Genomic DNA, 71309 nt, shown 5'->3' with positions numbered 1-71309 from the left:
GTTTTAAAATTTTATTTCTAGTAAAAGACACTTTGTAGCACTTGGAGACATTTAAATAAAGTTTGTTAAGATCGCAGTATTTAACGACCCTATCTAGGTCTTTTTGAAGATTGTTAATATCTTTAAAGGCTATGCTACTCGTTCTAGGTTCACGGGAGCACCTCGTCGGCGCAACCGATCACATTCATTTTGTCGCGCTCGCTGGCGTTGTGTTTGATGGGCACGAACTTGCCGCATCTTGAGTATATTTCGCTTGTCGTTCATTTTCAGTCGCTCTCGGACGTAATTCGGACATGCCAATATGCCTATTATCGTCATCTGCTATCTGCCGCTCGCTGGTCATCAGTGTAGCTCGCTGCGCATTTGACTGGCTCCGACGACCAATGTCAGCTCGTCCTCTTCGCTAATGAATGCTGTAAAACGACATGGAATTATTTTTAGAGTCCCTTAAATCTGTCTAACTTAACTTGAGAACATTACAATATTGAAATCCTCGAACTAAGTCCTCGAGCCTCGCTAAAACACATTTTAATGAATTTGTAGTTATGACTATGCTTGCAATGTCAATTTACCTTAATAAAATGGCTGATCTAAATTAATTTTAGCAAAATGTAATTAAATTCGCTTTAACCAAATCTGTTATCTAAATTTACCTTCTTTTTTTTTTTACAAAAAAGCTTTTTAAATCTAATAGATTTTACACAACCCCACGGAATTTTATTTTATGTTATACATTGCGCATGCTGTCAAACGAAAGGTCCGCCACGAACAACATCTATTGAAAGTAATCTGAAGTGGCAATTCCCGCACAAAACTACTTTTTTTTCTCGATATTTCTGCTCTTTGGGGTTTCCCTAATTTTCTTTACTTCTAAACCACCCCGAACAAAACAAAAAAAAATCCAATCTGTTCAGCCGTATTCGAGTTTTTGCAAGACTTACGAATGGAGATTTATTTATATATAAAAGAAGAATAATATAGAAATGCATAGCAAAAATTATAATTACACATTTTTTGTACATTTTTATATTATTTAATGTCTCTTTTTTATTATTATTATTTTTTATATTTTTTATTTAAATCTTAAAGTAGGGCCCACATATCATACATATTGTTATGTGTGTTCTAATAATAACATTGCAAATATATTTAATTTATAAATTGTTTATCACATATGTCTTGACCATTATTTTAAATTTTGATATGTTTTTTTCTTCATAAATATTTTTTTCCATTTCGTAATACTTTTTAATTGCTTTAAATAAAATTGAATTTTGTGACTTTGCCTTTTTCCTAAATGGAAGTCTAATTTTGTTCCTTTCTCTAGTATTGCGATCGTGTTCACGCTGGTTCCGATCAATTTTTTTCCAAAATTCTGTTTTTTTTATTAGAGTTTATAATTTTATGAACAAATATCATTGTATTGTAAAATATTCTTTGTTTATATGTTAATAATTTCATTTCATTTACCATCGACTTTACCCTCGTATATCTGTTTTTTTTCAAAATGATTCTAAAGGCTTTATTTTGTAATACAGTTAGTTTATCTATGTTTTCTTTGTTTGATAAAAATAAAATGCTACTACAGTAGTTAACGTGTGGTTCAATAATTGCTTTGTAAATAGTTTTGCAGGAGTCCTTATCAATAAATCTTCTGATCCTTCCCAAAATTGATATTTTTTTTGCAATCTTATTTATTACCATCTTAGCGTTTCGGTGAAATGTAAGTTTTGAATCCAACATTACACCTAAATATTTAATTTCAGTGACTTCATTAAGTTTTTCATTTTCTATTACAATTGATGGTGTAATTTCTATTCTTTTGTTTCCTATATTCATATATTTAGTTTTGTTAACATTTAATTTTAATTTATTAATTTTTAGCCACATACATATTATTAAACCAACATACACGAGTAACTTGTTTAGATTTAATGTATTTTTTAAAGTTTTTCCTTTACAAAGAAAAACGTTAATATATATTTTTTAATTTTAAGAACTAAAAGCATACGTATTTCTACACAAAATTTATATGCAAAAAATTAAAAAAGATGATTGTTAACATAAAGTAATAATCAATATAAAGCCTTGTTACATATTAGCCATTTACATTTTCTTTTAAGATCTGCTTAGGAATCTTATTGAATGTTTCAGGAATGTATAACGAAGTGTTCTTTGGCCATACTTGTTTACAAACCTCGGTACTGACTACTGACTACTGACAAGCCTTCACGTATTGTGTGTATGTAAATACCTTCTCTGGTAGTTACTATCAAATCGATATCTAGTAACAAATTTGAGCCATAGAATAGCATTTACGGACGAGCGCCCTTGCTTTTTAAAAAGTTAGTTTAACCTCTTCCTTATCAAATCTAGCTGACCTGTTAATTAATTTGAGAGCCGAGTTTTGTAAAGATTGAATTTTTTAATGTTGGTTTTACAAGAAAGGCCCCAACTGGTAATACCGTACCTAATAATTGATAAATAAGTCTTAATGTTTTTATTGGTACAAAATATTTTATTCCAAACATGCTGCCTATAACTGTCCTCAATCTTTTACATAATTTGAGAGAAAAAAAATGATAGATTTTCTTAATTTATTTAAGATTGTTAACTTTACATGGAACTGCCTAAATCTATTGACTTCAAGGTACCCTCGAGTACCTCCGTTTAGTTGCAACAATTCGCGAACAGCATACTCGTATAATATTTAGCTTTAATTTGATTAAGTTGTAATTTATTTAATTAGTGTACTAATTATAAGAAATTGTATTTACCACCGTTAAAACTTTTTTTTTCTTGTAAAATTTGATCTGCGCAGATTGTTGAAATATTTTTTTATATCTTAATATGTTCTTTTTACAAAACTGCTGTGTATTTATGTAACATAATACTTTTCGATTTGATTTTTATGTTTTTCACCTTATATTGAAGTTAACATATTACAACAGATATGAAGAACATTTAAGAGAAGGTAATATAGAAGTCTAGGGCTTATGACCTGTCAATGGCTGGTTTAAGTGGCCACTTTACACACTGTGTAACATTCACCATTCTGCCCATATTTGAACATCTATTATCCTTCAATTCTTTCATCTGTTGATGTTTGTGAAGTTAAAGAGCTGAAACCTTTATTTATTCGGGTGAGATTCATCTAATTGAATTATTTCACGTGCATACTAGGCAACGCCTGAAAATGTTTTTTTTTTCAATTTCTATACTTCATGGACCAGGTGGATTTATAAACAATATTTTGAGTTTGTCCAAATTTTTGTAGACAAGGACTGGATTCAACTCCCCTTGGAGCTGTTTATATTAACAGCTCTTTAACTTCACAAACATCAATAGATAAAATATTCAAATATGGGCAGAATGGTGAATGTTACACAGTGTGTAAAGTGGCCACATAAACCAGCCAATGACAGGTCATAAGCCCTGTAGATGCCTAGAATTCTATATTACCTTCTCTTAAATGTTCTTCATTTCTGTTGGAATATGTTAATGTTGACAGCTTCACAGGGAGTTGAATCCAGTCCTTGTCTACTAAAATTTGGACAAACTCAAAATATTGTTATAATACTTAGCTTAAATAATGTGCTCATTATTTTCTGTAGTGTTTGTCTTACCCCTATGCAATTTATGTTGGTTTTTTTTATTATTATAAATTACTGATACCTGTGTTATTTTTGTTAAATAAATTAATAAAAAATGTTGCAAAATAAAATAGTTTGTTTTAAATCTGCTAGCGAGGGACTCGTCGCTGACTTGTAGAATTACAAATAATTCTGTCTTACGGTTTGGAGTAAACGCATATATGTACATTAGGGTGGACTGATAATATTTTTTTTCGATTTTCGAAATGAAAGGGGTCTAAAAAGTTGCCTTTTGGATTATTCGGAATGCAAAAAATATTTAAAAAAATATTCCATACTACTTTTGGCCCTGAACCAGAGCTTGAAGTTTTCGAAAAAGTCGATTTTTTGCGCTAAATCGACTGTCATTTTGTATTTAAGTAAGAAAATCAGCCTTATTAAATTTTATAATGTGCATTGAGTTGCTCTTTATTTTGTAATAAATGGGTAGCATCGTTTTAATGAGCCATTGTTTTTGTTTGTTTGCACCAGGTGCTCAACGGAATCAGTTCTGCAGAGTGTAAATCTTTTGCATTTCGGTAGTTTAAAAACGTGTTCGAATTTGTAATGTGATAAAGTTATATCTTTACCAACAAAAAAATAATTTTAGCAGTATAGATAATTAACAAAATGTTCTGACAGTGATAAACTTCAAACCTCGGTTGATTTTTACGTTCAATGTGATCCATAATGCAACTTTTTAGACCCCTTTCACTTTGATGTTTAAAAAAGTAATAAACGTCATACATCATCGGCCCCCTCTAATGGACATACGCGGAACAACTTGAAAATTTCATCAAACTACCATCGGAATTACATCGGAGTCAATTACTCATTTCAAATGGATTCTTTTTAATGAGCACCGCAAATTAAATAAAATGATTAAAATGATAAGTCATTTGAACGAAAATTTACGCTCTACAAGATCTTGTATTGGCTTTAATGTTACATATCGTCGTGATCTCAGAACAACTACCGATGTGCCAAAAATGCGACATTAATTTTCTTTTTTTTTATATCGAAAAGATTTTATGAAGGCTTTATATTATAGGTGTGGACTCGCCCCTTGCGTGTTGCTTCATTGACTACGAGAAAGCATTTGAAAGTCCGCATCGATTTGGAAAATTCTCGATGCGTACGGTATTCCTCCCAAGATTATCGCTGTTATAAAAGCGCTCCACATAGATAGCAATTGTCGTGTGAGAATCGGTAGCTCTTTGACTGATGGGTTCGGGGTCTTCACTGGAGTGTGGCAAGGCTGCGTCCTTGCACCGTTCTTATTCATACCGATGGACTTTATCTTATGCAAATCAATACCACCCGATCGAGGTGTAGAAGTGAACTCCCCCCTAAAGTTGTGCGACTTGGAATATGCAGATGATGCAGTCATTTTTGAAAAATCTGATCTGAAAAGGTGATTTTCAGGGAAATGGTTGATACACTGCAGGAAAACTCAACTCGTCTGGGTCTTAATATTAATTCAAAAAAGACAGAGGATTGAGAAAGTTGACAGCTTTAAATACTTGGAAGTACACATAACTGAGGATGAGCATGCACAGCACGGAGAGCTCGCAACCCGCCTAGGAATAGCTCGAGCGACCTTCAACATTATGCGTGTTGTCTGGAACTCTAGTCTATACTCGGTCAAAATGAAATGCCGATTATTCAACTGTTGTGTAATACCAGTTCTCCTATATGGGTGCGAATCTTGGCACCTTACCAAAGCTCAAAACACCAAACTACCGAGTTTTGAAAGTAAGTGCTTGAAAAAAATATTAGGTATAAGGTGGTTCGATTTTATAACTAACATTGAAGTCCGAGAACGGACGCAGCAGCCTCCTATAACGAGCGTCTTGAGGATGCGGCGATGGACCTGGCTCGGACACGTGCTGCGCATGCTTCGGGAGAGCCTAATACCTAGTTGCCTCTTCTTTAAACCTGCGGGATCACGTCAATGGCGATCTTTAGACTTTATTCGGCGGAATTAAGGGGCGCTGGATTAGCACGGGAAGAAGCGAGAGTGCTGGCTGGCGATAGGGTCTCCTGGAGGCAACTGGTGATGTCCGCATGCTCCACTAAGAAGTGGATGTGGAAAAAAAAAGTTTATAATTCTTTTTTCCACACCTGTTTATATTATAAACCTAACCAAAGTATCAAGATACACTGCCGTACTTATCGAATTGTGACATAAAGTGTTTTTAAACCGCTCTCATGCAAATTTGAAGAAAATCATATGTGCCGTTGTTCTACGATCATGACTATCATAGAATTAAGAATAGTCCAGAAACCGCATACGCACATCAAACAGAAGGCGACTCAACCACTCGTAAATGGGTAGGTTAACGTTTTGACCCATTAGTTTCTTTGTAGACGTCGGCGTCGCTCAGTACGCGACTCCTGATTTGAATTCAACTATGCCGTGTTGTGTCCTTACAAAGTGTAAAAATACTGCTAGGATCTTAAAGAAACAGGGTGGCATCACATTTCATGCGTAATTAACAAACAAATGTGTAAGTAGCAAATGAATTACTTAAAAATTGAATTATTTTTCCATCTGTCAGATTGTCGAAGAAACAAAATGGAAATTTCGTTAGTGTTGCCAGGGTAGATTTTTTTTTGCCCTACTTTGCTCATTTAATAAAAGAACTAATGAAAATTAGACCTCGGATTAAACAACGCCGTGGGGGACATTTGAACGATATTATCTTTAAAACATCAAATATTATTGAACATGATATAAAAATATCAGTTTTGTGTCAAATAAAATTTGTTTTATATTTTAAGTTCAAAGTTCATAAATTCAATTAATCTTATTAAATGACTCTTTATTTATCTTATCTGTTGTGTCAATCAATGTTTCCGCGTGCACAATAAAATTTTAGAGAAATTAACAGATTGCTTTTTTTACCGTACATTTGTGTTATGATTATTTTTTTTCCCATCAGCAGCATTACCCGGCGACTTCACGAATTCGCGCGGCGAAAGTGAGGCATAGTGGAGGAATTATTGGACACAGTCTGATGTATTCAAATATGATTCCTCGCTCCTTCTGGACTATACTTAATTCTATGATGACTATATATTATTTTATTTAATTACAAGCATTTTGACACGTTTTGCTCGCGTTCAACCGGGGGAATAAAGCTGCCTTATTAACTCATTTTCAAATGTCACTCATTGTTACTTTACTTCATTATTTTTTGATTTCGGGATGAAAAGCAAGTATCCTATTTTACTTGCCATCTCTCCGACTATCCCCGTGCGAAAAGCGAGTCGATCGGTCGCTCCGTCGAGACGTGAAGAACAAGCGCACTTTTGCATTTATAATATTAGCATAGATGAATGCTATCGAATGCTAAATAGCAATTGGAGGTGATGCGTGTCGGATGTTCACCACAGACTATGGCGGGGTCGGGGCCATGTCCTTTGATTGCGTATTTCTATCGCCGACTGTTACACGCTAGGAAATACGAAGGTTGATTAATTAGAATCTCGGGCATTGTGAAATTTCACCCCTTTGACCCTCACAATTTATTTTTTGCTGTTAGGAGCTATCTCCCGCGGCTAGTGTCGTGGACCCAGGGATCACGGGTCAGAACTTCATTTCGCTTCTAGACTTCAACGGGCAAGCACGTGTGCTGCTTGTCGACGCTCTGTTTTTCTTAGTTAAAAAAACAAACCTTAGTGTTATCAAAAAAAATGATAAAATTTTATTTTAGTACTCGGTGTTGTGCATCTGTTTATGTTTTTGTAACGTCAAAAAATTGTGTTTTCGAGTTTTTGTGTGCAAAAACGTGTTTTTCAGTGTATTATTTTGTACTATTTCTTGTTTTGTTCTGTTTGCCGGCAGCGGAGACTACCGACGAGTGGTACGGAGACTCCCGAACCACTCATCAGGCGACATAAGTTAACGACCTCAGCCTATTTTCTGAACGCTGTTTGTGAAACCAAAACGACGTAAGTGCCAGACTGCTGTCAGGGCCAGACGTTTTTTTTGGTAAGAAAACTTTAAATCGCAATTGAACTTTGAGTGGGAGCTTTTATTTTTGTATAAGTCCAAATATTTTTGAACTCTACTTTCCCGGAAAACCTCGCAAATATCCCGGAAAATCTTGGATTTTCCAACTTCGTATTTATTTGGGGTTTTTCCGAGTTGCGGGTTTCGCACTTGTCCGTGCGGCTGTCCTCGTGTAATTGCAGTCGGCGAGAAATCGCGGTTTCGGAGTCTTCCACCGGCTGTAATCGCTCCAGGGGACTCGGCTTGGTTTCCCCTTAAGAGATATCTGACGTTGGAGAGATTTCGCCGGACGAGGCGACTGTGTCTAGACGTAGGTCGGTTGTCTTGCACTCACCGCGTGTCCTGGAGCGGCGCGCTGAAGAGGATCTATCCACGTCGGTGGTAGAGGAGGAAGCTTCGGGTGCCATCCCTAAGGGACGAAAACTTAAGAGGATGAAAAGGAAAGATAGTCTCGGACGAGGTCAACAACAACGAACAACCCAGAAGATTCCTCCTACATGACAAGGGCGAAAGAAGCCCTCGACACTATTGAAGCGGCGTGCCATAGCGAGAAGTCACGCGTAAATGCTGAGATGAGGACTAGAATATCCGGAGCAGCTGCCGCACTCCTGCAGATGGTTACTGAACTTCAGTTGAAGAATGTCTCCACTGCGGGAGAAAACATAGGGTTAAAGCTTGCCCTTACTGCTCAGTCAGGGCTGAAAGATGACATATCAGTGCTGGCTGAGAGAGTGGCGAGGATGAGTTCTAATCAGCCTTTGCGGGGAGCGCTCCGGGGTCCTCATATGCCAGTATTGTTGGTTCTGCCTCTGGGGTGCCCCCTCTCACGAGTGGGAGGATGGTTTCAAGCACTAGGGCTGTGGGGCCAGCTAGACCCACAATTATAGTCTACCCTAAGGTTCCGGAGGGGGCCCACTTCAGAGGGTACTAAAAGTATGTTTTTGGAGGCTGCGAATCCGGAGGAGGACGGTTTCCGTGCCGTTAGAGTTCGGAAGGTTAGGGGCGGTGGCGTGCTTGTGGAGACTTCAACCGCTCAGGGCCTGGCTAACTTAAAAAAGAGCCCCGAAAAACTGTCCTCGAAAGGACTGCACGTGGTCGAGCCGAAAGGAAGACTCCCGAGGATAGTAATCTATGACATCCCTAAGGACATGACGGAGCCAGATTTGCTGAAGGAAATCTATACCAGCAACCTGGTGGGTGCGGGTGTAGCTAGGGAGGACTTCGAGCGCACTACGCCGAGGGTCTCCATGTTTGGTGGATGCCCCAGATTTCGCTTCTGCGTGCTGATTACCGGAGGGCGTACAGGAAATGTGGTGACGTCAGAAAGGGATGCCTTCCTAGTGATAGGGCGGCTGAATTCATGACTGCACTCCGCATAGCCAGGTCGCAGGTCCCTTAAGGGAATCGCAGATGCGAAAAGGAGGAAGTGGGTCACTGAAGTGGGTAACGCAGATCCATGGACTCTCAGCAGTGTGGTGGGGAAGACGGTTAAAGGCACGGACCGCTATCTCTCCAGAATTATTACTGGAGAGGGTGCATAGTGCCGAGTGCCTGGACACTGAATCGACCCTTCTCAGGCTCCTTGAGAAACTCGTTCGTCTTGAACCCGATGGCGGAGAGTCGGATTCGCAAACTGTCTCGTCTGCCTCCTCATCCTGAGACCGAGGGGACGAGGTCTGCTGTTGCTCCCGTTACGGAGCTGGAAAATAAAAATAAAAAAATATTTTCACGTGTTGCCTAGTATGTAGGTGAAATAATTCAATTAGATGAATCTCACCCGCATAAATAAAGGTCTCAGCTCTCTAACTTCACAAACATCAACAGATGAAAGAATTGAAGTAATATAGATGTATAAATATGGGCACAGTGTGTAAAGTGGCCACTTAAACCAGCCATTGACAGGTCTTAAGCCCTGTAGATGCCTAAACTTCTATATTACCTTCTCTTAAATGTTCTTCATCTCTGTTGTAATATGTTAATACAAACATCTCTCCAGGGAGTTGAATCCAGTCCTTGAATTGTATAAAACATTGTATTTCTTGAAAGTAATTTACGTTAAACTAGTGCGTAATATTATACATTGCATTCTTGTCTCCAAAGATCAACCTAGCAAACTAAGTTGTACGCATAATGAGTTGTATTTATGCAGACAAATATGTATAAATAATGAACATTTAATTTATTCTCCAAAATGAGTTATTTAATTATCGATTGGTGTCCGTCATTAAGCCAGTTCAATACCTACTCGTAAGATTTTTTCCTTGAGCAAATTTGAATAAAGAATTGCGACGTTTGTTGACGCAATGTGATTTCTGCCCGGTGCTTTGAATGCCAATGTGGAGAAATTCAATTAAACGCGGGTAAACGGCGGGAGTAACCACGACTCTCGTAACTGTGCCACGATGCCACCTATGTGTCTGGTTGAGGACTACTTCAATCACCTACCAGGTATAAGTGCGAACGTGCCGGTGGCAAGCCCGGATAAAACAGGAGCCAAGACAGCCACCGGAGTTAAGGAAGGGGACTACGAGAGGACGTCTTGCTGTCACGTTGTGGAGGTTAAAGAGTTCAAAACCCCATCTCCTTTGAAAATTGCCCTCGATTTACCCTACCCTATGGGTTAAGTGTCTCCTAATGACTTCCGGTGGCCGGATTGTTTAGATAAAATATGGAGAAAGGGTATAAACCCGGGTCGCCAGCCCGTTGCTCCTTAAGTAGCGAAGCACAAGCTCTAATCAAGCTTACTCTCCCGACGAGGCAAGAAGACACGAGAAAATGTGATTCACTTCGAAGACTTCTACGCTTCAAATGGTGAAAATCAAAATTAAAAGCGGAGCTAAAACAAAATCTGTCAGGAAATGCGACTGGCGGTTTGCCATTCGTTATATTTCAATCGCAGCAATAATTTGCCCCTTGCGAGCCACCGGAGTTCAGAAAGAGGACTACGAGAGGACGTCCTGCTGTGACGTTGTGGGGGGTAAAGAGTTCAAACCCCCCTTCTCCTTTGAAAATCGCCCTCCACTTACCCTACCCTATAGGTTAAGTGTCTCCTGATGTCTTCTGGTGGCCAGATTATTTCAATTAAATATGGAGAACGGGTATAAACCCGGGTGGCCAGCCCGTTGCCCCTTAAGTAGCGAGGCACAAGCTCTAATCAAGCTTACTCTCCCGACGAGGCAAGAAGCCGCGAAAAAATGTGATGCACTTTGGAGACCTCTATGCTTCGAATGGTTAAAATCAAGAATTAATGCGGATCTAAAACAAAAACTGTCAGGGAATGCGACTGGGGGTTTGCATTTGTTATTTTTCAATCGCAGCAACAATTTGCCCCTTAAATAGCGAGGCACAAGCTCTAATCAAGCTTACTCTCCCGACGAGGCAAGAAGCCGCGAAAAAATGTGATGCACTTTGGAGACCTCTATGCTTCGAATGGTTAAAATCAAGAATTAATGCGGATCTAAAACAAAAACTGACAGGGAATGCGACTGGGGGTTTGCATTTGTTATTTTTCAATCGCAGCAACAATTTGCCCCTTAAATAGCGAGGCACAAGCTCTAATCAAGCTTACTCTCCCGACGAGGCAAGAAGCCGCGAAAAAATGTGATGCACTTTGGAGACCTCTATGCTTCGAATGGTTAAAATCAAGAATTAATGCGGATCTAAAACAAAAACTGACAGGGAATGCGACTGGGGGTTTGCATTTGTTATTTTTCAATCGCAGCAACAATTTGCCCCTTAAATAGCGAGGCACAAGCTCTAATCAAGCTTACTCTCCCGACGAGGCAAGAAGCCGCGAAAAAATGTGATGCACTTTGGAGACCTCTATGCTTCGAATGGTTAAAATCAAGAATTAATGCGGATCTAAAACAAAAACTGTCAGGGAATGCGACTGGGGGTTTGCATTTGTTATTTTTCAATCGCAGCAACAATTTGCCCCTTAAATAGCGAGGCACAAGCTCTAATCAAGCTTACTCTCCCGACGAGGCAAGAAGCCGCGAAAAAATGTGATGCACTTTGGAGACCTCTATGCTTCGAATGGTTAAAATCAAGAATTAATGCGGATCTAAAACAAAAACTGTCAGGGAATGCGACTGGGGGTTTGCATTTGTTATTTTTCAATCGCAGCAACAATTTGCCCCTTAAATAGCGAGGCACAAGCTCTAATCAAGCTTACTCTCCCGACGAGGCAAGAAGCCGCGAAAAAATGTGATGCACTTTGGAGACCTCTATGCTTCGAATGGTTAAAATCAAGAATTAATGCGGATCTAAAACAAAAACTGACAGGGAATGCGACTGGGGGTTTGCATTTGTTATTTTTCAATCGCAGCAACAATTTGCCCCTTAAATAGCGAGGCACAAGCTCTAATCAAGCTTACTCTCCCGACGAGGCAAGAAGCCGCGAAAAAATGTGATGCACTTTGGAGACCTCTATGCTTCGAATGGTTAAAATCAAGAATTAATGCGGATCTAAAACAAAAACTGTCAGGGAATGCGACTGGGGGTTTGCATTTGTTATTTTTCAATCGCAGCAACAATTTGCCCCTTAAATAGCGAGGCACAAGCTCTAATCAAGCTTACTCTCCCGACGAGGCAAGAAGCCGCGAAAAAATGTGATGCACTTTGGAGACCTCTATGCTTCGAATGGTTAAAATCAAGAATTAATGCGGATCTAAAACAAAAACTGACAGGGAATGCGACTGGGGGTTTGCATTTGTTATTTTTCAATCGCAGCAACAATTTGCCCCTTAAATAGCGAGGCACAAGCTCTAATCAAGCTTACTCTCCCGACGAGGCAAGAAGCCGCGAAAAAATGTGATGCACTTTGGAGACCTCTATGCTTCGAATGGTTAAAATCAAGAATTAATGCGGATCTAAAACAAAAACTGTCAGGGAATGCGACTGGGGGTTTGCATTTGTTATTTTTCAATCGCAGCAACAATTTGCCCCTTAAATAGCGAGGCACAAGCTCTAATCAAGCTTACTCTCCCGACGAGGCAAGAAGCCGCGAAAAAATGTGATGCACTTTGGAGACCTCTATGCTTCGAATGGTTAAAATCAAGAATTAATGCGGATCTAAAACAAAAACTGACAGGGAATGCGACTGGGGGTTTGCATTTGTTATTTTTCAATCGCAGCAACAATTTGCCCCTTAAATAGCGAGGCACAAGCTCTAATCAAGCTTACTCTCCCGACGAGGCAAGAAGCCGCGAAAAAATGTGATGCACTTTGGAGACCTCTATGCTTCGAATGGTTAAAATCAAGAATTAATGCGGATCTAAAACAAAAACTGTCAGGGAATGCGACTGGGGGTTTGCATTTGTTATTTTTCAATCGCAGCAACAATTTGCCCCTTAAATAGCGAGGCACAAGCTCTAATCAAGCTTACTCTCCCGACGAGGCAAGAAGCCGCGAAAAAATGTGATGCACTTTGGAGACCTCTATGCTTCGAATGGTTAAAATCAAGAATTAATGCGGATCTAAAACAAAAACTGTCAGGGAATGCGACTGGGGGTTTGCATTTGTTATTTTTCAATCGCAGCAACAATTTGCCCCTTAAATAGCGAGGCACAAGCTCTAATCAAGCTTACTCTCCCGACGAGGCAAGAAGCCGCGAAAAAATGTGATGCACTTTGGAGACCTCTATGCTTCGAATGGTTAAAATCAAGAATTAATGCGGATCTAAAACAAAAACTGACAGGGAATGCGACTGGGGGTTTGCATTTGTTATTTTTCAATCGCAGCAACAATTTGCCCCTTAAATAGCGAGGCACAAGCTCTAATCAAGCTTACTCTCCCGACGAGGCAAGAAGCCGCGAAAAAATGTGATGCACTTTGGAGACCTCTATGCTTCGAATGGTTAAAATCAAGAATTAATGCGGATCTAAAACAAAAACTGTCAGGGAATGCGACTGGGGGTTTGCATTTGTTATTTTTCAATCGCAGCAACAATTTGCCCCTTAAATAGCGAGGCACAAGCTCTAATCAAGCTTACTCTCCCGACGAGGCAAGAAGCCGCGAAAAAATGTGATGCACTTTGGAGACCTCTATGCTTCGAATGGTTAAAATCAAGAATTAATGCGGATCTAAAACAAAAACTGTCAGGGAATGCGACTGGGGGTTTGCATTTGTTATTTTTCAATCGCAGCAACAATTTGCCCCTTAAATAGCGAGGCACAAGCTCTAATCAAGCTTACTCTCCCGAAGAGGCAAGAAGCCGCGAAAAAATGTGATGCACTCTGGAGACCTCTATGCTTCGAATGGTTAAAATCAAGAATTAATGCGGATCTAAAACAAAAACTGACAGGGAATGCGACTGGGGGTTTGCATTTGTTATTTTTCAATCGCAGCAACAATTTGCCCCTTAAATAGCGAGGCACAAGCTCTAATCAAGCTTACTCTCCCGACGAGGCAAGAAGCCGCGAAAAAATGTGATGCACTTTGGAGACCTCTATGCTTCGAATGGTTAAAATCAAGAATTAATGCGGATCTAAAACAAAAACTGTCAGGGAATGCGACTGGGGGTTTGCATTTGTTATTTTTCAATCGCAGCAACAATTTGCCCCTTAAATAGCGAGGCACAAGCTCTAATCAAGCTTACTCTCCCGACGAGGCAAGAAGCCGCGAAAAAATGTGATGCACTTTGGAGACCTCTATGCTTCGAATGGTTAAAATCAAGAATTAATGCGGATCTAAAACAAAAACTGACAGGGAATGCGACTGGGGGTTTGCATTTGTTATTTTTCAATCGCAGCAACAATTTGCCCCTTAAATAGCGAGGCACAAGCTCTAATCAAGCTTACTCTCCCGACGAGGCAAGAAGCCGCGAAAAAATGTGATGCACTTTGGAGACCTCTATGCTTCGAATGGTTAAAATCAAGAATTAATGCGGATCTAAAACAAAAACTGTCAGGGAATGCGACTGGGGGTTTGCATTTGTTATTTTTCAATCGCAGCAACAATTTGCCCCTTAAATAGCGAGGCACAAGCTCTAATCAAGCTTACTCTCCCGACGAGGCAAGAAGCCGCGAAAAAATGTGATGCACTTTGGAGACCTCTATGCTTCGAATGGTTAAAATCAAGAATTAATGCGGATCTAAAACAAAAACTGACAGGGAATGCGACTGGGGGTTTGCATTTGTTATTTTTCAATCGCAGCAACAATTTGCCCCTTAAATAGCGAGGCACAAGCTCTAATCAAGCTTACTCTCCCGACGAGGCAAGAAGCCGCGAAAAAATGTGATGCACTTTGGAGACCTCTATGCTTCGAATGGTTAAAATCAAGAATTAATGCGGATCTAAAACAAAAACTGTCAGGGAATGCGACTGGGGGTTTGCATTTGTTATTTTTCAATCGCAGCAACAATTTGCCCCTTAAATAGCGAGGCACAAGCTCTAATCAAGCTTACTCTCCCGACGAGGCAAGAAGCCGCGAAAAAATGTGATGCACTTTGGAGACCTCTATGCTTCGAATGGTTAAAATCAAGAATTAATGCGGATCTAAAACAAAAACTGACAGGGAATGCGACTGGGGGTTTGCATTTGTTATTTTTCAATCGCAGCAACAATTTGCCCCTTAAATAGCGAGGCACAAGCTCTAATCAAGCTTACTCTCCCGACGAGGCAAGAAGCCGCGAAAAAATGTGATGCACTTTGGAGACCTCTATGCTTCGAATGGTTAAAATCAAGAATTAATGCGGATCTAAAACAAAAACTGTCAGGGAATGCGACTGGGGGTTTGCATTTGTTATTTTTCAATCGCAGCAACAATTTGCCCCTTAAATAGCGAGGCACACGCTCTAATCAAGCTTACTCTCCCGACGAGGCAAGAAGCCGCGAAAAAATGTGATGCACTTTGGAGACCTCTATGCTTCGAATGGTTAAAATCAAGAATTAATGCGGATCTAAAACAAAAACTGTCAGGGAATGCGACTGGGGGTTTGCATTTGTTATTTTTCAATCGCAGCAACAATTTGCCCCTTAAATAGCGAGGCACAAGCTCTAATCAAGCTTACTCTCCCGACGAGGCAAGAAGCCGCGAAAAAATGTGATGCACTTTGGAGACCTCTATGCTTCGAATGGTTAAAATCAAGAATTAATGCGGATCTAAAACAAAAACTGTCAGGGAATGCGACTGGGGGTTTGCATTTGTTATTTTTCAATCGCAGCAACAATTTGCCCCTTAAATAGCGAGGCACAAGCTCTAATCAAGCTTACTCTCCCGACGAGGCAAGAAGCCGCGAAAAAATGTGATGCACTTTGGAGACCTCTATGCTTCGAATGGTTAAAATCAAGAATTAATGCGGATCTAAAACAAAAACTGTCAGGGAATGCGACTGGGGGTTTGCATTTGTTATTTTTCAATCGCAGCAACAATTTGCCCCTTAAATAGCGAGGCACAAGCTCTAATCAAGCTTACTCTCCCGACGAGGCAAGAAGCCGCGAAAAAATGTGATGCACTCTGGAGACCTCTATGCTTCGAATGGTTAAAATCAAGAATTAATGCGGATCTAAAACAAAAACTGTCAGGGAATGCGACTGGGGGTTTGCATTTGTTATTTTTCAATCGCAGCAACAATTTGCCCCTTAAATAGCGAGGCACAAGCTCTAATCAAGCTTACTCTCCCGACGAGGCAAGAAGCCGCGAAAAAATGTGATGCACTTTGGAGACCTCTATGCTTCGAATGGTTAAAATCAAGAATTAATGCGGATCTAAAACAAAAACTGTCAGGGAATGCGACTGGGGGTTTGCATTTGTTATTTTTCAATCGCAGCAACAATTTGCCCCTTAAATAGCGAGGCACAAGCTCTAATCAAGCTTACTCTCCCGACGAGGCAAGAAGCCGCGAAAAAATGTGATGCACTTTGGAGACCTCTATGCTTCGAATGGTTAAAATCAAGAATTAATGCGGATCTAAAACAAAAACTGACAGGGAATGCGACTGGGGGTTTGCATTTGTTATTTTTCAATCGCAGCAACAATTTGCCCCTTAAATAGCGAGGCACAAGCTCTAATCAAGCTTACTCTCCCGACGAGGCAAGAAGCCGCGAAAAAATGTGATGCACTTTGGAGACCTCTATGCTTCGAATGGTTAAAATCAAGAATTAATGCGGATCTAAAACAAAAACTGTCAGGGAATGCGACTGGGGGTTTGCATTTGTTATTTTTCAATCGCAGCAACAATTTGCCCCTTAAATAGCGAGGCACAAGCTCTAATCAAGCTTACTCTCCCGACGAGGCAAGAAGCCGCGAAAAAATGTGATGCACTTTGGAGACCTCTATGCTTCGAATGGTTAAAATCAAGAATTAATGCGGATCTAAAACAAAAACTGTCAGGGAATGCGACTGGGGGTTTGCATTTGTTATTTTTCAATCGCAGCAACAATTTGCCCCTTAAATAGCGAGGCACAAGCTCTAATCAAGCTTACTCTCCCGACGAGGCAAGAAGCCGCGAAAAAATGTGATGCACTTTGGAGACCTCTATGCTTCGAATGGTTAAAATCAAGAATTAATGCGGATCTAAAACAAAAACTGTCAGGGAATGCGACTGGGGGTTTGCATTTGTTATTTTTCAATCGCAGCAACAATTTGCCCCTTAAATAGCGAGGCACAAGCTCTAATCAAGCTTACTCTCCCGACGAGGCAAGAAGCCGCGAAAAAATGTGATGCACTTTGGAGACCTCTATGCTTCGAATGGTTAAAATCAAGAATTAATGCGGATCTAAAACAAAAACTGACAGGGAATGCGACTGGGGGTTTGCATTTGTTATTTTTCAATCGCAGCAACAATTTGCCCCTTAATTAGCGAGGCACAAGCTCTAATCAAGCTTACTCTCCCGACGAGGCAAGAAGCCACGAGAAAATGTGATTCACTTCGGAGACCTCTACGCTTCGAATGGTAAAAATCGAAAACCAATGCGAAGCTAAAACAAAAACTGACTTAGATAACTTACTCGCAAGAACTTACTAAAGAAGAGATTATCACAGTTTTTAAATCGAAAAAAACACTTAAAACATTGAAAAAAAACACCAAAAACGGAGGAGAACCGCGATAGATGTCAATCACTATTCACAGCTATTGTTGCAACCCAATTTAAAGGTTATGAGATACGGATATTTATATTTTTGTAGATTCCCAAACGGTGAAATGAGGCTAAATAAATGGATCCACGCGACAGGGCTAAACAATTGGTCCTCCGCTTTCTATCCACTAATTTGGTAAAACGTGTACGAGAAATTGAAAAGGTTAGTTTATCTACTATTTTTATTTTTATTTTTATATTTTATCCAGAAAACATACAGTCATTTTATTTTGTTTATTAAGAAAAACAACAGCAATACAAAGAAATATACACAACATTATAAAAAAAACATAAAATAAAGCCAAATCAGTTTTCCACATAAATACAATTATAAAAATCCAGTTCAGTTAAATATAATTTATAGAAGTGCATGTGTGCGAGTTTTTTTTTTTGTGTGTGAGGATGCGTGTGTAAAAAAGTGGAGTGTGGTTTTGGTAGGTATGTGAATATGTGTGTGATTGTATATGGGTGTGAGGGTAGGTTTAAGGACAGGGTAAGTGTGTATTTGATATATGAGTGAATAAAAACAATTTAAAATTATAATGTAAAAAAATATGTATATATTTTTTTTATAACGAAACATAATTTTTTTCAAATAATAGTTTTTTAATTTTGGTTTTAAAAGTGAGTTTACTAAATAATAAGTATTAAAAACAACAATTTTTTAACACAAAAAGACCAATTAAGTTTTCATAAATTATGCAAAAGATATAAACATTAAATTTGACAAAAAAAAAAAATAAATAAGAATTTTAGTGAGAAAAGAATAATTGTTAACATTTGCGTTTCCCATGGAGGTAATAAATTAAAATAAGTAAAAATACCGAATGCACACTCCGAGCCATCCACGCACACACATGAACGCACATATAAAACATACACAAACATTTATTTATTAACGGACATTGTCCATGTATACAATTTATAAGGTTTAAATATTACAATAAAAGAATAGTTTAAAACATTTAAAAAAAAAAAAGAAAGAAGCATTGACAAACATAAGGGACATCGAGACAAGATCTGGACTATTCATTTAGTGCTGTAACATATACATTACACGCGGCACATATACATAGCATAAACCACTCGAGATGCACATTCAGCAACTATCCTTCTTATAAATAAATCTTCGCTCTCTTCCCCAAATCGCCGAATCGGAAGTGGCTTCTTCACTCTATCCGGTTTTAAGTAATGCAAGTTTCGCGTGTATTCAAATTATTTCGCCAAAACATCAAATTTTATTGAGATTTCTGTTTTCAGGTCACAAATCAAACGAAGAATTCGGAGACTCCGCTTGATCCAGTCTTTAAAGATGTAAGTTCATCGAGTTTCGCGTGTACCTACTGAAAATCATTTTATTGTTTTGTTAAAAACACTAAATTTAATAACAAAGTTGTTTTTTCTTTTGTTTTAGATAATGCCTGTTTCTCCATCGCTGTCGAGGCGCACGAGTTTGATGCACCGAGAAAATAAGGTTTAAAAGAACAGTTCAATCGAAGGGATAGGAGAATCGTTCGATTTCAGGAAAAGTGTCAACGCTGCGACAGTCGAAATGTCGACGCTCGTTTGATCCGGGAAGTGCGCCCCGGAGCTAAAGAAAGAGCTAGAGCGTACGGCTACGCGAGGGAAACATTTCACAAGTGCTTGCCTCAATTTTAATCTAAATATACTTATTGAATATATAAATTACTCATACTTAAATGAAACAAAATACAAACATTAGAAAACAAATAAAAGTTAAATAACTTGATTTTTTTATTTAAAATAATAACCTCAATGTTTGATTGTTGTCAACCCATAAATTGAATTGTTGTCAATTCATAAATTAGATTGTTGTCTACTCATAAATTGGATTGTTGTCAACTCATAAGTTGGATCGTTGTCAACTCATAAATTGGATCGTTATCAACTCATAAATTGGATTGTTGTCAACTACTAAATTGAATTGTTGTCAACTCATAAATTGCATTATTGTTAACTCATAAATTGGATCGTGTTCAACTACTCAATTGGATAATTGTCTAGTCATAAATTGGATCGTTGTCTACTCATAAGTTTGATTGTTGTCTACTCATAAATTGGATTGTTGTCTACTCATAAGTTGGATTGTTGTCAACTCATAAATTAAATCGTTGTCAACTACTAAATTAGATAATTCTCTAGTCATAAATTAATGTCAACTACTTAATTGAATTGTTGTCAACTCATAAATTGCATTATTGTCAACTCATAAATTGGATCGTTGTCAACTACTCAATTGGATAATTGTCTAGTCATCAATTGGATCGTTGTCTACTCATAAATTTGATTGTTGTCTACTCATAAATTGGATTGTTGTCAACTAATAAATTGGATCGTTGTCAACTCATAAATTGGATTGTTGTCAACTCACAAATGGGATAATTGTCTAGTCATAAATTGAATCGTTGTCAACTCGTAAATTGGATCGTTGTCAGCTCATAAATTAAATCGTTGTCAACTACTAAATAAGATGATTGTCTAGTCATTAATTGGATCGTTGTCAACTCGTAAATTAGATAATTGTCTACTCAAAAATAGGATTGTTGTCAACTCCTAAATTGAATTGTTGTCAACTCATAAATGGGATAATTGTCTAATCATAAATTAGGTCGTTGTCAACTCGTAAATTGGATCGTTGTCAGCTCATAAATTAAATCGTTGTCAACTACTAAATTATATAATTGTCTAGTCATAAATTGGATCGTTGTCAACTCTTAAATTGGTTTATTGTCTACTCAAAAATAGGATTGTTGTCATCTCCTAAATTGAATTGTTGTCAACTCATAAATTGGATTGTTGTCAACTCATAAATTGAATTGTTGTCAACTCATAAGTGGGATAATTGTCTAGTCATAAATTGAATCGTTGTCAACTCGTAAATTGTATCGTTGTCAGCTCATAAATTAAATCGTTGTCAACTAATAAATTAGTTCGTTGTCAACTACTAAATTAGATAATTGTGTAGTCATTTATTGGATCGTTGTCAACTCCTCAATATAATTGTTGTCAACTCATAAATTGCATCGTTGTCTACTCATTAATTGGATTGTTGTCTACTCATAAATTGTATTGTTGTCTACTCATAAATTGGATTGTGGTCAACTCATAAATTGTCTACAAATTGGATCGTTGTTAACTACTCAATTGGATAATTGTCTTGTCATAAATTAGATCGTTGTCTACTCATAAATTGGATCGTTGTCAACTCATAAATTGGATCGTTGTCAACTACTAAATTGGATAATTGTCTAGTCATAAATTGGATCGTTGTCTACTCATAAATTGGATCGTTGTCTACTCATAAATTGCATTGTTGTCAACTCATAAATTGGATCGTTGTCTACTCGTAAATTGCATTGTTGTCAACTCCTAAATTGGATCGTTGTCAACTACTAAATTGGATAATTGTCTAGTCATAAATTGGATCGTTGTCTACTCATAAATTGGATTGGTGTGGACCGACCGCAGCACTGATTTCACCGGCAGTATGGACGCATTTACCGATATGTCGGCAAAATCCATGTCTTGTGGGAACGTGAGCTTTGTAAATTTTATTTATAATTTAGTGTTGTTCAAAATTGTTTTAATATCTTTATTAATACACATTGTTTTCCTTACTTTTTTTTTTACTAGTTCAAAATATTTCTATTACCAATTTATTTATTTAGATTAACATTTTTATAGCTATTAATAATCTTCATACTGCTAATATTTTTAGATTTCTTAATTTGCAAATAACTGTTGGTATTAATTTAGTTTAAATGATATCTTTTACTCATAATTCTACTTACATATGGATGGATATTTATGTGTATATTGTTGTATTTGCCACTAATATGTAAAAGGCACTCAGTGCCGTTTATGTCAATAAAATAAAAAATACTCTCTTTATTCTGTTGAGTTTTTCTACTGACATTTCTCGGTGGAACTGCATTTTAATTATAATAATAAAACTATTAAGTATTTTTATTATTATAACTGTACTATAACATTGTGTACCTAGTCGCTTTGAACTGTTTTCTTTACGCAACACAAATTTTGTATTTTATTTGTTTATCTAATTTTTTTTTGTTATTTTTTTTTTTTAAATTCATTCAACAGCTTCTTTATATTTTTCCATACTAACTATATTTTCTACATTTTATGTTATTTTTATACTAGTGTTTTATATAACTTTTATGTATGTAAAAGCCTTATGGGCGGGAAAAATGAATCAAATAAAATAAAAATAAATGCCAAAACACTCTGGAATCGGTTTATTTATTTATTTTTTATTTTATTTTATTAGGGAAATCAACAGTTCTACATACATATTTTTAGTAAACAAACAGATATAGTGTATAAACTCAGAACTAATAACAGATTTCCACATAGTATACAAAGTTAGTAAAGAATATATATATAAGAACATATCAAATAAATACATACAATTTATACATATAAAAATGTTATTTTCAAGTACTCAATAATCAAAGATTTTTTAAATATTAATTTTAAGAACATTAAGTTACTGAAAATTGGGCGGGATAAGGACAAAAATGCCTGAAGAGAGGATAAGGAGGGGGGGGGGAGATGTACATATTTATTATTATAATGTCTACAAAGTTACATAATACATTTTTAGTGTAAATTTTAAATCTGACAGAGTGATGTTTGTATAATCTATATTTTTAAATTTTGTATTGTACATTGAAAAAGTCCTACGAAAAAAAGCATTTTTAACATACGATGTTTTACTTATTGGTACATGAAACAGGTGGTACCGTCTACAAATCCTGGCTGGCACATGTATTGTTATTAAACCGAGCAGCTTTGTACAGTCAACCATTCCTGTCACAATTTTGTAAAGCCGTAGTTTAATAATAAACATCCCGGTTTCACTCGAGAGCCGTTCGATCCCCTCAAACTTGAAGTTCAACACGGCCATCGTCCGATTCTTCAGCCGAAGAAGTCCGACAGAATCTGACGACTGGAACGTCGGCGCATATTTGGAAGGAGAGGAAAACAGGCGAACAAATAACTACCTCGGTTACTCGATGTCTCTCTTTATTTATTTATTTACGGACGTATCGAGTCCATTCAACAATACAATTTAAATAAAATACAACTTGATTGTTTAAATCTAGAAAGATTTCCACCAAAAATTTTTGTTTTATTATTGTTTTATTCGAAAAATATATTTCGAGACTAATAAATGTATTAATTTGTACAATTGGTAGGTACACATATTATTTATATAATAATGTATCGCATAAAATTATATTTGTTTATAATGTATCAAAGGGGAAAGGAAAAGTTACTAAGCAAAATGTACAAACGTAGCAGAAGAGCCGATGAAAGTTTTTTAAAAATAAAGAACACAGTATAAATTATTATACTTACGGCCATTTTATTAAAACTAACACAAAAATGCTTTAGCAAATGGTATAATACGAATTTTACAATAAACAAAAAATAATATTTATAAATATTCGGCTATTTTTTTAAGAAAAATGTCGTGTTTTTACTCGCTCCTCAAAAAACAATATTTTTTCTAAAGAAATCTGACTTTCTAAAATCCGTATTCTGTATCAAATAATTTATTAGCATTATTACCTCAGTTTAAGTGAATAAAATAGTTTATTTTGTTTGTACATCCGCGTATTTTGACTAAATTATAAAGTAATTTTCTATCGCTAGTGTTAGTTCAGTTGAGTTTTGTGCGTACTAAACCATCGGACTCGTGAGCCACCGGAACCTAAGACGAGCACGTGGACGGGGATAGCGGACAGAGAACTGCCACATGTTCATCACTCCGCAACTCCGTACCCTTGAGGGAAGTTACAAATACCCTTACTTGATTTATGATATGTCGACAAAATTGTTAACAATTTGTCGATTCTCTAAAGTTAAGGCATGTGCAAAGGAGTCTCTTCATTACCTTACATTACCTACACAACAGACTCATTGCTTCAGTTTAAAAATGTAAAAGAACGCTTAGATCAGCATGTTATCGATATAGTATATAAATATAATTTAATTTCTTCAGGACAAGTTTCAAATCTATTTAAGAAATATAGAGGATGTCGTGGGGGAAGAAAAATAAAAAATAAAAATAAAACAAACACAGTTGATAACACAAATAACACTTTTATTAATCAGATCTCTAAGTCACAAGTCACATATTTAAATAAAGATAAAAATCAACCAAAAACAATTAAACACGTAAAAATAAATAGAAACGCAAACACACCTTGTCCTCTTTCACTTGGTACATGGAATGTACGTTCAATCAGAAATAAAATTGATGATATCCCCAACATAATTAACGATAATAATCTAGACGTTCTTGCATTAACGGAAACTTGGCATGAAGACCATAATTCTGTTACCATTAATCTACTTCGTAGTAAGGGTTTCAATGTTATTGAAGAGGCACGGAAACCATCCATTGAAACCGTTCATAAGAAAAATAATATAACATGGACGAACCACGGTGGAATTATTGTACTAACAAAAAATCAGCTTAAACTAACAAAAATTAAAATACCACTCTACACAACTTTTGAATGCATTGGCTGTAGGGTTAGCGCAGGCAGCAACCATTTTACCTTAATCACAATTTATAGACCAGGTTCTAAAGCACCACCTCGGAAATTTTATTCGGAAATAAAATCTTTACTTGAATGGGCCATCACTCGTACAGAAGTAACATACGTAACTGGAGATCTGAACATTCGTTTCGACCGCAAGACGGATTCAGAATCGGTTCGTTTTAATGCACTTTTAAGTAATTTCGATTGTTCACAAGAAGTAAATACCCCTACACATGATGCGGGAGGTACACTTGATGTTATAATACGACGGAATTGTGATAAAAAAATCACAGTTTTTGTAACAGACATCGGACTTTCAGACCACAGATTAGTGCACTGTAAAATTAATATCCAAAAACCAACACCAACTTACAAAACACTCGCATCAAGGCCATGGAGAAAATTAAATTTAGAACATTTTAAATCCGAACTTCTGACATCGTCGATTGGTCCGGACATTGACCGTCGCTCAATTGGTTGGGTTGTACAATGAGGTACTATCTAACCTGATAGACAAACATGCACCATTTACTACGAAAACTATTCGAAAAAGGAAATCTGATGCATGGTTTGACGAAAATTGTCGACTCAAAAAGAAAGAGATAAGACGTCTAGAACGCAAATACAGAAACACACTGTCAACTTTGGACCGATCAATATGGTTAGATATGCAAGCCTCTTATAGGACATTTATAAAAGAAATAAAATCTAGTTTCTGGTGTACAAAAATCACTGAACAGAAAAAGTCTCCAAAACAACTCTGGCGAAGCCTTCAATCTGTTCGTGGTGACTGTATAGCAGAGACATCTAACACAAGCGCTACTGCCACTGATTTTGCCGACTGGCGTGTAGTTCAGCGAAAAAACCTGTAATTTTAGATAATGCCCTTCAAAAATTCAGTAAATTTGAACCAACGTCTATAAATGAGGTTAAAAAAATTGTTGCGGCATTACCCAACAAACAATGTATATTAGATCCGATGCCAACATGGCTTTTGAAAAAATGCATTAACGTATTAGCTCCATTTTTAACAGATTTATTTAATACATCCATGGAGCGCAGCATTGTTCCGAGAGCCATAAAGAAAGCAAATGTAACTCCACTTTTAAAAAATTCCCAACTAGATGTGGAAGATCTTTCCAGTTTTCGCCCTATTTCAAATCTTCCCATCGTATCAAAAATACTAGAAAAAATAGTTTCTCACAGGCTCGTTAACTATATCGAGCAGAATTCTTTATTTTCGGTAAGGCAATCGGCATACCGACGTTTTCATTCCACGGAGACGGGAGTGATAAGAGTACTGTCTGACATTATAACGTCGGTGGACTCTGGTGTTGATGGCTCTTCTGGACATGAGCGCTGCATTTGATACTGTAGACCATAATATTTTGCTTGAACGTCTGGAGAAAACTTATGGTATCCGTGATCAGGCACATATGTGGTTCAGTTCATATCTTAATAAAAGAGAATATGCAGTCGTGTTCCAGGGTAAAAGCTCAACCAACTTTCGGGTGTCTACAGGAGTGCCTCAAGGGTCAGTACTCGGACCACTTCTCTATCTCCTTTACACTAAAGATATAGAGAACATTATCAAAGAATGTGGATTGTGGTCGCACTGCTATGCAGATGATACGCAGATTTATTTTTATTGCAAACCAGGCGAGAGAAGTGTGCTTGTCAATTTAATTGATGGATGCATCAAGAAAATAGGAAACTGGATGGCTGAAAACAGACTAACATTAAACCCATCAAAAACTGAACAACTGTGGGTGGCTTCAGCCAGACGACAGAATTTGATCCAGGATACGGCTCTACCCAATGTAGGGAGTGCCGTTTTACCCACCGTTAAACTACTGGGAGTTTTACTCAATTCTGACCTATCTCTTGACGCTCAAATTAGTAGAACGATAAGTTCATGCTTCTACCAGCTGAGACAAATTAAATGCATACGCAAAAATTTGCCGGTTGATGCCGCCCGTCAATTAATAAATGCGTTTGTAGTGTCTAGAGTCGATTATTGTAATGGTATCTATGCAGGTCTACCAATGAACAAAATGACTCGCCTACAATCTGTATTGAATGCCGCAGCGAGACTTATTTTCGGAATCTCTAAGTTCAGTCATATCACTCCACTACTTCGGGAACTACACTGGCTACGTTTTCCACAGAGGGTCGAATACAAACTCTGTTGGCTTATGTATAAGTCACTGCACAACTCGGCTCCGGAATATCTAAGGGAACTATGCATTCCAGATGAACTAGCTGACAGGCGTCTCACGCTTAGATCAGCTACGTCTACGGCGAGAGGAAAAGTTATTATACCTCTACGCAAACAGCGCACTAAATTTGGTGAGCGCGCATTTGCGGTCGCAGGCCCTATGGCATGGAATGCTCTCCCAGCAGAGGTGCGAGGCTGTGAAAGTGAAGTGATGTTTCGGAAAAAACTTAAAATCCACTTGTTCTCTAAATCATTTGAATAAATCCGTAGCACGTGACAACAAAATAAATTATTTTAATTAAATTACAAATTTAAAGCTTCAATTAAATTAACTTAACAATAGAATCACCATGTAAAGCGCCCTTGAGGTATTTTATTACGAAAATGGCGCTATATAAGTTATCCACAATAAATAAAGATAGCAATTATTGGTTTTATACGTTATTTTTCGTATCTCACAATAAATAAAGCATATAATAAATTATTAACAGACCATTTCATTGCTACAAATATTAAAAAGAACTGTTAAGAATTGTTTTATGCGAACTTTCCAATAAAAAAACACAACATTATACGGCCATTATATGAACACAAATACAATAGCAATTATTGGTTTTATACGTTATTTATTGTATCTTACAATTTAAAAAGCGGAATATACATTATTATTTGACTATTTCATTAAAAATTAAAAAAAAACTGTAAAAATGGTGAATGTCACGCAGTGTGTAAATCGGCCGCTCAGACTAGCCAATGATAGCCTTGGATCTCTGCAAAGGCCCGCCGGTGGAAGTCTTCCTCTGGCCTCTGGCCTCTGCGCTGCTGCGCTCCGCCTGTCCGCGGGTTGCGATAAGGACTGATCTAACTCGTCCTCCTGAATCAATCTGCTCGGGGATTCTCTTACTATTTAGAATGGATGTTTAGAGGGCGCCATTTATGGAATTAAATCATATCTGAAAAAACATCTCCTTTCCTCTTTTTTCCTTTTTCCCATAACAGTTACTCGTAACAGTTTTGATTTAAGGTAATTTTAAACCAATACGTTTATTTCTACTTTTATATATCTTTAGCTTTTAATCTTTATTTTCTATTGAATATGTTCTGTAACTTGAATTATAAAAATAAAACTTTTATTATATTTAATAAACCCGCCAATGTACAAATAATTAGTTATTTTTTTAACTGGTTCAAAGTATTATAATACCAAATGATCTTGTTTTATGGATAATTCTATAACTGGTAATATTTTATTCTTTTATATAGTTTATATTTCTTAGACTTTCTAAATTAATAATATTGTTTTAAATGCTCTGTATTGCTAATGCTTACATGTATGTATATTTAATTGTATTTGTAACTAATATGTAAAAGGCACTAAGTGCCGTTTATTTCAATAAAATAAAAATAAAATTAGTTGATTCATATGAAGAAATTTTGCTACACAATTTATTGCTGGAATTTTTACGCGCACACAAGAAAACATTTTTGTCTCCGATTTCCCTCTTCGAAGCTCCTCATTCCATCGAGAATAACATGTGTACGTAAATTAATTTTAGTTTATTTTATTGCATCTTACATGTTCATTTCAAATACCCTCGAGTATATGTTACGGAAAATGGCAGCTTTCGAAAAGAACTGGGAGTGCGGCTAGGAATAGCAGGCGCCACATTCGATAGTATGAAGGCTGTCCGGAGATCGGACATTTACTCGGTGAAAACCGAATGCCGCCTATATAACACCTGTTCTCCTCTACGGATGCGAATCGTGGCACCTCGCTGGGGCCCGAAGCAGCAAAATTCCGAGTTTTGAGAATAGGTGTCTCGGAAGAATATCGGATGTGCGGGGTGGTTTGACTTTGTGAGGAATGAAGTAATAAGAGAACGGACGCAGCAAACTCCGGTGACAACCGCCATCAAGCGGAGATGATACGGTCGGCTTGGCCATGTGCCGCGGATGCCTCCTGAGAGCCTTAACCACACTTGCCTACTTTACAAGGCTCTCGACGTCCCGCACATCCACTACCGACTGTTCGTCGGCAGTTCGTGTCAGAACTACAGGACGCGAACCTGACTCGGGAGGATGCGCAGGAGCTGGCACCCGACAGAGATGCTCGGAGGATCTTTGTGGAGACCATATGCTCGAACTAGAGAGCGGACATGGAATAAAAGTTAAAAAAACCATGTTCATACTTCATTTCTTTTAGTAATAGTTTATCTTTCACTCAATCTTTATTATGACTTAAATTGATTTAATTAAGCTACACACTTATTTTAGAAACTTTATGAAAGATGGTGGAGTTGTATAATTGAGAATATGTTTACAGAATGTTGGCTTACTTACAAACTGTAGGTGTTTTATGAATCCTCCTTGAACTTCCAAATTTATTTTTAAAAAACAAAAAAAAATTGTCAGTAAATAATTTAAATCAAATAATTATTATAGATTTATTTCATAGATTTTTGTACTTAACTTTTCTGCATTACATTTTTCGACATGTATAAATTTTTACTATTTATATTTTTCTATTATTATTTTGTATATTGTTTTGATTATTTTGTATATTGTTTTTAAAATGTTAATATCCAGCCATGACTTAAATTCAATTCATTTTGAAAATCAACAATTATCAGTTTTGGAATTAAAGCCATAAAAAACTCCACAAGTGCCAATGTATTTAAGAAAAATGTTTGCAATTGGTTGCTGCACATTTATAGGGATGAGGTTGTTAATTTTTTTAAGGTTCGAGATTAGCAAAAATTTACAAATCTGCTTTCCTTTCATACTTTTTACTTTTATTTGCTTTTTATTTATTGAAAATTTTTATGTATTTTTGTTTAATTTAATTTAGTACGAACTATTATTTGGCATATGATTTATTGCTCCTATTTCTTACTATAGTATTGAGTGAGTTTCTAGAAAACATATCTCAATTATGCTTTTATATATATATTCTCTTTCTGTTGATTTAAATGATACTCTTATTTTGTTTTTTTAATACTACTGTATTTTACTATTATTTTGTTGATTTTAATGATACCACTATTTTGTTTATTTGATTATGTGTGATTCTTAATTTGTATAATTTATATTTTAAAAATTATTTCTGGTTATCTTTTTTGCATTGTGTTCTTTGGAATTTGATTATTTATTACATTTACCTTTTTTTTCTAGATTGTTATTCTATGTCATAATAATTTGATCTGATTAATTTTACTATGTATTTTCTTTGTTATTTATTGTGGCTTGACACGGGCATAGCCTAAAAAGCCTTAATAAGTTCATAAATATTTAATTTTGAATAAATAAATAAATAAATAAATCACAAATAAGTACCTAGATGAAAAGTGTTTTTCCGAGGTAATAGCAGGCAAGCCAACGTCCGTCGGGTCCGCTAGTATATATTCACATCTAAAGAAATAAATATCGCGGCAAATACATTATTATTTTATTATATTAAGTAATTCAACAAAGATACACACTAGAAAACATACAATTTTACATGCATATTCAATTATAGAATTACACAAATTAGATTTATACATTAAGTTGTAATACATATTTTTTTATACAGGATACAATGCAATAAAAAATAAGTTGTACTTGTGTACTTATTGAATAAGATTTATTCCTAAGAGATTATTCGCAAAAGCTGAGAGAGTATCATGAAAAATGTCAATTTTATTGTTTCGGCAGTATATATTATATTCCCGACACATGCGGGCCATGGGTGTGTGGTATGTAGCATTATTTGAAAACAAAGGCAGTTTAAATATTTCCCGATGTCTGAGTGTTCTCAATCCCGCATTTATTTGTATTTTATTAAGGAAGTTAGTATCTACTTTGCAGTTTAATATTTTATACAGAAATTTTATATGGAAAACAACGCGGCCTTTTATCAGAGAATTAAAATGAAAAAGAGTAAGAAGTTGTATGTAATGTTCTTATTTAAATATAAGTCTAAACAAATAAATGGGAAACGGATAACTCCCGCAAAACCAATTAGGCTTAAGTGGGAGATTAAACAGGACACAGAAAGCGCCTCAATGCCGAGGAGAGTCCGATAGTTTCACTGAACGATAGCAGCACCTGCCAGTCGGGCGAGTCGGGCGAATGCGCACTGCGGGGGAAACGGGCGAGAAGATATTAAATGTTGCGTTTACTGGGGCGCTATGCTGTCGCCTCGGCGATCGCAGCTGCTCTACGGAAACGCGACATGATCGTCACCCGCGAGCACATCTTCGACACGGATGAGGGCAGACGGAAACCGGACATCATCGCGGTGGCGGGTAACGAGGCAGCTATCATTGACGTACAGTTTGCGAGTGGAGCGGAGCGAACGCTTAACCGAACTGAATTATTACAAAAAATAACCTTACCCTCGATCGGGATTAAGGTCCGATATCACTACGAGCATTCTCCGAGGCTCCCGGGCAAATTTCAACAGGTGGACGCATGGTACTTCCCGGGTGGCATCCTCGGGAACGCAGCACGAGCGGAATCTGTCACAGCTGCAGGGAGGTCGAGGACTCCCACTGAACATCTCGGTGCAGCGGCGGAGACCGTGCGGAGACAGGCTGCTCTTAGAATGAGAGAGACGAGAGTGAGATCGATGCTCGAGTGGGATGCTGGCGTAACCGGAGGTTGGACATGGTCGCTTATACCTGAAGGACGGGATGCGCGAAAGAAGTCTGCTCATGAAGGCACGGGTCGTCTCGGAGATCAACAAAAGGTTGTTGGGAAAGCATCCTAACCGTGGCAGCTCTCTCGAAGCTATCGAGACAGTACGGCGAGACCGCTATTTCGCGATACAGTAGAGATTGACTGTGCCACGAGTACCCCTATGTGTCTGGCCGAGGACTATTTTAATTACCAACCGAGACATAAGTGTGGACGTGCCGGTGGCAAGCCCAGATAAAACAAGATTAAATTGCCCAAATTTAAAAAGGGGACTACAAGCGATGAGCGAGCAGAGTGGTCACTCCATCGAGTGGACGTCTTGCTGTCACATTGAACCCCTTCGCCTTCGCAAATGACCCTCCAATTACCCTACATCGAGGTAGAGTGTCCCCCGATGACTTCCGGTGGCAGGAATTTTTGACTTCAAATGTGGAAAAGGAGGATCAAACCCGGGGGCGTCGGGTTGCCAGCCCGTCGCCCCTTCAATTGTGTTGGCACTAATATCAATAATAACAGCCTCGGACGCTTAAACTCGAAGCAGTCCTCATTGCCTGCTCCGCCAGCACATCCCATCGGTGACCGTACGCACCTGAACCGTTCGGACGAAGGAGACCCGGTCCCACACGCCTGTCCTGTGTGCGGTACGGAGTATGCTACCAGCCGGAGTGGTCATCACCCGCCCGTACAGACTGTCGGAGTCGATGAAGCAACCGAAGCCGTTGAGCCAGATTTCATTTGTCACGTGTGCAGCAGGCCCATGGGTCGGGTGTGCACATGAGGCGAGCGCGCCCCGTGGAACACGAAGCAGCCGTTAATTTACCCGCTATTAACATTCGTCGGACCACAGAGGAAAGCGACTCGATGGCGAGGCATGAAGCTCTAGGAACGATTAAAAAAGTGGGATTGATGAACCCTTACCTCGTAGATAGATGCCCTGGCCGCTCGTTAGAAGCCATCAAAGGTCAGAGGCGGAAAGTTCATTACAAAGCAAAGGTAGTGAGCAAGTTTCGCCGTTAAGTGGTCCGATTATAGCGCACTCTACCCCAAGTAATGACGCCGGCCCTTTCTCACAGCTGGAAACAATCCGACCGCCGGACGACGGTCAACTCAGAACTGGCACGGACAAGGAGAATCCGACTGTCTAATTAAAACAAAGCATTGCTGTGCGATGGCCCTCGCGGGTGTTTCTGCCCAGTGCTCTGAATGTCAATGTGAAGAAATCCAATTAGGCGTGGGTAAACTGTACCTCATGCGGTTTACCCCTGGAAACCGCCCTATCCTTAGGATCTTCAGGGCAACAGGCTGCGGCGCCGGGAGTTGGATATGAGGTGAGGTAGTTATTACTCATCCGACGTGAGTACTAACCGAGCTACACGTACCACCCCATTTGGTGTCGGACTCTAAGGGGCGTGGCGCCAGACCTAAGGGACAGTTGCACTTGTACACCCATTCATGCGCGTGCATCCTGCTTACCAAGGGGGGGAGTTAGCGCAGCTCCTATCCCCGCCGCGGCTGGTGATACTTGGAAGCGAGTCCCTCACAGCCGCGGTCCCTGCCGCTTGGGGTTCGAGCGAAATCCGGTAGTCATAGTAGCGGGTGTTGAGTCGTCAGTAGGCCAGGGTCACGAGATACGGGACAATGTAAAAGGACTGTTTGAATTATCACTATCCTGCATTACATGAGTTGTAAAGCGGATCACCACACGCTCTGTTTGTGATCTGAGCACTGTACCTAAGATAACAACCGTACGCCGTATCCGACACTCGAGTGGACGGGGGTGCGCCCTAGGGCGCGCGGGGGGCCTTAGAGGGCCCCCCGGACCCCCCACTCGGCGGTCGCAACTATCACTCTCGTAAGATACGTTGTACGTTATTCCGGCTGTTGCAGAACAGTCGGCCGGCTGCCTAGTAGAACTGAGACAGGGGTAGTAAGTACCGTAGTGGACACCCCCGTCACTTGCCGCGTCCTTGTCGCGACCTCCTGGTGACTGATGTCGGGGAGGGAGGGGTCCGATAAACCCCGCCCACCCTCTTCAGGCTAATTAAGCAAGTGACACCCAGAGGGGGGGCCTTTGTCAAAAGGTCCCCTGCTCTTAAAAAACCAACAATGAATACAAACACAACACAAAGGAACAGGAAGGACAGGGTGTCGAGGAAAACACTGAAGATTCTTCTTTGACATCCAGAGACAAGTCGACGCAGAGTACCATCGAGGCGTCATCGTGAAAAGTCTAGAATTAATGCGGAGCTAAAGCAAAAAGACAGGGGCTGCAACTGCGCTTTTGCAGATAATATCCGCATTGGAGATTAAAACGCAGCAATCATTGGAGAAAATAGAGCCTCGGCTGCTCAATCGAAACTAACGAAAAAAATTACAGAGCTGGCTGTTGAGGCTGCCAAATTAAATACGGGAGAAGCACATCGGTCACACGCGGGGGCTCCTATCCGAAACTCTGTAAAAATATCAACCGGTCACGATCTCTGTCACGAGATACTGTTTGGTAAGATTGATCACTTATAATAATATAAAACGTACTCTTTTTTCTACTGCCTACCCTAGTTAAAAACTCTGTGCACGCGGCTGCCTGTATGTATGTATTATGAGGAAAAGTGTCGTCATTGTTGAATGGACTGTATAAGTCCGTAAAAAAGGTAAAAATAAAACAAAGCATTGCTGTGCGATGGCCCTCGCGGGTGTTGACGCAATGGGATTTCTGCCCAGTGCTCTGAATGTCAATGTGAAGAAATTCAATTAAGAAATCAAGGAGTAACTATGACTCTCTTAACTGTGCCACGATTACACCTATGTGTCTGGTTGAGGACTACTTTAATTACCTACCAAGACATATGTGTGAAAGTGCCGGTGGCAAGCCCGGATAAAACAGGAGCCGAGAGAGCCACCGGAGTCTAGCGAGGGGACTACAAGCGATGAGCGAGCAGAGTGGTCCCTCCATTGAGTGGACGTCTTACTGTCACATTGTGGGGGGTAAAGATTTCAGAACCCCTTCGCCTTCGCAAAACACCCTCCACATACCTTACCTTTAGGTAGGGTGTCCCCCGATGACTTCCGGTGGCCGGAAACTATAATAAAATGTGGATAAAGGGGATAAAACCCGGGGGCGTCGGGTTGCCAGCCCGTCGCCCTTGTAAACAGTTGGCTCGAATAATCTTGACATGGCCTCGGACAACCCACAGGAGCAGTCTGTACCGACTGCTCCGCCAACTGCCCGTCCAGGCACATCAACCAGCCGGCGCCGGGACTGATCATCTGCTCGATCTGCTCCCGGTCCTTTAGAAGTGAAAATGGACTGAGGATCCATACGAGAAGAATGCACGCGCCTCCTGTTGGGGTCACATCCGCTGACTCTGCAGCGCCAACCCCGGCTCCGTCAGAGCCACATCAATGCCCTAACTGCCCCAAAAGCTTTGCAACCAAAACTGGTCTAGGAGTGCATCGCAGATCCAAACATCCCACGGACTTCGAAGATGAGGTTGTGATTCCACAATCGCATCTGAGATGGTCCGTGGAGGAGCTCACCCTCATGGCGAGGCAAGAAGCCATTGGCGCCATCAGCAAAAAGCGGTTTTTGAACCAGTACCTGTATGAGATCTACCCAAACAGAACGCTAGAGGCAATCAAAGGAGTAAGAAGGAGAAGCGATTACAAAGCCCTCGTTGTAGATTTCATACAGGAAATGACTACTGGAAACCGCGCTGCGCCAATTGGTGATCCCCATGAGGATGCCACCACCGATGCACCCCCGTCACAGGCCAGTGAAGATGATGTGGCCGGTTCTTCATCTGAACCAAACCCCCAACCAACTGGTAGTCCCGCTCCTTCCCCACAATCGCACAGCGATGCGATTTTCAACTCTCTAACGAGCTTATTGCCACACCTTGAGAATATTCAGGGCTGGAATACCCAAGCCCTTGGCGCCATCTGCCAGGCAGCAATGTCTTGTGCAGATCCGGCGACCTTACGTGACCTATTGTCTGAGTGGTTCACATCGGTGTGGCCTCCAACCGTTGCTTCGTGTCCGGTCGAAAACCGCATTGAAGACAACAGTAATATGTCGAAACGGGCATTAAGACAGAAGGAGTACGCAGCAGCGCAGAAATTGTTTAGGTCGAACATGTCTCGCTGTGTGCGTGCTATTCTAGACGGCGAATCCTCGACTGCGGAGGCCCCAATGCCGCCATACGAAAGTATGGTTCCGTATTGGGCCGCCGTGGTTACGGAACAATCCGTCCCGTTCACTCCTAGCCCTGAAGAAATGGCATACAATGCCAAAGAGGGGCTAACTAGTTTGTGGAGTCCTATTACTGGAGTCGAGGTTGTTCGTGGACATGTACCGCTATCTTCAGCGTCGGGGCCAGACCAAGTCTCCCCGAGGTGCTGGAGAGCGGTACCCACAGAGGTGAAAACAATCGTATTCAACCTCCTACTTGTATCAGATGGCTTCCCCGCTTCCATGCTGACAAGTAGAACAGTCTTTGTCCCCAAGAAAGGGGGCACTGGTCGGAATTCTGACTTTCGACCAATATCAATCTCATCCGTAGTCGTGCGTCACTTTCATAAAATTCTAGCAGCACGACTATACAAACTCGGCTTAGGTGATGCCCGCCAGCGATGCTTCAATGATGGCTGTGCGGAGAACATCACCATTTTATCATCCCTGTTCCAATCGATGAGATCGAGTCCTAGGACTTTTCACTTTGCAACATTAGATGTTGCAAAGGCCTACAACTCGGTCTCCCATGAAGGCCTTTTACATGCCATAAGTGCATTGGGTGTCCCCCAAATGTTTATAAACTACGTCAGACGTCTATATGACAACAGCTCCACTTGCTTCAGCCTTCATGGAAAAACTAGCCCCCTTTTCCAGAGTCGTCGAGGAGTGAGACAAGGTGATCCCCTGTCGACACTCCTATTTACGTATGTTGTGGACTGAATTTTGAACAAGCTCCACAGAGGCGTATCCGTCGATTTGATGGGATACCCGCTGTCGCCGTTTGCGTATGCAGACGACGTAATACTTTTTGCGACTACCTCCTGGGGTCTGCAATCTGCCATTGCGGCTTTCGAAGAAGAGGCGGGAAGATTTGGGCTTAGCCTTAACGCCGGTAAGTGCGCTGCCTTCTCTCAGGAGGCAAACACACACCGCAAAACCTTTAAGGTCGCGAAAGAGAGCATGTTTCGCACCCGGGACGGTGGCTTGATTCCGCAACTCGGATCACTTTCCAAGTGGAAGTACCTTGGTGTGGAGTTCGATGGCACCGGTCCGGTCCATGTGAACTGCTCTCTTGGTCAATTCGTAAGTCGAATCTCATCGGCACCCTTAAGCCACAGCAAAAGCTGATAGCAGTCAGAAGTTTCCTTCTTCCAAGGATGTTCCACCGCCTCATTTTGGGAAGGTGCAATGGAAAGATGCTGAAAGAGCTAGACATTCAAATCCGGTCCGCTATACGTAAATGGCTGAAAATGCCAAAAGATATCCCCCTCCCCTTCTTCCACGCATCTGTGCGTGATGGAGGACTAGGCATCCCATGCCTAGCCAAATCCATACCAGCGTTGATTCACTCACGCTTCATGGCATTGCACCGCTCTAGTTTTCAGGCGGCTAGAGTGGCAGCAAACTCCGATTACGTTAATGCTAGAATCTTGTCGGCCAAAAGAGCCCTAACTATCAATGGAATATTTCTTAATAACTCCACAAAAATTTCCCGCTACTTTCGCGATCTCCTTTATGCTTCGAACGATGGGTTCGAGCTAAGGGAGGCAAGCAAAGTACCAGCATCTACCAGTTGGGTGAGTCAGAGGTGTCTCGCGGTCCCAGGCCGCGAGTACGTGCAGGAGCCGACCCGTGTGCGCACCACAAGGGGAAATAGGCAGGAAGACATAAAATGTCGCGCTGGTTGCAGCTCTACTGAGACAGCAGCACACGTAATACAAGTGTGCCACAGGACCCACGGCGGCCGTATTTTAAGGCACGACGCTGTCGCCTCAGTAATTTCTGCTGCACTAAGGAAGCGAAACATGATTGTCACGCGTGAGCACATCCTGGACACAGATGAAGGAAGAAGGAAGAAGGAAACCGGACATCATCGCGGTTGCAAGTAATAAGGCAGTTATCATTGACGTGCAGGTTGTGAGTGGAGTTGAGTCTCTCGATAGCAAACATCTAACTAAACTTAACTATTACAAAAACAACCTCACCCTCAGTCAGAGAGAACTCGACTCCACCACGGCCACGCTTTCTCGGAGGGGGATCTGGTGTAAGAATTCAGCGGATGATTTACGGAAACTTGGAGTGACGCGCGGATTGATGTCATGGCATAACTCACGGAGAATAAATCTATCAGACTCGACTCACGAAGAATAAATATCCTTTAAATAACATATGGAAGATAATGTAGAACAATGACTCACGGAGAATAAATAATATATGAATAATGTGTAAAGAATGGTTTCTGTCATATTAATAGATTTTCGAAAATGTTAGGTTTTATAATCAGAACCACTACAGATTAGAATATGCGAGCATACATAGTCATGTTTTGGCTCCCCATTATTCTAGGCACCAATATTGTATAGAAAAGGTCCAGAATGAGTTTTTGCAATTTATCAATTTTAAATTAGGTGTCGGAATCGAATTTTTAGATTATAATTTCTTACTGCTTATTTTTAATTTATTAAGATCAAGTGATAGAAGAATTATAAAAGATAAAAATTTGTGTAAAATAATTAATTCCACCAGGTTCAAAATATTACTAATACCATTTAGTGACATTTTCACACTGTTTATCTTTTCAGACATCTTAACTTCTAAATATTGCATTCATTTGTGATAAATGTCAAATAACAGCAGCTCACGGAGAACAAACGCATCAGACTCTCGCGAAGAACAAACACACGAGTGAACGGGTGACTTGCGCGGAGCACTGCACTGGCGGCCGAGTCCCGCTCGCGCGCGCTCCCAGCTCAGCGGCGGGCGGTCCGCGCCCTTTCCCCGATATGGATCTGCGAATGACAGGAAACATTGAGTCACGGGAGAGGGTAAAGTGCGAACGAGCGGGGCTGTCAACTCGCATAACTTACTGCGCTACCCTACCGATACCGCACCCTACAGGGGCAACTCGCATCTGTCTCGGTACGGGTTTACCTACATAGATAGATGCAACACAAAACTAATATTGGGAAATATACATAGCACATTTACTCCTATTAGGAATTACATATAAATATGTGTTAATGTACACATTGTTTAAATATTATTTGCGCTCTGTAAATGTTTTTTTTTTCCCTCGGCGACAGGATGAGTTTCGGTTGATCTGCGTCGCCGTAAATATCCACAATTTGCAAGCGTCGTTCGAGTGGAAGGCGTTCCATCGTTAATTTGAGTATTATTACAGAAAACAAATATGAAAAAACCACAAACCTGTCAAGCCACAACCGGCAGCTGGTAGCCGATCGCCACAGCACATAGCCGGCAGCATCGGGACACGCCATATAACGTCGGTGTCATCTGCCTCTCCGACCGAGATCGTTTCGTAGCGAGGACCATCGTTATTGAGCATCGTTTTTGTTTCGTGTCCTGAAAAATGTTTGTAAGTATCGATGAAAAGATAACGTGATCTCGCTTAATGTTTTGTCGTTGTTTTGAATGTAAACGAGATTGAGAATTTGATGCCCCGTAAAGTAGGCGAGCGGTAAAGTAGGCATTTGATGACAATTACTGAAAATGTTTGTCTGTTTTAATTTTCCTTTGTTTCCTACAGAATCAAACCAACTTATTTTTCTGTTTGTTTTAAACATCAAGACGCTGTTAAATTTAATTGTAGACAGCCTCGCGGGACTAGCGACGCATCTTTCCAACAAGGTCAATACCTCCAACCATCTCAACAAGAGTGGATTGTGATGCTGGAGATATATACCTCGCTCATTATGTCTCCCCTTCCAGTCTCCTCTGGGTAAAATTTTTTGTTTTCAGGTGAGACTGTTAAAGGGGATTGTACCAAATAGCGTAATCCGTGAGGCGAAACATTTTTCAAACACCTTTTCAAAATAGATGGTACAGAAATTCCATTCGTGACTTCAGTCAAAAACTTAGGTATCATCAATCATAAGCATTTAGGGTGGCACGATCGGGTTAACGAGGTTAGTCGTAAACTTTATAGCAGTTTGCACTCACTTAAAAGATTACAGAATTTCTTGCCAATTAATGTTAAGCAAACATTAGTCCAGAGCTTACTTCTTCCACTCCTCGACTACGCGGATGTATGTTATCCAGATGCTAACTCTGAATTTCTTGATAAGTTAGAACGATTGCAGAATATTTGCATTCGTTATATCTTTGATCTTGGCAAATTTAACCACACAACCGAGTACCGCACGCAACTACACCGGCTCAGCATCAGGCATAGAAGAAACATTCACATTCTACCACTTCTTCACAATATCCCACTTGGCCTGTTTATCTGAGAGAGCTCATCCAACCTCTTTCACAACACGGACTGTCTCTTCGCTCTAGTAACCAGAGAACCCTTTTAATACCCTGTCATCGCTCTAATTTTCTTGCCTCCTCTTTCGCAGTAGTAGCCGCTCGATTGCGGAATAATCTACCCACTAATGTTAGAGACGCCCCTTCTTTATTTACATTTAAGTCGAGATTGAAATGTCACTATCTAAATATTTAAATTGTTCCTTTATCCTCCTTCTTTCCTTCCCATCCCCTCTCCTCTCTTCATAGTATGGTGTTAATTTTTTTTTATATATTTTTATTTTGTTAATCTATGTTTTTAATTTTTGTTTAAAATTGCAAGATTCAATATGCCCATGTATTTATAATTTTCTCAAACTGAACGGTTTGGGTAGGTAGGAAGAAAGTGCCTTAAGGCAATATGCCCGCCCTAATATGTATATATATTGTATATGTATATAAAGTGACAAATAAATAAACATATGGGTGAAGGTGTATATTTTTAATTCTGTAATGTCCCGCCGGTAAAACAACTTTGTGACTGCAAATTGATTGTAGATCACTTTGTTGATCCGGAATATAAAAAAAGAGTTTCCCACACTCACGACACTAGATCGAAAACTGAGGGCTCCCCGGTCGTTCCCCGAATTACAAATTACTTCGGAGAACGTATTCCGAGGTTGTTCAATGATCTCCCACAAACCATCATCGACACTTTGTATCCCGGAGCCGCGTAAACATGTGATTATATAACCACGCGTTGTGTCCCGGTCTCGTGTCTTCACGTGGTTTACCGGCTGTCCAAAAAAGTTAATTTTATTGACATCTAGGGACTTTTATTAGTGTAACGGACGGTTAGGTTAAAAATGTGAATAAAATATGCAATAATATAGTTAGGGCCCCCGCCCCGGTATCTGTAGGCTAAATGTTGGACCCACAATAAAGGATGAATATTCCACTTTCGGGTCTGACTTTAGCCATCCCGGGGTACTATAGAGTAGAGATTTGTGTAACTGAATCTAGACGTTTGACCAATTATTGCCCTAAAATAGGACTTTGCATTTGTGTAAACGAGACTAAGGACTGCCTTAAAAAAGGCATTTGTAAACGAGACTAAGGACTGCCTTAAAAAAGGCACTTTTGCAAACGAAACTAATGTTTGCCTTTAGAAAGGCATTTTGTAATTGATGTGGCGCGTGCGGCGGCTCCCAGCGAAGTGACGGCACCTCCCCATGTGCACTCTGGGGGAGGCGCGCCGGCCGGGTATAGTGGGAGCGGCATTTCCCCCCCCACTCCCGTATTGGCCTAACGCAGGTAGCGGGAGCCCGCAACACGCCCTATATAATGTGTACATTTGAAATAATAAATATTGAGTTCGCCTCGAGACATCACGTTAGTCTGATCGTTTCATTTCGTCACCCCGCCCGACCTCCCGCTCTACCACTGGATCTACACCTTGGACTTGACCATCTCTTCACTCCGGGACTACGAACCAGTATCTTCCACCGACCTACGCAGTGACACCGGACGTGAGAGGAATTTCGAGACTTCGTAACTTTAGGGATTTACGACCCCGAGAGCGACGACGGCAGCGAGACGCGGCCAACACCTACCCCTTGCTACAGGATTGTGGAATTCAGTCCAAACTGTTACTTGTACAGTACAATTAGTATTTTTTCGCTGTTGGTAAACCTTGAGGTGATTTTCATAAAAATGGCGCTATATAAATTATCCAACCATAACAATACGTGAAAACACGGGCCTGGGACACAACGCGTGGTTATTATTTATTTATTTATTAACGGACATTGTCCATGTATACAATTTATAAGGTTTAAATATTACAAATAAAAGAGTAGTTTAAAACATTTAAAGAAAAAAGAAAGAAGCATTGACAAACATAAGGGACATCGAGACAAGATCTGGACTATTTATTATAATCACGTGTTTACACGGCTCCGGGATACAAAGCACAAAAAAGGAGTGAGACCCTGTATATGTATCCCCTCTCCTCTCTTCATAGTAGTGTTTTTTTTTTTTTATATATATTTATTTTTGTTAATCTTTGCTTTTAATTTTTGTATAAAATTGTAAGATTCAATATGTCCATGTATTTATAATTTTCTCAAACTGAACGGTTTGGGTAGGTAGGAAGAAATTGCCTTAAGGCAATATGCCCGCCCTTATATGTATATTTATTGTATATGTATATAAAGTGTCAAATAAATAAATAAATAAATATATGTGCAAACATTGCATTGTGGTTTCCCATAAATTTCCATTATTTTATGTAATGAAGGAGAAATTGAAAATATACAAATTCTTCAAAATAAGGCGATGAGGATATTCAAAAGAAATAACTATTATTATGTCAAAAGAATGCACAAAGAAATTGGCTCGCTCGCAGTAAAGCGGCAAATTAAATATAATGTAGCAATTTTTATACATCAAATAATTAAGAGGATGAATAAAATAAAAACAATAATAACATTTAACCAACAATGTCATACGTATGAAACAAGGGGTAAAAAAAGATAAGATTAGCAATGAGGAGAAAAACATAATCTCAAAACTCATTGTACAAGGGGTTGAAGCTGTACAGTGAGTTACCTGAAGAAGAAATAAAGGCAATGGAAAAAAGTTAAATATTTATAATTAATTTGAAAAAATATGTTATTGAGAAATTTTGATCAAAAAATTGTAATATTATTAAAAGCTTTTATTAGTTCTTAAGATGTTATGCACTAACTTAATAAAGCATAAATAAATAAAGGCCAATGTTGGCAAAACTGTCGTACAAAAATGACTTATTGAATCGTTTCAAATAAATAAAGTTTCAATTGATTTAACCCAGCATTTTCATAATTGTGACACGTTTAAGAAACCCTTCACAAAGCGTGAAATTTCACAAAAATGGGCCGGGCACAGGGTAAATTCCACGTGTATTCGGCCGGCACTCAAAGTGTTGACGTGAAGGATCTTCAAATAAATAAAAAAGTCTTATAAATGCTTTATAGTGCGTGTTAATGAATATATTTGTATGGTATAAATAGAATTACGTAAGATAAATGTCCCACCGAAAAGTCTTTAGAATTAGTGGGTAGCAAATTGTAACGTGTGTTTAAAAATATCAAATAAAGGCTGTTCTGCAGCATTGAAACTAAAATAAAGATGGTTTAGAAGAACTTTCTGAGGTCCATCGTTAATTTTTCTTGTTTTATACGAGCCTCGAAATATATATTTAGTAATAAACACATCAAATAAAGTGATTAAAAATTTCATTCAAAAAACAATATTTACCCGCGACTCCTTCGACACAGTCGGCGTTCGTGACTCGGCGCTCCCTCAGCGGGAGGCTGTCCCGGGTCAGGGGAACTCCACGCCCCTCGGGGCGAAGGACTGCGCCGCGGAAGCGGTGTATCTCGGTGCGAGGAGCGTCCGCCTCCACGACGCCGACGAACTCGCCAGCGGTGAAAGCCGATCGCTAAAAAAATACACAATCGTAAGTAAAGGGCGTTTGTCGGTTTCATTCGGAATTTTCACCAGTGGCTGGATTTCATCACGACGGACATCTTCGAACTCATCATCCGTAGAAAATAGAGAAAGCGTGTTTTTCCGACTCGTAGGTTGAGAAACAACGAAGTACTGTTCATCGATCAGCATAGAACAAACTATGGCCTCAATTCTCCAATTACCCGCCTTTGTCCTATTGTTACTTCGAGACAAGAGCATCTGGACTTGTTTGGTTCAAGTTTCCGAGGATTTAAACGAGCACTAAATAAATAGTCCAGATCTCGTCTCGATGTCCCTTATGTTTGTCGATGCTTTTTTTCTTTTTTTAAAAATGATTGAAACTATTCTTTTATTGTAATATTTAAACCCCATAAATTGTATACATGGACAGTGTCTTTTAACTAAGGCTTTTAATTGGCTTGTTGAATTTTTAACTAAGGTTTAAAGAGTTCAGTTTGGACTATTGCTACAGATTTTTTACTATTACTAACGATCATACAACCGGGCCTAAGCCGACCAGCGCAGGGTAACGAGGTATTGCACACTTTTTTTGGTTTTGCTTTGGGCAACAGCAAATCGCACAATGACGAAACGAAATTATTGAAATGTCAAATGTCACTTAGTATATAGTTTATCGAAAAAACGTTCGCTGAACCGGCTAATGGCAGGCAAGTCGATGTTCGGGCAGGACAACGTCTGTCGGGTCCGCTAGTTACTTATAAACCTCGCAGAGTTAAACTCTGGTCAAATCTGGGATAGCGACCGTAGAAACTTATACCGGCATATTACGTGGTTTAGTGCTGGAATAAGCACGCGGTCTTTTTAATAACTTGTTTTAATAATGTCTGAAATATTATTTGTTTAAGTGTATTTGAATTGACTGCGATGAGAAAAGAAACACGAATAAACTAAAGCCCTAGTTTTGACCTTCTCCTCTTCTTCCCAGTTTTGACTTCTTTAGGTTTTTGTGTTCCCCATTCGCTGACAAGGCTCCATTTGACTTTGACGTTTGTTTGTTTGTTCTTGTTATAAAGTCGGATGGGGATGTGCAAACGACACACTGATCGAGCAAATAATAATTACGCAAAAAGCTTTAATAAAAATTATCTTAAGAGTCCCAATCAGAACTAGCTCCCTCGGTATATTTGAAAATCCCCATGTCAAATCTGTAAAACAACTTTATGTAAAAGCTCTGTTACTATACGCACGTAAACATTATTCTCTACCTTCCGTTACAAATACAAGAGTCACTAGATACTCCACCCTGATGCTGCAAAAAAATAAAATAATAAATACAACCTTCGGTCAAAGAGGATTGGCCTACTACTCGGTTAAAGTGTACATCTACTTCCATTATTCATAAGGACAATTAGTAAGTTCTCGCAATATAAAATTGCTATTAAGAAATGGATAGTGGAGGTGGGTTGCGCACGGATCGACGAGTGGATCAAGCCAAATAGGTAAAATGTGTGTACTGTTTATGAACTTTGTTCTATTGGTTATATTTTTTATGATTATTTTAATTGTTTTAGTGTTAATTATGTAAATTATAATTAGGTTAATTGGATTAATTAAGTTTTTTTATTGTTATTATTATGTTAACTTTGTTAAATAGCTAATCTTAGGCATGTTTCCCTCGGCACGGGACATTATTGAGGTGAGGGAACAGTATTCTGTATTAAAAAAAGAATAAAAAGTATAAATAAATATCGGTGTTGACTGTGTAAAATAAAGGAAGCGGGAAATAACCGGTGAATTGTTATTCCATATAATAAATATTTTTCATTGGCTGAACCGAATCCGGATGATTCTCACAGGCGTGATAAAGGTTTCAGCGCCTTTTCTTCGCAAAAGTCAACAGATGGAAGAGTTGAGGAAATGTGGATGTTTAAATTACACAGTGTGTTAAGTGGCCACTTAAACCAGCCAATGTGGCAATAAATTCAAATATGAATAACTCCCCGGGGAGGAAATCCGGCCAGTCTTCTTGTAAACAAACCCGCATATGTAAGCCCCGTATTCTTCCAACTATTTGCCCGAGCGGTTGGCGTTTTCAATAAATAAATGTTTCTACGCTATAAATGAATGTTGGGAAGATGTGATTGAACAAATTACAAGTAATTGATGTAAGCAGTAGACACCATCTTTATATATATATAATTCCTCTGTACGTGTGATGTCACCGTACTCCAGTGGCGAGCGGTGAGTTTTTAAATTGGTAAGCTATGAAAATTCTGATAAAATGTCCATAGCGGTAGTATGGCATATAAAAAACAAGTCTTGTATATTTAATAAATAATTCCTAACAAATGGCTCCAGCGGCTAATAGTTTCAGTAAAAATATTTTCTAATGTAGCACAAACATTTGATTTAAAAAATACAATTTAAAAAAACATAATTGCAAAAAAAAAATTGGAACCCCTATGGATTCGAACCTCCGCCTATGTCATTAGAAAGCGACGACCCATCCGCGTAGCTATTTCGCGTTCTGCGCTAAGCGTCGAAAAAGTAATTAATAAACTAAATAATTAATTAGCGCACCGGTGCATCTTCGGCTAAGTCAGACTATTATAACTTGTCTTGAAATAAAACACTATTTCTTAATAAATGATAATAATTTAAAAGTATTCCTTACCAAGTACGATAGTTCACCAAACAAAACATAAATTACGTTTTAAGAATCATCGTTTCATCGACTTTTATATCACATTATTATTCACAAAACGACATAAGTTACTCATATTATAATTCTTCATATATATTTATTCTTAACACTATACACTAGTAACGTTTTTATCATTACTCTAACTAAATTTTAAAAGTTTAAATGTATACTGAAGAATAACCTACAATATTCAACTGTCATCGTATGCACAAAAACGAATTACAATTCAAAAACAATTAGCGAATCTTTGTTTTTTAAAACCCACTAAAGGATTTATACTATATTATGGATTAAAATATTAATTCGTTTCGATTAAAATATCAAAATATTTATTCATTTTAAAGCAAATTTACTTTCAAACCACCGTAACATAAGTATGATAAATTACTTACGACATACAAAATATATTCGTTATCTCTTTCTTACACATAACGAGTGCGTATATTGTCACCTCCCTTAGACTGTCGTAAGTCAAATTGATGTATTTTAAAGAATACTAGTCCTTATGAAAAAGTATTGAAAGACTAAATTGCATTAATGAAAGCTGCAAGATTTTACTGTAATCGCAAGTGTAATTTTTCGAACGAGATTCTAAAGTTTTAGGTTAAAGACGTATTTGAATTAGTAATTTTGAAGTGAGCAGAGTAATCTCGTGTAATCCAGTAGTGATAATCTTGGCCAATAGAGGCGCAACTGGTCGCTGTATGGAATAAAGGAATATGATATAAATTTACTTACCCAGGAAAAGTAATATATTTTTTTGGTGATGTGTTTTTTCCTAATAATACTACAGTATTATAAAACATTACCTACGATGTCAAAAAAATATGGTCAGCTGCATGTAATCGATTATAAGGAGCATTCGCCACTGCCGTACTCCTAAATGGGGTAGCCGATTTACGTGCGGTTTTCAGAGAGATGTAGATCTTTGCGCTGTGCGTGTTCGTAGATATTAAAATATTCAATCAAATGTGTAAAAAAGAAGTTAGGAGCATAAATTAACATATTACAACAGAGATGAAGAACATTTAAGAGAAGGTAATATAGAAGTCCAGGCATCTACAGGGCTTATGACCTGTCAATGGCTGGTTTAAGTGGCCACTTTACACGCTGTGTAACATTCACCATTCTGCCTATATTTGAACATCATCTTTCATCTGTTGATGTTTGTGAAGTTAAAGAGCCGAAACCTTTATTTACGCGGGTGAGATTCATCCAATTGAATTATTTCACCTACATACTAGGCAACGCCTGAAAATGTTTATTTTTTTTAATTTCTAAACTTCTTCATGGACCAGATGGATTTAACAACAATATTTTGAGTTTGTCCAAATTTTTGTAGACAAAGACTGAATTCAACTCGGGGAGCTGTTAATATTGACATATAACAAAAGAGATGAAGAACATTTAAGAGAAGGTAATATAGAAGTCTAGGCATCTACGGGGCGTATGACCTGTCATTGGCTGGTTTAAGTGGACACTTTACCATTCACCATTCTGCCCATATTTCATGATTATTTAATGATTCGCAATGAAGATAACTTTTATGGGATTTATTTTTCATTATGCCCGGACTGACACTTGAATTTAATTTAAAAATTAATTTGTATTATTTACCGGCAAGGGGTGCGGGAGGTGACAGCCGTCATCGGGCCGAGGCGACACGGCTAGCCGGGCCGCATATTACGCACGCCTCCCTCGGCCCCGGGAGGACGCGCGGGAGCACTCCGCAGACGGGGGGCTCGGAGAGATTTCACGGACACCGTACGCCGCACCTAGGGAGAGGACACGGACCAAGTGAGCATTATTATTATAGGTGAGCAGAATTTTGTTCAGGAGAGCAGTTGCAAGTTGTAAGATAGTTTCAAATGTATCGCTCAAAGCAAAACCAGAATTAATTGCTGGTTTTTGGATTTATAGGCTTTTGTTAAGGATATTGGGGAACTTCAATGTTTGTGGGAAAATATACGCCTTCCTTCCTGTGCATTACATATTTGGGGGACGATGTGTTTCAACTGATATTTTTTTAAGATTAATTATCAAAGTAATTTTAAAGAAACCTTTAACATTTAACACGGAAAATGTATAGAAATTATTCAAAGTTCATACAGTAGACACTATTTACAAAACAAATTCCAGTATACAAATTTACTAAGAAGAAAAAATAAACAAATTTGACATGAATAAGTCACGCAGATCCCCAAATAATATCAAAGTTATCAAATTTTTATCAAACAAAGAAAACATAGATAAACTAACTGTATTACAAAATAAAGCCTTTAGAATCATTTTGAAAAAAAACAGATACACGAGGGTAAAGTCGATGGTAAATGAAATGAAATTATTAACATATAAACAAAGAATATTTTACAATACAATGATATTTGTTCATAAAATTATAAACTCTAATAAAAAAACAGAATTTTGGAAAAAAATTGATCGGAACCAGCGTGGACACGATCACAATACTAGAGAAAAGAATAAAATTAGACTTCCATTTAGGAAAAAGGCAAAGTCACAAAATTCCATTTTATTTAAAGCAATTAAAAAGTATTACGAAATGGAAAAAAATATTTATGAAGAAAAAAACATATCTAACTAACTAACTAACCATCACGCCATTTCCCCAGAGGGGTAGGCAGAGAGGATAGAACGCCACACCACTCTGTCCTGGCACACTTCCTTTGCTTCCTTCACATTCATACATCTTCTCATGCACGCACGTCGATTATTCCGACTTTTCACATGACCACTTTCAAGAATTTGTTGTACTTGATCATGCCATGTCTTTCTCGGCCTTCCTCGACTTCTACAACCAGACACATTCGCATCATAAATCTTTTTAGCCGTTCTTTCATCATTCATTCGCTCCACATGACCGAACCATCGCAAAAGACCTTTCTTAATTTTGTCGATAATGCTTAACTCAGCCTTGCATTCTGCTCTAATTTCGACATTAGGGCACCTATCATACATTGTTTTTCCGCACATTCGCCTGAGGGATCGCATTTCAACAGCATTCAAAAAACATATCAAAATTTAAAATAATGGTCAAGACATATGTGATAAACAATTTATAAATTAAATATATTTGCAATGTTATTATTAGAACACACATAACAATATGTATGATATGTGTGCCCTACTTTAAGATTTAAATAAAATAAAAAATTTTAAAAAAAAAAGTTCCTAAATTCCACAAAAGTCATGGTCATAATAGTTTTGTTTTCAAAGGAATAAAAAATTACAATAAACTCCCCAATGAACTATAGTCCTTAAAATATAGCTCGATTAGAATGACAGTTGTCCGCAAAAGTGACGACATAACTTTTTAGTAACGTCTAAGGAGTGATTTATATTGACACACGAAAAATCATTGTATCTGAAATGTTTTTTTTTTTTAATACGACGCTTGACATATAAATCAACATAAATATATAAAATCAGCTTTAAAACTAAAAAAAACTAAAAATATATGTTATATGTTCACTAAATTGTTTAGTTTTAATTATTCTATTATTTCATATTGTGTACTTAATAATTATTGTGCACTGCTGTGATTATTTCTGTAAAACATTTTTGTAAGTAAATAAACAAATTTATAAAAATATCACTTCGGCCGAGTATAACAAATTAATATTACCCGCCCCAGACGTGACCGAGCGCCGACCGTCGGCCGCCCTTCCGTCTGCGGACCCCGCCGGTGGAGGCCGGGGAACACCCCGCGGGAGAAGATCCAACATTAGTTCAGTGGGCCTCTATATTTATTTATTTTTTACACAGCACAAGTGCCTTTTACAATATAACAATATAATGAGTTAGATAGATTTACAAAAATTAAAAACTAAAAAACGAGAAAAATATATATTTATATATACAGTCAAAATCAGTTATAACGATCACGGAAATAGCAAGATCTCGGGAAACATTAGTTGACATTTTAGTTCATGGTTTTCTCCCTACAATTATTCACTGCTATAACGAGCTACTTCTCGGACATACCCAACAAAAATATTGTCCAAAATTAAAGTAATCTCAAAATAAGAATCCAAGTAATAAAATCTATACGGTCGGGTAACATTAAAAATAAATACGGCCGGGCGCTGGGATCGGATTATGTTTGTGATAGCTATGTAAGTGTCCAAGTAACTAATTGGATTTTTTGCCAACAATATTAAAAAATGAACACAGTTTGTAAAAAATCCAAGCTTTGTGAAGTTAGTAAGAGCCGGTTCGGCACATTGTTACAATTTACAGCTGCTTTTGTAGTTTATGAATGACACGCTTGTTTTTTAGATTTTTTTAATGTTCTAGATTTATTTCAATACACAATAAACATTACAAGTGGGCGATATCAAATGAGTTCTAGACCAGATCAGTTAAAACCTAACCCCTGTAAAAAAATCTGTATGAATTATATGTACGCATATGTATTTACTTAGTGACAATGTCCAATAGCGATTGTTTAACTCTGGTATAACGAGTAACGCTTATAACGAGCAAATTCTTCCTCGTTCCGCTGCATATACATGTATGTATGGCAGCATATGAAAGATATAAATGAATAAACACCGGATCATTAGCAAAAGTAGCTTTTGCAAATAGTTTGTTGATCGTTACTATAGAACATCATCAAATATGTATTAAGAGATGATTTGAATTCACAGACTCGAGTTAAAAATGTCCATATAAGAGGTACACTCGTTTCCTAGTCTGCATATAGTTGCTTTGAGAAGGGTGACAATGATATAGACTATTTTGTCTAGTTCTACGTGCTGGTATACTAATATTTATTAAATCTGGGAGTTTGCAACAATCAAATTTAGAATGAATGATTTTACATCAAAATATTAGGTCAGTTATTTTCCTGCAATGCTCCAGAGTAGGTAAATGCAAAAAGTTTAACAAATACATGTAGTCGATCTGTTCTACAATTTTCGTTGGACTTTTTAACATTATTTATGTGAATTTAGTAAAGGGGGACCGTATAGTAGAGTTAAACTCTAATGGGCTTCTAGCCGAGGATAATATTTTAACAAGAGTTTCATTATTTTAACTGATTCAAAATCCTTTATGGTTCTAAGAATGAAACCCAAAGTTTTCATACTTTTAGAAGTAATGTGGTCGATATAGGAGTATGCTACAGACAATCATTTCATGCAAATGAAAGCCACTTAGAGCATTTTACATATGGACCGTGTTCGGGAGTATGTCCAAATGTTCAGACTGGCTGGATTTCCTCCCCAGGATCCCTATTTAGATCTACAATTATCGCAACAGAGAGGGAAAACATTTTTGAGATGGGAATACGTAAATCTAGGCATTTACAGGGCTTATGACCTGTCATTGGCTGGTTTAAGTGGCCGCTTAGCACGCTGTGTGACACTCACCAATCCGTCCATGTCTGAACGTCCACAGTTCCTTGACTCTTCCATCTCTTGACTTCTGTGAAGAGCCGAAACCTCTATCCCGGGTGGATGAGATTCATCAGGCTGAACCGAAGAGAATTTTCCTGTTTTAATACTTCTTCTTTTACCGGGTAGTTGATTCGACTATGTTTCGAGTACGTCCAAACGCTTGCAGACCGGCCGGATTTCCTCCCTAGGGAATTATTCATATTTAAATTTGTCACAACAGAGGGAATACATTTTAGAGAATCGATTCAGCCGGACGAATCTCATCCGCATGATAGAGGTTTCGGCACTTAAAAAAAAAAAAAAAATTTTTGTACAAAATGTTATTTGTACATTGGCGGGGCTTATTGCCAAATGGCAATTTCTTCCAACCAACCAATAAAAAAAAAGTTTTATATTTATAATTAAAGTTACAGAACACATTCAATAGAAAAAAAATATTAAATAGCTAAAGATTTATAAAAATATAAATAAACGTATTTGTTTCTAAATTACCTTAAATCAAAACTATTACTCAATGGGAAAAAGGAAAAAAGAGGAAAAAGGAAAGGAGGAGATAATGTAGTAACACCTCTGATGGTGGATGGGAGATGATTCCGCAGTGGAGCCGCATGGACACTATATGAGTTAGAGAAGAAAGAGGAATTGTGGATGGGTATTAAGAGAGTGCCTCGAGAATTAGAACGAAGAGGTAAACCATGAACTGATAAGCGTCGACGCAGGTATGCCTAGACATCCGTATTCCCTTCTCAAAAATGTTTTCCCTCTCCGTTGTGACAAATGTAGATCTAAATAGGGATCCTAGGGAGGAAACCCAGCCATTCTGCGAGCATGTGGACATACTCAAAACATTGTCGAGTTGGGCATACATTTTAAAGGTTCGCTGTTTTGTTATACATGGAAGTTATTGTTGTAACAATTCTCCAATGTGCGCCGTGAGAACTTTAACTTGTAAGCTATAAAGGAATTACAAAAACATAAATATGAAAGATCTTAGAACTACTTACTATATAATATAGAGAAAAGATCACAAGATCGGTCTAGTTTTTATGTGAGAATAGCAATTAGCGACGCAATAACTAATTGTTTAAACGGACACCATTTTCCACCCGACTTGAGCCGAATGCGACCCGATACGTCCCGACCGCGTGCTTCGGCTGAGCCAATTTTCGGCCGAAACCGCGTCCGAAACTCGTTTTACCGGCCGTACCGAAGCTTCGGTCGGCCACTGCAGCTATTAGATTCGGATAATATCATCGTAAAGTGAAAACCGACAAATTAACAGAGCACGTTTCCTCACCTGCCACAGGCCGACGCACGCGGAGCGATCCGTCGTCTCTTCGGCTCGCGGTTACATCGTCGATCTGGAAAGAAACACACAACGATTATTACAAGCGAAATGTCTCGCAGATCCAACATGAATTAGTGAGTTATATTGCCTAGAGACAATATATTACCTCGTACAACAAGCGATGAGCGCTCTCGAAGAATTGTTGCAAGTCGCAATTTGAACCGAATTCCGTTTGGATTTTCTTCGCTGTTCGGTGTTGCCGGATCTCAAAATCCGATCTCAACTCCCCAAATCGGTGGGTGGGTAGGTAGGCTCGAATGCGGAAAAGTAATTAGTCGAATTATATTATTAGAAACATGTTATATTCTAACCAGAAAATGCTCTTCACTTATTTGATTATGTAATTGATATTATAATAGAGTAAACGAGAATAAACTGCGTCAAGTTTCCGATCACCGATCGCAATAAATTAATACATTTCATTTTTACACGAGGGCCAACAAAATTTAGAATTTTAACCCTTCGGCCACTAAGCAGTTTCTCGAGAATCTAATAAGAAATTTTATAATTCATAAAAATAGTGAGTTTTTTTATTACATCGTCGATCTGGAAAGAAACACACAACGATTATTACAAGCGAAATGTCTCGCAGATCCAACAAAATGATCTAAAAATATAAGACTGGAAAAGAAATCAAAAGCAATGTCCCAGAACTGCCTTATGTACAAGGGAATTTATTTCCAAATGGCAAATTCTGCCAACCAACTGATGATGGTGATTTTACTAAATAAAGGTATCATTTAGTTAATTGAGGTTTTTTTCATTTTTTATTTTTTCGCTTAAAAAACTTAAACTTTTTCATGTACTAGTGTTATTTTATTATTTTTTTTATTATCTAGTTATTCTCAACTTTACCGTGTTATATTTTTATTTAGAACATAAAATTTTCTCATGGTTAATGTAATCTTTTATTTAGAGATGTTATGTTTCTTTTTTACTTTTTTGTATAATATGTTCACTAAATTGTTTTGTTTTAGTTATTCTATTATTTCATATTATGTCCTACATAATTATTGTTCACTGCTGTGACTATTTCTGTAAATCATTTTCTGTAAAAAGGTTCTCTGAACCGTTAATGAATAAATATAGTTATTTGAGGAAAAAAGCCAGAAAGCATAAAAATAGTATAAATATATTTAAAATTAAATATGATGAGTATATATACATATAAACAATACTAGGTTATATTTATTGTAAGTAGTTAATATAAATAAGCTAATAAAAATGTACATATTAAACGGTTTTTTGTCTTTATTTTTATTTAAGAAGGTAAACATGAACAGAAAATAAAAAAAAGAAAAGAAACCCACTAAACCGTAAAACCGGCTTGCCCGCAGGTTTCTTATTTTTCCTTAACAAAGAAAAACGTTAGAGAAATTATATAATTTTAAAAAGTCATATAAACATTATTAAGAATTAAAATCGTACGTATTTTTATACAAAATTTATTTTTAAAAAAATTAATAGATTACTGTTAACATAAAATAATAATTAATATAAAGCCTTGTTACATATAAGAGATGATTTTTTCTTAAAAGTTTCGTCAACATTTTATTTTAATATCTGATTAGGAATCTTATTGAAAATTTTAGTAATTGTTTGATAAAGTATTATTTGGCCATACTTGTTTACAAACCTCGGTACTGACAAGGACAAGCCTTAACGTTGTTGAATATTATAAATTAGGATAATAAGTGTACAATAGCAATAAATAATGTATGAATAAGTATAGATGTAAATATTTTGTTGTAAATATATATAAAACTATGTCTATCGTAGAACTAAATAAAATAAAAAATTAAAAAAACACACTACGGTTTTTATAGTTCACGTACAATGGATAAAGCGAGATGGATAATCCCAGCTGAAATGTTGATTGTCATGCGGTAGTTCCTTTCATACTTTTTAATGAAAACAAACCCTTTTTTGAAAATTATTCTCGCTCAGCGAGGAGCATTCTTTTGAACGCAATTTTTTAATCCAAATTTTATCTTCTTTTTTCTATTATTAATTTAAACATGAAACATTTATGAAAATCCTCAAACCGTAATTGCAAATTTAACTTTACAAACGATAACAAAAGTTTCTTGACTATTAGACTTCTTCTTTAAAAAAAAAAGTTTTTCATCGTTTGTTTTTGTTACTGACGTAGGTACTTATTGCTTATCTAACTATTTTGGTATTTCATTTTATTTTCTCGGGTTGCTCCATATAAATCCATTATTTAAAAACGGCAGTTATCAATAGTACTTTTGCATTCAATATTGAGTTAAAAAAAAAAAAAAAACATAATTGGCTTTATAATTATTTTGGTTTATTTATGAACGTGTTTTCTTTGCAATTGCTGCTGTAGTAATATGCGCAGTATACGGGAATATAACAATTTCTTTAAAAAATAGTAACTAGTGAAATCAAGTTAATTATGTGAAAATTAATTTTTATTTTTTGAAAATGTTTTATACTATCACCAACAGGAAAGTAAAGAGCAACAGCAAGTTCTCAAATTGATGTCATGACGTCAGCAATAATATGGTTAGACTTTAATGCCCGTATTAACATTAACAACAACGAATTATCGTTGCTTAGCAGTTTACTCGGCGAATCGGTAAATGGGTATTTAAACATGGAAAAGAAATTTATCAAATTGTCTCATCAGATTATATTCTAACCAGAACATACTATTTATTTATTTTATTACATAATTAATTTTTTAACAGAGTAAACAAAAATAAACTGCACCGAATTTCCGTTCACAAATCACAATGAATGAAAATATAAACGTTGAATAACATTTAAAAGTAAAAACTTCTCAGAAACATTTTTATACAAAATTCATAACAAATGTTTCATGGCTATTTCAATTTCTTTTATTTCTTTATCTTACAGTTTTTCTCCCCTGTAGAATGAGTTTCAGAACTCTGTTTTTCTCATTGGTAATCTTAACTTTATCTCTAGTTTCGTATGTACGAAATAGGGTATTTTCAGGTTTTTTTTTATTTTGCAAAAAAAAAGAGAAAAAATTACAATGGTAACTGTACAGATTTTATTTTTTTGTGTCCACGCGTTAATTTTTCAGAGTGGTTTAAAAACGTATACTTTGAATTGGCGCCAAAACGAACATTCGGATGCCGCATGGGCTTGTGACGTCACACGTTACGAATTTGACTGACCGTTAAAACAAATTCATACGAATTTGTATAGCCTAAGTGTTGTTTTTGTTGTAATCGGTTGTTTTACACTGTTTTAACTAATAAATGCTCATAAAATGTCATTAGTTATAAGATACAAGTACTGTTTAGTTCCGATGTGCACAAACACTACGGTGAAAACGCAAAATAAAGCTTTTTTGGCCATTCCTAGTACATAATGAAAAAATGCAGAAAAAATGGTTGAACGCATTTGAACGTTATGAAACGAGATGTTTAAAAAACAAACCACTATTCTTTTTTCCGTAGGTTTTGTTCAGTACAAAATACTATATTTTATGATGTAGACTGTAGACTATAAACATTTACTAACAGTAGGTACTGAAATTAGCACTTATAAAGCTTGACAGGTACTACAATACTAAAATAGTTTATTCTTTGAACGTTATTGTTTGTATTTGTATTATATTTATGTACTTATGTTACTTAGTTTAACTTGTGGAACTGTTGGTTTTCTATATGAATAAAAAATAAAATTACTAAAAAATTGCTGTACGAAAACCTACCTTATTTATTTGTGAAATTTATTGCATTTACAAAATGGCAACTGACCTTGAGATGCTGGACAGTCTTCACACTTGCAGGAATCTATTATTAAATTGACTTAGCAGTCAACCTCAGTAGCCCTGAACGTTATGCATAAAAAATGTTACATCGTATTTATTTGTTGCTTTACTGTGTACGAGCCAGTTTCTTCGTGAGTTCTTTCTACATTGGAAAATATGTTTCTTTCGAGTATTATTCTCATTAGATTATCAAAAACTGCTTAGTAGTCAATGGGTTAAGGTACCTACTGATTTTTCCCCCGATAGCGAGTTTTAGTTAGCATGGCAACACACGGCTGCGAAGAGAATGGACTGGACACGGTTTAAATTTAAAAGTTAAAAGGTTTAAATTGCGACAATACACCGAGCGCTCATTCGGCGGTGTGAGAGAAATATATATGTATAATGACTCGTTAATTCATGTGCGATCTGTAATTTATTGTTATGTGTTTGTTTCTTCCCAGATCGCTGCAAACTGAAGACATGACGGATCGATCACTCCGCAACGTCAACGTTACGTCGGGTATCCGACAGCCTTCCAGTACGGCGCTATTGCATATTCCAGTATAAAGTGGAGGGAACATCCTTCACGTTGAAACGTGTCGCATTTTCCCTCAAACACCGTCATTCGGAGGGACGATATTCCGAGAGCGGTCTTCGCAGAATGGGCAGCCGGCCGCGGACCGGAGGAGGGCGAACTCGCCCGCCCGGGTGAGAAAATATTACGTATTACGCGTGTGAATTTAGTAATAGTCACCCAATTAGAAACGCATTCATATTGCTATTGCAATACAAAGTACGGTGCGTCGGTATGCTTGATGTGCGATCGGCGCCTTTTTCCATATCTGATGCATTATGATCAAGGTACGCCGCATTTCATTCGACGAAGCGGCGGCCTTTATAATTCTGAAGCCTTTGAATACATTTTCGGCGCACCGTCGCTCGGTGATTCAGAATACGACATTACGAGCTACTTAGGGTAAAAACCCAATACCTTGGAAATAAAAAATTGTATGTGATTAAAGAAGCGTATTGGTCATCGAGCTCCCACTGTAAATTTTAAGTCGATTCGTTGAAATTTTGACCGTTAAGGCTGTAGTCGGGAAAAACGAACGCAAAATTAAGAAATCATACGATTTTTCCATTTTTAAACGAATTTTTTTTTAATCGGGCATTAATAAAAAAACAAAACATAAATTAGATATAAACAATATGTCTTTACAGGTATTTCTGTTAAAAAATATACTTAAAAGTTTTATGTAACTAAAATATAATTACTTTTAGACCGGCAGATTACGCCATTTCAAGTTTAGACTAAACTTAGGTATCGGGACCTCAATAAAGACTACTTATTGAACAAAAATTTGTCGTAATAATTTGAAGATAATACATCTAACATAAAAGTGGCCGAGGCTGAATTTTAATTTTTTGTTTTAGAAAAAAAATACAAGCATATTGAATCACATACATTTTTGTGACATTTTCCTTTATTTATACTTAAAATTATGCCTTCGGTAATACTTAAAAAAAAAAGAAATATTGAAATACTTTAGTTGAAGCCTTTTTTTATAGAATTGTATTCTCTTTTTTTTTAAAAGAAGATAATTCTAACTAACTAACTAACTAACCATCACGCCATTTCTCCGGAGGGGTAGGCAGAGAGGATAGAACGCCACACCACTCTGTCCTGGCACACTTCCTTTGCTTCCTTCACATTCATGCATCTTCTCATACACGCACGTCGATTATTCCGACTTTTCACATGACCACTTTCGAAAATTTGTTGTACTTGATCGTGCCATGTCTTTCTCGGCCTTCCTCGACTTCTACAACCAGACACATTCGCATCATAAATCTTTTTAGCCGTTCTTTCATCATTCATTCGCTCCACATGACCGAACCATCGCAAAAAACCTTTCTTAATTTTGTCGATAATGCTTAACTCAGCCTTGCATTCTGCTCTAATTTCGACATTAGGGCACTTATCATACATTGTTTTTCCGCACATTCGCTTGAGGGATCGCATTTCAACAGCATTCAGTCTACTTTCGTCCTTTTTTTTCCAACTCCATGCTTCGCTTCCACACATTAGGGTCGGTACCAGAACTCCATTATGAACTGCTAATTTAGCCTCTTGCGATAGACACTTATTTGCTACGACAGACTTTAAGGCACCATTAACTCTGTTACCGGCACTAACCCTCCTTTCAATATCCTTGTCCATATTTCCATCTCTAGTAAACATACTACCCAGATATACAAATTCTTCGACCTGTTTCAAACTATCTCCATTTACTACAATCTTACATTCAGTCATAGTTACATTTCCTTCAAAGACCACGACGTTCGACTTTTGCACATTCATTAGCAAATCACTCTCCTTGCACACTTCGTAAACCTTTGTAACCGAGGATTGCAGTTCCTCTTCGCTGTCAGCTAGGAGGACTGCGTCATCGGCGTACAGAAGGCAGCTGACAGTTAGATTACTCATTTTCGCTCCCACACCCATACTTTTCAATTCTCTCATACATTTATCCATGTATATGTTGAATAACCACGGTGACATTACACATCCCTGTTTGACTCCTTTAGGGATGTCAAACCAGGAAGTTAATGACCCATTTACCCTTACACACGCTACACTATCTTTGTACAAGGAAGCAATAGCGCGGACAAGGTTGTCACTCACTCCATACTCCGATAGAACCATCCATAATTTTTTCCTATCAACTCGATCAAATGCTTTCAGATAATTCTGGTTGTAATATTTAATTTTATACAATATCTTGACTTTTTCGCGACCTTCGGACCAGCCTTTTCAAAAGCAATCGGGGCTGTACTGAAGGTCAGTCTTAGTCGGAGACATTAAGAAAAAAAACAAAAGTGTTTGCCGCTGTTCTGACCACAAAATGGAAGGTAGCTCAAAAAAGGATGAATTCTTTGCACAGTTGGCTACAAGAAGAGCTCTGGTCGGCGCCAAGCCAAGGTGCTGGTGGAGTTACGCCTGCACAACCTGCCGGTACACCCACTTATTGTTACAAGTTATTGGGTGTTTTACCCTCAGTAGCTCGTAATATCGTATTCTGAATCACTGTGCGTCCTTACCAGAACAGGCGACATTCCATGTTCCGATCCGCACGCCCGATCGATCGTGTCGTGAGTCTTTCTAGAGTTAAATGATCACTAAAATAGACACTATTTTTTTAAATGGGATAAACATATTACCAAATTGTGTAAAAGATTAAGGACAGTTATAGGCAGCACGTTTAGAATCAAATATTTTGTACCAATAAAAAGATTAAGACTTATTTATCAATTATTAGGTACGGTATTACCAGTTGGGGCCTTTCTTGTAAAACCAACATTAAAAAATTCAATCTTTACAAACCTCGGCTCTTAAATTAATTAACAGATCACGATCGAATTGATAAGGAAGAGTTTATTTTATTTTATTTTTATTTTATTAGGGAAATCAACAGTTCTACATACATATTTTTAGTAAACAAACAGATATAGTGTATAAACTCAGAACCAATAACAGATTTCCACATAGTATACAAAGTTAGTAAAGAATATATATATTACATATCAAATAAATACAAACAATTTATACATATAAAAATGTTATTTTCAAGTACTCAATAATTAAAGATTTACCCGAACTTTTTAAAAAGCGAGGGTGCCTGTCCGTAAATGCTATTCTATGGCTCAAATTTGTTATTAGATACCGATTTGATAGTAACTACCAGAAAAGGCATTTACATTCACATAATACAAGGCTAGCACAATTTATTTATTTATTTATTAACGGACATTGTCCATGTATACAATTTATAAGGTTTAAATATTACAATAAAAGAATAGTTTAAAACATTTAAAAAAAAAAAGAAACAAGCATTGACAAACATAAGGGACATCGAGACAAGATCTGGACTATTTATTTAGTGCTCGTTTAAATCCTTGTAAACTTAAACCAAAAAAGTCCAGATGATCTTGTCTCGAGTTAACAATACGACAAAGGCGGGTCATTGGAGAATTTAGGCCATAGTTTGTTCTATGCTGATCGATAAACAGTACTTCATTGTTTCTCAATCTACGAGTCGGAATATTGAATTTTACTTGTCCCAGTAATGATGGAACATCGATTATACCATTTAGTATGCCGAACATAAATATGGAGTCAATATTAGTTCTACGTTTTTGTAGACTAGAAATATTTAACATTGACTATTTCAGCATAAGAATAATTATCTCTCTCTAGTCCAAGCATCCACGCTATTTTTCGAAGCGAGCAATGTTGGACTGATTCAATGTGATTTATGCGATTGACAAAGAATGGAGACCAGACCGCTGAGGCATATTCTAGAAGAGGGCGAACAGTCGAGCAATAAAGAGTTTTGATTGTACGGACATGAGTAAAATCAGAGGATATTCTGTTAATGAAGCCGAGTAATTTCAGTGATTTATTTACTGTATTATCTATATGCTCGTTGTATGTCAGTTTATAGTCCAAAACAACTCCTAAATCTCTGATTGACTTGACTACATCAATTTTGGAGTTTTCAAATAGGTACTCGAAGGAAATTGGTTGTTTTGTTCTATGAAATGACATTATTTTGCATTTTTTAATATTTAGTTCTAATTTATTGACTTTACACCATCGGTTAAAAGAGTTAATGTCTGATTGAAGAAGAAAGCAGTCTTGTAAAGTTTGAATTATTTTGAGAATTTTGTTTTCGTCCGCGAAGAGCCAAAAACGAGAGTAAGAGAATGATTTGGCAACATCATTAATTAACAAATTGAAAAGCAGGGGTGCACAATGCGAAAGCTCGTCAGTACCGAGGTTTGTAAACAAGTATGGCCAAAGAACACTTCTTTATATAATTACTAAAATTTTTAATAAGATTCCTAAGATGATTTTAAAAGAAAATGTTGACAAAGCTTTTAAGAAAAAAATAATTAAATGGTGAATGTGTAACAAAGCTTTATATTGATTATCATTTAATGACATCTATTTTAATTTTTATAAATAAATTTTGTGTAAAAATTAGGTATGCTTTTAGTTCTTAATAATGTTTCTATTACTTTTTAAATTCATATAATTTCTCTAACGTTTCTCTTTGTAAAGGAAAAATAAAAAACCCGTGGACAAGCCGGTTTTGCGGTTTAGTGGGTTTCATTATTTTTCCTTTTATATTTTCTGTTCATGTTTTTACCTTCTTTAATAAAAATATAAAAATAAATCACGGGATCTCGCGTCGAAGCAGTTATGATCATTTCAATTTTTTCTTCCAGCGTTGATTGCCGTCTCTCATCCGACGGTGAACCTAGGTCTCCCCCGAATTTCCACATCTTCCTGCCCCGAGCCGACCGCTTCCCGCGACCCGTCTCATGTGATGATTGTCCGTACATAAAGAGGCCCGCTGAACTGATGTTCGATCTTCTCCCGCAGGGTGTTCACCGGCCTTCACCGGCGAGGGTCGGCAGACAGAAGGACGGCCGACAGGCGGCGCTCAGTCACATCCGGGCCGGGTAATATTAACTTATCACACTTGGAGTTGAAAAAACAAGAAGAAGTTTGGTGTCGAGATTTATTATACTCTGGCGTTCTTCATTATTTACCTCGCTTACAATATACAAGGTTTATATTTAAAAAATGGATTTTTCTGCAATTAAATTTCTTTAAATTTATCTTAACTGCTGGGATCAGGAGGGATATACTAATGTGGGCCAATCGGGAACTCCTCAGCATTTGCTCACGTGGAGAGGAAACCACTCAAAACTCTTCAGGAGAAGCCGGCCTGTTGGCAGCAGTCAACACTAGAGGAGTGTTGGGCATTTTGTTCCCTACTTTGGTTTATTTTACCCATATAGGAGTACTGGCATTATTCAAGAGTTGAACAATCGGCATTTCATTTTGACCGAGTATAGACTAGAGTTCCAGACACACGAATCTCACCCGCATAAATATAGGTTTCAGTTCTTTGACGTCGCAAACATCAACAGATGAAAGACACGAAGGAATATAGATGTTCACATATGGGCAGAATGGTGAATGTTACACAGTGTGTGAGGTGGCCACTCAAACCAGCCAATGACAGATCATAAGCCCTGTAGATACCTAGACTTCCATATTACTTTATATTGCTTTACTTGAACTGATTCCATTTGAATACCTGGTAGGTACAATAAAAGTAAAGAATTATTTAATTGGAACAATTTTCGTACCAACTTGGAAATGCATTCGCCCATATCCAGAATACATGGGTATGGAAATGAGTTCGAACAAATATTTGATATTTTCAATACAAGCTCTGTAATGTAATGCATTAAAATTAATCCCACTCGTTATTTTTTAGAAAAGAAATGAATTTTTAAAAAAATATATTATTAAATTTAACTTTGTTTTTTTTGGATACATAGTTTTGTTTATTTCTTTATTTATAAATTATACATTTGTGAATTTATTGCCAAATTCCAACTTCTTCCAACCAACTGATAAAATAAAGGTGTTATTAATATTATTATATTGCTCCAAAAACAAATTATTTATAAAGTATTATTTTTCTTTTTATTTTATTTGACACTTTATATACATATACAACAGGGGCGAACCGTCCATATAATTGATTATTCGCAGCTTACCATTATATTTCACTACCAATAATAATGTTTTATAGTAGTTTTAATTATAGGAGGATAAATAAAATAATCTATATTTATTATAAATTAACGCCACTGTTTATATCTTCCTCAAAAAAGCCAACCCAGCGCATTGCCTGGTTCCGATTATTGCAGCTTATTTTTCAATACAAAATGTATACTGTATTTTAACATTCGAAAACCCAGTGCGTATATTTTCCTCGCTAAGTTCACTCGCAGATTACAGATATTATTTCGAGCTTCTCTATTTGGAGGGTAGCATTTCGAGCGTTATTTCCTAAAGACCATTTTCGTTTGATAGTATTCTGTTGACATATGACGCCAGTTTTTTAGTCCACGCGTTTTAGCTAGTGGCGCCTCGCTCGGTGTCGTCAATTTCTCGCATTATTCATTCTCAGTTTAGAAGGAAACGAAGCTGACGGCTCGGCGCGGCGCAGCGCGGCGGTCACGACGGTCACGTGACATTTTTTTTGCAATATTATTGCGAATATTTCTAATGAATGTTATTGCTGTTATGTTATGTAATGTAATATGTAAAGTTAAAATTATGTATTTTGGCATAAATAAATTAATTTAAATCTAATCTTTTTTTTTAAAAAAATTTCAGAAAAAAAAATAAATATCGTAAAAGATTATTTTTTTTGTGTACATAATGGGAGTGATGTCTTACAATAAAATGTTTACTTTCTTTTATATTAGTACCTAAATATTTGCAGTGTAAAATGTAAATTACAAACAAATATACGGTGTTTTTAATCAGTGCCAAACAAAAAGGAATTCTGAATATACTTATTTTATTATCCTTATTTTTTAACATATTTTATTTTTTAAAACTTTTGCATACATGTACTGTCTTCAAATGATGGAGAATATACCTACATATTACGCAAAGTTATTCATTGTTGTTTGTTTGTTGGTTCAAATTATTTTGATTAAAAATAAGAAGGTATTGCGTCTTCTGTTGCCAGCAGGTGAAACTGGAGCTGGAGAGATGAAGTTGTTTTTACACAAAACCATAGAAAAAGAATCCGTGTACCTGTAAATACTTTTTTTTTATACGCCTCCACTCATTTGCGAGATTACTCATATGTATGTATGTATGTACATGCAGGTACAAATTATGAAAAAAATTAAAGCTTACCTATAAAAAAAGTCACCGTTCGCCACTGATATACAATATATATACATATAAGGGCGGGCATATTGCCTTATGGCAATTTCTTCCTACCTACCCAAACCGTTCAGTTTGAGAAAATTATAAATACATGGACATATTGAATCTTACAATTTTATACAAAGTTTTAAAGCAAAGATTAACAAAAATAAATACATATATAAAAAAAAAATAACACTATACTACGAAGAGAGAGGGGATAGGAAGGAAAGAAGAAATTTCTTTTCCAATATTACCCAGCTAAATACTAGCCATTTTATGTTTATTTATTTATTTATTTTAAAGAAACAAACAGTCGACACTGATACAGTAACATTAAAAAATACATTTTACAACAGGGATGAAGAACATTTAAGAGAAGGTAATATAGAAGTCTAGGCATCTACAGGGCTTATGACCTGTCAATGGCTGGTTTAAGTGGCCACTTTACACACTGTGTAACATTCACCATTCTGCCTATATTTGAACATCTATATTCCTTCAATTCTTTCATCTGTTGATGTTTGTGAAGTTAAAGAGCCGAAACCTTTATTTATGCGGGTGAGATTCATCTAATTGAATTATTTCACCTACATACTAGGCAACGCCTGAAAATATTATTTTTTCAATTTCTATACTTCTTCATGGTTGTAAAATGTTAATATAAACAGCTCCCCGGGGAGTTGAAGCCAGTCCTTGTCTACAAAAATTTGGACAAACTCAAAATATTGTTGATAAATTACCTGTCCTGTTTTCAAAAGCAATGCCCTATGCTCCACTGGGTGATAGGGATGACGATCTATCCAAAATTCTGTCTTCTTGGAAAAGATTTATAACACTACCTCAATGGTTTGTACATTTTCTCACATAGGTGTAAAAATAGGAATAAAACTATTATGTTAGTAATTTAAGAAAGGTCTTTTGCGATGGTTCGGTCATGTGGAGCGAATGAATGATGAAAGAACGGCTAAAAAGATTTATGATGCGAATGTGTCTGGTTGTAGAAGTCGAGGAAGGCCGAGAAAGACATGGCATGATCAAGTACAACAAATTCTTGAAAGTGGTCATGTGAAAAGTCGGAATAATCGACTTGCGTGCATGAGAAGATGTATGAATGTGAAGGAAGCAAAGGAAGTGTGCCAGGACAGAGTGGTGTGGCGTTCTATCCTCTCTGCCTACCCCTCTGGGGAAATGGCGTGATGGTTAGTTAGTTAGTTATGTTAGTAATTTAGCGTATTTATATTTTCTCAATGCATATTAAAATAATCACTTACAGTATTTAGTCAATACAAGGTTTTCATTTGGTAATGTATCCAAAATAAAACAAGTTTATTGGATTGTAATTCTACTTTATTTTTTATAAAATATACAAAGTTGGTTTGAAAATGTCCTAAAAAGACGACAAGACGAAACGCGTCACAATATACCCTTTGTGTATTTTATAAAAAATAAAGTAGAATTACAATCCAATAAACTTGTTTTACGAGTATTTTGGATACATTACCAAATTAAATATGGAATTCTACCAATTGTCTGCATACACAATAAACAAGTTTTTCACCCTATGCACAAAACTCTTAAAATGCTCGGTGACTTTTCAAATACACATGGTCAGCACAACCACCCTTTTCTAATTTCCCAGTATGACAGTGGAGGAATACAGTGTTAGTTCCAAATTGAGACCGCGGCCGCACGCTCCAGATCCCGCATCGGAAAGGAAGAAGAACGTAGTAATACAAACAAATCAATCAAACGACACGAAACCCAAATACATATAGGAAACATTGGAAAAATTTCCCCTATACAACATGCACTCAATCAACAGAAGAAAAACTATACGTATCCATAACAAATCACAGTGGAACATCAAATTATCAAGACACTACCGGCAAAATCCTAACACAGATCCTAACATGATCCCTATCGAACTCGGGCGAAATTACTTTTCGTCATAGTACTGAATTCCTTGCAAAAACCATTTTCCTAATACCAACAGTAGAAACAATCCTATGCAAAGACCTTAATCGTCCTAACAATCTCACAGACCTTAAAGCGGACGAAACGGGTCCTGGAGCGTGGTCGGCGCGCGGTTCTCTCGAGTTAGTCTACTATTTAGATTTGTAATTTACCATTTCCCTTCTACGGGACAAGAACAACACAGACGGACAACAGTTCAGTTCAGACAACCGACGCTAGTACCCAAGTATGCGTCCTTTTATCTTAAACTGATTTAGTACGCATGGTAGGCCTTTACCCAGTGTTACCGACGTCGGTAAGTTTAAAGGATTACTTGTAGATTACATTTTTTTTTGTGATATTCAAAGTAGTTGACGAGATATTCATGAATTAAGTGCAATTTGCAACGGCGCTTACATCATAGATACTGCAGAACTAATTTACAAAACAATCATTCTTCCACATATAGATTACTGCTCAACAATATTATTTTTAGCAAACGAAGGAAATTTAAATAAACTAGAAATTTTACAAAATAAAGCGATGAGAATAGTTCTTAAGAAAAATAAATATAGCAATGTAAAAAAAATGAGAGATGAACTAAAATGGTTATCTGTAAGAAGGAGACTTAAATTTAATATGTTGATATTTATACATAAATTTTTTCATGATAAATTACCAAAATATTTTAAGGATAAAGTTGTCTTAAACAAAAATTGTCATGAATATGCTACTAGACAAAAGGATAAAATAAGACTACCATTATTGAAAAGAGCTGAGTCGCAAAATTGTTTGATGTATAAGGGTTTAAAAATGTATGATGAGATGCCTGAATGTATGAAGAATGAAAAGTGTCTGAAAGAATTTAAAAATAAATGTATAAGTTACTGTAAGGAAATGTAAATATATGTAGATGATGTAAATGTACATAATAGTTTATATTAGTTTCAATATAAGCTAACTTAAGAAATAAATAAAAATAAAAAAATTTAAAAAAATTGTAACGGAAGGGTTAAAAATATGAGACAGAAATAAGTCCATTTTGTAGTCGAATTTAATTTTGACATGACCGTCGGTTTTGAAGACGACTTTAAAAAATAAATTTAGTTATTAAATTTTTCCCATCGGTTTTATCATCTTCCTGAGTGTCGAGACGTCAAAGGAGCCGGCTTTGTAACCGCTCGGTAGACAAATGCGGACTATCAATAAGCATACCGTCTCGGTAATTGTCAAAAGTCGTATGAAAATCACAATCAAGCGAGCATTTTTTTTTTACTTGAATTGGGATTTTTTGTATCAGAGAAGTCTATTTAAAATATAAATGAGAACTATTTAAAATTTTAATTAAGTACGGAACACAGACTACATTTTCGGGGTCATACATTGGTTGGATTCGATCATACGATGCCGTGATGACAAGTCGGTAACATACCACGGTAGATAGAGGTAGTGCAGATGAAGATAGCCTTTATAATCGCGGTCCTGATGTGGGCCGTTCTCCTCGCAAACGAATGGACCGCTATAAAAAAATTATTGACTCGTTAATATTTTTTGTAGGACTCTGCGCGAGCGGCACCCAGCTTCGCGAGAGTCGGCGATCCGGTCGCGGTTGCAGACCCCGGAGTCCCGACTCGACAACGCGTCCCGGGCGGAGTCCGTGTCCCTTTAGAAGACCACAATGTTACTCCGACAAAGGCCGAAAGAGGTTATTTAGATCACCACTATATTATCAATCTCTAAATTGCGGGACAATTTTTTTCTCTATTTAAATTTTGTTACAAATGTCAATGTGCCTTCAAAAGAAGTAATGTAACTGATAGCTCTTAGCTGTTTTTGTGGGTTATTTATGCAAATTGATTAGTAAATATGTATATAGTAATTGACAATTCATTATTTTTGGTTACTACTGTTTACTTAAATTTTTGATAAAATGTTCACTTAAAATTTGTGTTTATCAAGTTGTGAATTATGTTATTTAGCCTTAATTTTATAATATCAATTGAGAACCTGTGTAAAATCATGCACTAAATATTTCATATCAATTCTGTATTATTATTGTGTTTTTTTAAATTATTTTTTATTATTAACTTTTTAAAATCATTCTTATGTTGTTGAAATTCCATTTGTCGATGCGTTTTGAAGCTGCAAGACTTTGTGTGATGTTAGCTATCATATTATTTTTATCACATTATGTAAATGTTATCAACTATCAAACATCTTTTAGTAAATGGGGTCTAGAATTTCAACCGTCCATGCGCTCGGTAGCTGCGAGATTTGTTGTTATCTAACTTCTAAATTTATAAATTTGCCTTTTATTTCGTTTTTAAAATATCACTTACAGTATTTCCAAGCGTTTATTTAACTTTTGACACATGGGCGCCTATAAAGTTCCGTAATTATTGACAGGCAACCATAGACCTAAAAATGCAATACTTCATGTTTTTTTCATTACGATAGTGAAGCGACATGTTCTTTTGCTCCGATATTTATTGAGCCTACTTATGCAACGAGGATTATACAAGTTGATTTTTTTCATGAAAAAATGTAAAATGTGAATTAAATTAAAACCGGAAATTAAAAAAAAAAATTTTCTATCGAAAGCCACAGTATTTTTATTCACTTAATAATGAATACGACTAATTTACATGAAATATAAATGTCTAACTGATTCAATATTGTGAAAATATCAAATATTTATTAAAAACTACTTATCGATTGTCTATGGCCAAAACTAATTTGACGGTTCGTCAGAATATATGGAATTTTAATGGCGCCGTGGTCGCTGTCGTTTATTATTGTCGCCGACAAACTGACAGTGTCGCGACACAAAATTTCTCAATTTACATTACGACAATAAAATAGTCCTATGCATATTTGGGTTTTCTGTAACTCCTGCACCCAATGACAAACTCCAATTAAGGAGTTTATCGAGACTGTATTTAAAGTTTCTTTTGTAAAGAAATGATGTATTTTTTGCAATATTTTTTATTGAATGAAGACTTTAAAAAAAAAAGTTTTACTACAGCGCTTTCGTAATATAAACTCTGCTTTAAACGTCTGGGTATGTTTATAAACTACAAAATGTTGAGATTAAAACTTTTTCATAAATAAAGTCGGTTTTTATGAGAAATCGATTCGGTAACGCATTAGGACATCCCTAATCGATACATAATCGAGCTGTCAAAAGTTAAATAAATGGTTGGATAGAGTATAAACTCTAAACTTCACTGTCAAATAAAAAAAATAAAAATAAAAATATAAATAGGGGCTAGATTTTTATTTTATTTTTTTTATTTTTTTATTTTGTCTTTAAATAGTACAAACATAATAAATGAATGTCCTAATATTAACTTCTATCTAATTATTATTAAAACACATAACATTTTTCAAACGATATACGTACACTTAAAAAGAAAACTTCTATAAAGCTGACACGAAAATTTATCTGCTAAACACATGTTTTTTAAATTGACATTTAAATGAAATAATATTTTTTTGCTCTCTTATTTCCAATGGTATTTCCTCGTAATATAACTGTACAGCTCGGTGCATCAACGAGTTCTGTGTACTTGTTTTCCTGCGAAATGGTAGTCTTACTTCATGTTTATTTCTTGTTTTATATCCTTGTTCACATTGATTAGAAAAAACCTTTTGAGTCAATCTTTCGAGGTATAACCATTAATCATTTTATGAACAAAAAACATTACATTAAAATATATTAATTGACGTACTGTCATAATTTTTGCTCGTTTCAGCATCAACTTTATTCTGGTGAATTTATTTTTTTTCAAAATTACTCTCATACTTCTGCGGAACAGTAAGTTTATTTTTTCCCCTTCAGTTGCCAAAAACAAAATACTAGTACAATAATTTATACGAGGCACAATTATGGAGTTATAAATCATCCGGCACGAATCTGCGGTTATATATCTTTATTTATTTATTTATTCATATATATGTACATTACAAAATAAAATATCTTAATTCATACATATATAAATAATTAGGTAAAATTAGGCATATGTAAAAAAAACACATTAGTATACATAATATCCAAAGAATAATATGTTAAAAAAGTAAGAGAATCTTGTAACGAAAAACTCCCTCAGAGACGTGAAAAATGTCAATGTCCAAAGTGATATTGTTCAACATAGAGATAGCCCTTCCAACAGGCATAACCATTGGCAGGTTGGTCCTGTATATTGGAATGTGAAACAGTCTATGTTGACGCTGTCTAAGGTAATTATCAGGAACATAAAAGCTAATGCTCCGCATAATTTCAGGGTTGTCAATAATACCGCGCAACAATCGAAAGAAGTGCGTTGTTAAATACACATTCCTTCTAGTCTTCAAACTGCTGTAACCGAGCACACCCTGGAGGAACCCAGTGGGATAAAGCCATGGATAATATCCGCACTCCCTCATGTAGAGAAACCGAAGAAATTTCTTCTGAACCCTCTCCCCCATAAGAGAGTACTTCAACTCACACGGTCCCCAAATCATCGAGCCACTCTCGAGTCTACTTCGCACCAACGAGTTATAAAGAATTCTCAGTACTCGTGTACTACCAAAAACCCTAGCAGTACGCAAGACGAATCCTAACATCTTCAATGAACCACTACAAACTGTTTCGATCTGATCATGAAATGTCAGGGAACTCACAAAAGTGATGCCTAGATCTTTAACCTTCGCAATCCGCATAAGATTCATTCTATAGCGGAAGAATAGCGTTTTGTGGGCCCTGGTGAAAGACATAACTGAGCATTTTGAAATATTGAACAATAATTTATTTCGTCTTCCCCATTCAGATACGTTTAATATATCCGTTTGGAGAGAACGAAAATCATCCAAAGTTTTAACCCTCAAAAATATTTTCTGATTCTTCCCATAAGAGAAACCTTCCTCGCTATCTTATTTGTCACATATCTTGTGTTCTGACTTTTTAGTCAATCTAGAATCTATTATAATCCCCAAATATTGTATCTCTTTCACTTCCTTTAATATTTCTGCATCCATCATTATTGTTGGTGAATATTTGTCTGTATTCAGCTTGAGTTTGTTCTTCTTCAACCACATTTCGATATTTTAGTTGACGTACTATGGATTCGTATGTTCTCCTGCAATATATACCCGGGCATCATCC

General features: G+C 37.1%; 1 protein-coding gene and 3 long non-coding RNA genes across 4 annotated transcripts; 2 read left to right on the top strand and 2 right to left on the bottom strand.

Annotated features, from left to right (window-relative positions):
• Positions 1 to 17383: 17383 nt before the first annotated feature.
• LOC148282135 (uncharacterized) lies at positions 17384 to 19550 on the top strand. The gene is made up of 3 exons (XR_015822167.1): positions 17384 to 17893; positions 18991 to 19044; positions 19145 to 19550. It is a non-coding gene; the product is annotated as an uncharacterized LOC148282135 (long non-coding RNA).
• A 10415-nt stretch (positions 19551 to 29965) lies between these two features.
• LOC148282134 (uncharacterized) lies at positions 29966 to 41700 on the bottom strand. Its single transcript, XR_015822166.1, has 2 exons — positions 38660 to 41700; positions 29966 to 38241 (listed from the first exon to the last, which is right to left on the bottom strand). It is a non-coding gene; the product is annotated as an uncharacterized LOC148282134 (long non-coding RNA).
• Positions 41701 to 43017: 1317 nt separating this feature from the next.
• On the bottom strand, positions 43018 to 52874 carry LOC148282133 (uncharacterized). Its single transcript, XR_015822165.1, has 4 exons — positions 52750 to 52874; positions 52593 to 52656; positions 47496 to 47653; positions 43018 to 43184 (listed from the first exon to the last, which is right to left on the bottom strand). It is a non-coding gene; the product is annotated as an uncharacterized LOC148282133 (long non-coding RNA).
• A 3782-nt stretch (positions 52875 to 56656) lies between these two features.
• On the top strand, positions 56657 to 68470 carry LOC148282132 (uncharacterized). The gene is made up of 4 exons (XM_088225598.1): positions 56657 to 56777; positions 56859 to 57105; positions 61690 to 61926; positions 67724 to 68470. The coding sequence occupies exons 2-4, from the start codon at positions 57059 to 57061 to the stop codon at positions 67833 to 67835; spliced, it is 396 nt and encodes a 131-aa protein (XP_088081724.1). The 5' UTR covers positions 56657 to 56777; positions 56859 to 57058; the 3' UTR covers positions 67836 to 68470.
• The last annotated feature ends 2839 nt before the right edge of the window (positions 68471 to 71309 follow it).

This window comes from Micrasema longulum, unplaced genomic scaffold (assembly GCF_059751315.1).
Source record: "Micrasema longulum isolate JH-2025_06_02 unplaced genomic scaffold, ASM5975131v1 h1tg000375l, whole genome shotgun sequence".
Taxonomy (NCBI): Eukaryota; Metazoa; Arthropoda; class Insecta; order Trichoptera; family Brachycentridae; genus Micrasema; species Micrasema longulum.
The sequence above is the reverse complement of the archived record's forward strand: the minus strand, read 5'-3'. Positions and strand labels throughout refer to the sequence as shown.

What these genes read in the sequence shown, in the direction of transcription:
- LOC148282132 (XM_088225598.1), top strand. Translation starts at nt 57,059, where the DNA reads ATGGGCAGCCGGCCGCGGACCGGAGGAGGGCGAACTCGCCCGCCCGG. An exon ending in GGGCGAACTCGCCCGCCCGG is followed by an intron (nt 57,106 to 61,689) that starts GTGAGAAAATAT and finishes TTTTTCTTCCAG; the next exon opens with CGTTGATTGCCGTCTCTCAT. An exon ending in CTCAGTCACATCCGGGCCGG is followed by an intron (nt 61,927 to 67,723) that starts GTAATATTAACT and finishes TATTTTTTGTAG; the next exon opens with GACTCTGCGCGAGCGGCACC.